Raw genomic sequence first — 72,089 nt, 5'->3', positions numbered from 1 at the left:
AATAGTAGATATTATATTTTTACCAAATTTTGAAGAGAAACGCATACTAAACTCAAAATTATTGTAATCAGATATAGAGTAGAGGTCACTTATAATGATCAAAATAAATTTCATAACAGGAGTGACAGATGAAGAAGCCCTAAAAGACATTATCTCTTCTCTCTCTCTCTCTCTCTATCTCTCTCTCTCTTTCTCTCTCTCTCTCTCTCTCCTCTCTCTACAATGATCAGGCACATTTGAACTAAAATGATCACTTGAATGGTGGAGGTTTTTTACACAGCCTCTCATTGAACTTTTATGCATTCATATCAACAAACTTTAATACACACTAAGGTGTAATTAAAGTTTCTTATAATTCTTGTTCAAACAAAATTTCTTTCCCCTTTGGTTCCATCATCTTTTGTCTGATCAGTTCAACCTATTTTAAACATACAGTACATATTCTAACAATACATATTTATGTATGCAGTATATATTCATGTATGCAAGGCACAACCCCATTCCTACCCCAATCAAAATCATTCATATAGCTTAGATGGTTACACAATTTAATTCTTCTAACAACTATTTCTTTAATACCAACTATAATGCTATAAAAGTTAAATTGGGAAATTTACATCTTCTTAACATTTCAACATCAATTATGTTGACAAATTTTCAAAAATAGTGGAAAATATAAATGCATTAATATTCTTCCAATAATGATAGACTGTTTCAAGTCGAAAATAATATATTCATTAGCCATGATATTTAATCAAAAATAGTCCATCGGTAAAAGTACATCATGAATACAAAAGGAAAGAAAGACCAATAAATACATAAAGAGAACCTAAGCATGTAACCCACATCCATCTCACTCCACTGGCCCCTTACCCCAATGTGAAAACACATAAAAATCACATATTAAGCTACAAATTCAAGCAAGTTACCATTATCTACAATGAAAATTAATGCACAAACGAATCAATTCATGTATATCATACATCATGGTTGTATAAATACATCAATATAATATCAGATTTGCTACATATCAATCCTTAGCCATGTATGAATCATCAATTATGTATTTATTATCATTCAATCAATCAGTTAGTCTCACTAGTCAATCAATATCAAGTCTGAAATGTGTAAAGTATTCCCATCACGAGTCCACAAAAAATCATCATATATCACATATCATGTATTTATCTATCTTAGAACCAACCTAATAGGAATTCGTCTCATCTATCATCAGTCATTAGTCATTATCTATAATATATCATAAGTTTAATCCATCGTCGATCTTATCTATCATAGATCTTATTATTGGCATTAATATATGCTAACCAAACTTTTTAAGAAGTTGGATCTAATTTTTTTCTTAGATAATTACTGACTCCACTAGCAAGTTAATTTTCAAGCAAGAACTAGAAAACTAAAAGTGGTTTGTGTGAATATGGAGAGTGAGAGAAAGAGAGGGGGGCTAAGTATGAAAAAAAATATATATTGTGCAAAAGATCTAAAATATTCCTCTTCACTATTTATTTAAAGTGTTTAGAGGGTTGTAGATAAGCATGATCCATGAAATGTAAAAAACTATCAAGCTCAATATGACTCATTATAGAATTTATATGAGATGTAGCTTCCATAAGTTCGTGCAGGTTGTTAGACCTAGTAGAACTGTCGCAAGGCTAACCAAAAGATTGGGTGAATTGGTAATTAAAAAATTCTCTTGAATTTTAAAAAACCTTTTTAACAAATTTTTACACAATGATCCTATGAGTATGCAGTTACTTATAGAAATAGATTTTCACAAACTAATTTTCAACTATAGTAAAATAAAGTGAGGAAAATAAAAATTCAGTAAACATAAAGGAACAGAAGAACACCTAATTTTATAGTGGTTCGGTCTAACTAGACCTATGTCCACTCCCTAGAGACTCCTTCTCTAGGTATTGCACTAAACACAAGTGACTCTCCTTTTCCTCCCACAACAAGGCGGAGAAGTCGTTACAAACTATCTTCCAACAAACCAGTGCAGCAGAGTACTAATGTCCTTTTTCACTCTCCTAGTGATGGCAAAGTACCAACATCCTTTTTCACCCTCCATGTGACCGCAGAGTGCCAATGTCCTTTTTCATCCTCCTGGTGACAGCAGAGTACAAACATCCTTTTTCACCCTCCTAGTGACAGTAGAGAAACATATTAAATTCAAAATATTTGAAGTTAGATGCAAAACAGATGTCACATACAATGACAAAAATAATTTTCATACTAGGAGCTATGGATGAAGAAGCCCCAAAATACATTCTCTCTCTCTCTCTCTCTCTCTCTCTCTCTCTCTCTCTCTCTCTCTCTCTTTCTCCCCCTCCCTTCTCTTCTCCTTCAACTTTCTTTCCTTCTTGGGCATGAAATAAAATGAGGGACATGGTGAGGGATATTTAATATTAAATATATTAAAAACTCTTTTTAGTGTCTTGCACTGGGAGGCCCAAACCTGAGTGTTGTTGCACAACATGTTGATCCATGAGTTATTATAGAATATAAACTCTGGTATAACGATGAAAATTTCCTCGCACCACAATGCTTGCAAGAATAGTGTCATAGTGCTGCACTTCAGAAATTTTACATTTTTTAAATAAATTCATTTTTAGGAAATTTACATTGTTGCAGTTGTATTTTATATCAATGGTGTAAATTAGAATAGGACCACCCTTGCGTTTTATAGTGAGTTCCCTCATTTCAGACCTCCTACAAAGTATAATGGAGTCAAAGGATTCGTCTTGAATGTTCTCCTCTTTAACATTCCATGACAATACTCCTAGTTCATCTTAGTTCATCATGGTGAGTCTTTCATCCATCTATATTAGATCAAAACAAGTAGTGTAATGTGAGGTGTATATGTTCCCTAATAGCTTTAGGTTCTACAATTATTCCAAATGCGTCTATCTTTTTATTACTGGCATCAATCTATTCTAACCAAACTTTTTAAGAAGTTGGATCCAAATTTGTTCATAGTTAACTACTAACTCCACTAGCAAGTAAATTTTCAGGCAAGAAGTAGAGAACTAAGAGAGGTTTGTGTAAATATGGAGAATGAGAAAAAGAAAAAGAGAAAGAGATGGTTTGTGTGTGTGTGTGTGTGGGGGGGGAGGCAAGTGTACATAAATTCCCGTCCAAGCTTAGCACCGGCCGACAGTGTAGCTACCAATATATGGATGGAACAAAAGCCAAGAATAGTCCCTTAAAGCATGAACCACCTATCAATTGAATGTTGTATATGGTCCCTAGTTAAGACAAACGTATAGCCTCCATGAAACCAAAAAGTGAGCAATAGAAATACTCATAATAACCAAAAGTGGCCTCAATTACTTTTCTACATGAGTTCCATGCCTTTATGTAAGACACCTTGATGTTAAACTTTGACTCTATTCTTGTAATAATCTTCCTCGGCTTCATATCAAGTTATTAGAAAATTATTGGAATGATGTGTGTACATATAAACTTTGAGGTGCAATTTTGATGTCTTTTAGCCATTATAGGGTGGATACAGGTGTGTTGTGACCCACACGTAGATAGTTTTTGTAGCCTGCCCAGTCGCTTACTTCACGCAGCATGTAAGCGCCAAATGTATTACCGATGTGGATTTTCATGGTGGGTATATGTGATTGTAAGCTTGTTATTGTTGGAGGTTAATTTTATATATTTGACATTCTGAACAATCGACCAACCATTACTTGCAATATGTAGGCCTTCCTTTGTATAAAAAATCTCACATTCATACAATTCTAAGAGAATTACAGCTTCTGTTGAGCTGACTACATTTATAGTCGGCGCATTGAACTGTACATTACCATCCCATTGCTTAGTCAAAGGAACAGCTTCGACGAATTTTATTACTGGCTAGCATCACCTCTAAGCCATCATGATTCTATCTAGCATGATCTTTAATGAACTCGTGACCTTGTATCTCTGTATTGCTACATTCGACCAAAGGAACATGGTTGTCTCCTCCCAAACTACCACTCGATGTATCACTACTACCATTATCCATGGTTTCGTATGCATTTACTTCATCTTCAACAACATGCCGACCTTCTATTACACTAGTCTTCAGTTGCGCATGCAGTACATTATACGTATGGACTAAATGATTGGCGGTCTTCAGGTTGATGAATGTGCGGTGCCTCCCAATTTGGTCGGTGACTAACAGTAGGTCATGAAAGAGGCTGCGGCTATAGGAAAGTTGGATGCTCGCATAAACTCAGGCGGTTGTGAAATCCAGCTTCTATAGGTCTTGAGTACTCACTTGCGTTCACTCGCAATGCAACGAACGTTGGAGTGGACCTACAAAAAATAAATTTTATTTAGGAAGGGAAAGGATTACAAAGTTGCGATCATATAGCTAAGGACACTGTCAAAGTGATAGTACGAACTCAATATAAACTTGACTAAACAAGCCCACAACATTTGTTTATGCTAATTCTTCAAATTCCATGTAGACGAGGACAATATGTGTTCTAGCATCCATCAATATAAACTTACAAATCTCATCATCACCGACATGTGTGGTACAATATCTACCATTTTCACAAAAAAGGAATTTAAGGTTAATAGTGTTTGTTGTAGAATTTAAGCTTTGTGCATGCATAATTCGTTGTTTCAACAGTGCCAACAATTTGTTGTCTTCTACAAGGAGTGGCTGGTTTCTACCATCAACAGGTGTGAACTTGTATGAAATTTCCAACTCCCCCTCAAAGTATAGCATCAATCTTGACATGCTAACAAAAAAGGAAGACAACACAAATCTTTTGATAATAGACAGATTATTAATTCCAATATTCAATTAATATTTGGATTACACTAATAACATTTTCTATTATTTATCACATAACTACTTCAAAATAATCTTGTCTTAAATTTTTATTTAAAAATTTTAATTTTACAAATATTACAAAACAACAAAAAATTACAAAATTTAATGATTAATTTATAATTACATAGTGAACTTTATCTTTAATTACTAAATTATCTAAGCTGATTTATATCAATTATTTTTAAAATAAATTAAACCGGTACTGCATATTATATCACATAGTGACTAATAAATTCGTAAAAAACTTTTAAATTAAAAACCTAGAAAAAATAACTATATGGTAGAGGAAATTAATGTGACTTATATTAGATCTTCCTAAATAATAATTTTAATTTATAAATATCCATCTAATTTATGTAAAACATACAACTATTTTTATTTTGAAATTTTGATTTTTTTTTTTATCCTTTTCTTACTGGAGATAATTACTTCCTTTAAAACCACACAAAAATGAAATAATGTTCACATCTTCAGCAAGCTGAACACACAAGGCTCCAGGGAGGAGAAAAGAAATCGCCGCTGCTCTCTTCTCACTGGCCCTCTCGTTTCAACCAGCAGAAAAAAAAAAGGGAGCAGGCCACCCCACGTTTATTTATTATTTTGGCAAGAAACCGGAGAGCGTTCAGAGACTAATAAAAATACGTCAAATCACTCCTAAATGTACCGCGCTCTGAACCGCACGGTACTGCTCGGGTATCGAGGGCTTAACCAGAAGGGAGAACCGTCCAGTGTCCGCCCAGAATAATAGCTCCCCCGCCTTTCCCTGCTCAAATGTCTTGAAATGGAAGGAAAATGCCGAGTATCCTTCATGATTTTGAAAATTTTCGGTCCAATGGCTAAAAAGAAGGTTTGCACTGCCTTTGATAGCCAGGAATGGCTATGTCCAAACAAAGTTAAAATTCGAACTAGTTCAAACTGAATGCATTTGCAAAGAACTTTAACAAGTTTCCTCCGTTTATGCAAAAGAGAGGTAAGTAGTTTGAAACAAAATTTCGAGCATATCTGACTTAATTATTTCTCTAATTTCGGACAAATTTCGGAATATACGTTGGCTTACATTTTATTATTATTATTATTATTATTATATATTTTTTGTATTTTTCAATATTAAAAAGTAAAACAGAAGGAAACAAGTCATATGATTAGCTGGCAAGTTAGACGACCATGCAACCCTTAATCGACGATTGTCATGTCGGAATTCACTCCTTACATTAAACTGTTTAGAGACCAAAATTCGTACTCGAATTTCCTTATCTTTACAGCTTTAAATGTTTTTTTGCGCTATTTTTAAAGAATAAAATGTCAAGAAAGCAACTATTGGCATTTGCAGCCTGGTCATTTGTAACTATATGTATGGCATTAACCCTATGATAGACAAAAACGAATATTTAAAGTTGTTCTTAAAAAAAAAATGATACCTAACTAAAAATAACGTAGAAGCTAGATACCTCTAAACAAAATAAATATATCGTTGAATTTTGAAACCGTCACAGCTGATCTTAGTCTATTGATTGAGAGTTTTGATTATCAACCAAAATCTCTTCGGTTCGAGTATTACATAGATAATGTGTGTGTTAGTTTGTCTTTATTATCCTAAGTGTTCCAAAAAAAAAATATAAAGGAACATAAAATTTGAGGTAAATCATATTTATTTAAATGGTATATATTTTTAATGTTTAGGTCATTAAAAATATTTTAATTCATTTTTTTCATTATTAATCTTCAAAAAGAATTAATAATAACTTTTACCGTTTCAAAGAGTTTAATATTTCAAAAAATTAATAAATTACTAAGCCCGAAGTATTTCTTCCTATAAAAGAATGAAGAAACTTGCACTCCATCCTCACCCCTTCGCATACAGAGATAGAAAGCCAGCTAGAAATAATCCATGGCGTTCACACATAATATCATTCTCCTCTTCTCCGCCATCGCCCTCCTCTACCACATCTCTATCATCACTGCCCAGGTTCCATCTACAGAGGCCTCGCCTTCTGGAAATGGCGATGATATTGAAGTGATAATAAATGTTCAGCACAAAAGAGCCGTACAAGAACTTGGACTGTTCGCTATTGAAAAACAAAATTTAATGAACTCTTTGCCGTCGATTTCTTTTATCAAGGTGGTAGGTGCCAAGCGCTGGCCTATTAATGATGGTTTTATGTACTTCCTCGTTATTAATTCCAAGATGAAGGTCAATGATGTCATAGTTGAAGGATCCTTCTTCGCGTATGTGATTGTGCAATCAGATGGTCGAACCTTTAAGTCTGGGTTCTTCCAGGCTACAATGAGTTGAGCAAAAAATTCTTTTTGCCATTAATTTAAATGTGGATTTTAGCTCTTTTGTGTGTGTGTGACTGCTTATGATAATTTATTGTCTGTGAGGTTTTTCAGGGAATGACACCTATTTAATAAATTTGTAGTAGTGGTTTGGATCTTGTATTTTATGAGAATTACATTTGTTGTTGAGCTGACTACATTTATGGTCGGCTCATTGAACTGTACATTACCATCCCATTGCTTAGTCAAACGAACAGCTTCGGCAAACTCATTATTGGCGATTATCACCTTTAACCTTCATGATTCTATCTAGCATGATCTTCAATGAACTCGTGATCTTTTATCTCTATATTGCTACATTCGACTAAAGGAACATGGGTGTCTACTCCCAAACTACCACTCCATTATCCATGATTTCGTATGCATTTACTTCATCTTCAACAACATGCCCACTTTTTATTACACTAATCTTCAATTGCGCAATACATTATATGTATGGCCTAAATGATTGGCGGTCTTCAGGTTGATGAATGTGAGGTGCCTCCCAAGTTGGTATGTGACTAATAGTAGGTCATGAAAGAAGCTACGACTATAGGAAAGTTTGATGCTTTCATAAACTCAGGCGGCTGTGAAATTCAGCTTCTATAGGTCTTGAGTACAATGGGCTCCGAAAATTTGGCCCCGGCCTCTACCCGCTAATCGTTTTTTCATTTGGCGAGGGAGTTTTAACAAAATAAGTTCCAGGGTAAATTTTGGAAGGCAAATGGGTTTATAGATAAGAAACTACACCAAGATTTCGCCCTCATTTTGCGAGGACTTTATGATATGAGTTCTGGTTTCCTATAGGCGCAAGCCTTTATAGTTAATTACCCATCTCGATCACGAGAGAGAACTTTCTATTAAGGCTAGTCGTTAATCAGATACGTAGAAGATACATATCCAGCATATAGTAGCAGTAATGAGTTTAGGTATTTAGGAATTGGGTATGAATTTGGGCTTTTTGAAAGGTTTGATATTTAAAATGGAAATTGCACTATCTTGTACTTAAAATGGATAGTGGGTGAATGGATGATGGACCCGATCAAGATCCCATGGTTCCATCATCCTGAGCAATCGTGGTCCCTGGTCTACTTAGTCAGAGGAGGTAGTCAACCCAACCTGACAGAAGGATCCTTGTCGGCAGCCATGGGTTGCTTCGTCCAAGGGAACCTTGTAGACCTGGGGTGAGTGTTTGTATAAGGGGAAAAACTTGAATCCACCTTAGCTAACAGAGAGATTTGTGCCCTACCGATCATATCATATTGATTCATATCTCAAGGATTTGATGCCACTAGGGAGCGTATTGGCTCTGGACATAACTGGTATTTTATGGTGCCATTTGGCGGCAAAACCACTCGGTTCAGAGAACCTAGGGTCATAACTGTTTATCCTGCGGTGTCATTTGGCGACGAAACTGCCGGTCAGAGGATACGTACCACGTCCTTACTAGTATGAGATTATTTGATAATGGATAATAGTGATATTTTCGACTAGGCATTAGCTCCATGTGAGCTAAAGTAAATTTTAATTTGTCCACTCCAACAAATTGTTGCGGAGAGTGGATTAATTTTGCTTTAGGTGTTTCGTGATTAGATTTCAATTTTAAATATTTTTGGATTTTAGGATTTTTGGATTTTGTGGTCATTTTGAAGAATTTGGAATGGACCCCTCCTGCTAAGATTTGCATTCAACACGGCCATCATCGGGGTGTAAGAGGTTATTCTATTTGATTAAACCATATCGACCCTATCAACATACCGATATGGGATTAGATTTCGTAGGCTTCATGCCTTTTTTTGTGAATTTTCTTGATTATAGGCCTTAAAGTCCTAATATGAATGTACAAAATAAATATTCTGGTCAATTTTTTGAACTCATATTTATCTTATGATTCAAACCTTGTCTATTCCTATTTACATGCTTAGGAGGATCAGGTTTCACAGGCTTTATGCCTTTATTTAGTGAATTCTATTGATTATAGGCATTGAAGGCCTAATATGAATATATTAAAATAAATACATCGGTTATCACAACAGTAAATTTGTTTGAAAGTTTGAACCCTGTCGATTCTTATAGATCTGTATAGAAGGATCGGGTTCGAACTTGAATTCACTTATCGACCCGCGTAGCATCCCTAGGCATCACGTGTGTACCAATAACACGCTTGCCAAAGCCCATGCGGGTGTTTGAGAGTATTTTGTGGTTATTTATTGAACCTTGCCAACTCCTACTTTCTTGGGAGGATCGGGTTCAAATTTAATGACCCGCGCAGCATCCCTAGACATTACATGTCTACCAATAACACGCTCGTTGGGGCCGATGCGAATTTTTTATTATATATATATGCCCTTATGTGTACCTATTTGTATACAAATTAATATGAATGTTCGAGGGATTTTACTTGAATACACTTAGATATATAACGTTGTTACTCTTTGATACATGTCAAATCCTTCTAGTTGTAATTGACGTGTTAAATGTGGAATGGGTTTTTGACAATGTTGTTGAACCCTCCAGCTTGTAGGATATTGATGTGTTTTCATGGAATTGAGTCGTGATGATGGAAATTTTATCGCTCTCCTTTCATTCATGCCTTTTGACAAAGTCATCAGAACCATGTTGTATTTGTTACAAATCCACCACCATTGTCATAAAGTAGATGAATGAGCTCATTTATGAACTGAAGTTGACTACTGAATGGGTTGCATTCATTATTTATATCCTTCCCACACATTCATCAATCATCTTATCATATTCATGGTGTGTTGACATTCAACATTCGTAGGCGACTATGGTGTTCCTTTCTGTGTCAACTGTCGTTGACTATTTGCAATCAAATTGTATATCCCTTCTTAATTTTCATTGCCTCAGAGGTTGGATGCCTTCATTTATGTCTTGATGTTGATCGTCTTTATTGATGTACAGTGCATTTGTTTACAAGTTAAAATTGCCCGTGTGAGAAATTATAATGTCTATTATATGCTTCCACCCATATTCGTAGGGAATTCACTGCATTCACAATCGTCTGTTGGTTGTTGTCCCTTGCACATGAGAAGCCTCTTATTTATTCATTGTTACTCGCATTTAAATTCATATGTCGGTATCATCAATCATTAGTTAAAACTTTTATATTTTTGATTGTGAATATATCATGTCCCAAGTTCTTGATCGTGTATAGGCAGTTACATTTTTTGCACATGTATGTTGTTCTTCGTAAGAAAATGAACATTTGAGCTAACACGGCGATTCTGCAATGTTGATTAAAAATTTTGCATCATTGATTTCAATCATGTGGTTGTGCTTTCATCTTACTATTCCCGGTGAGCGAATGATGCTATGGATTACAAACCTTTCATTGTCTTTGAACACAGCAAGTAGTTTACAAGGGACTTATATGTGGATGATAGTTTCACTATGCATATTGTGTCGATTGCTCGACACCAATCATCTTCAATCACTTAAGTGCATGATAGAGGTATATCGCTTCTACTCATGGCATACCTCATTTTTTGTTCAATCAATTTCTATTTAGGAGAGTTATGTCTTATATTGCAAACCAACAATAATGCTCCAAGGTTCTCATATGATGGCTTTGTAACTAAGCCATATCCTTTCACCATTTTCTCTCTTTTTTTGTGTTCATCAACATGTCCATTTCAATTGAGATGATAATTGCAAGTTTCTAATTTATCATAAGTTTTGCATGTGTTTTCTTGCACTAAATCTTGTAGGATGTTTGTATTTTGATACAAACTTTGTGATTGATCCCTATACGACTTGAGATGTTTATTCATGTTCTCGCTTAGGATCAAACCATGCATCATTCTAATTAACATTAAAGCTTCATTCAACATAAGATTTATGCTTTGTATATCCAAAATTCATTAATTTTATGAGTTGGAGATTCTAACTTTAGGTTTTAGGTTCTATTCTTCATCATCCATTCAAGTCAAAGTGCTTTGCACTTAGCTCATTTAAATTCAAATTCTTCATTGATTATTGTTTGCAAACAAATAATGTATTTTTTTAGAACAACATATCATGACATAGAATTCGATCAAGTTGTCTACAACCACTTGTAAGCAAGTAGAGTTTGCAAGTCTCTTTTTCACCACCAACCTTACATATGTTCATTTGCATTTAAGTTGGAGCTTGTGAGTGAAGAAAGAGCGGTAGTATTTTGGCTGGCTCAAAGCTATATCAGACTTGATGTCGTCCAGAACCTCTGTTAAACCAACTCCATCTTTTGTCAGATCAACAAGAATTGTTGTTGGAGGGATTTCTTGGCCGAACGAAGAACTGGAGGGACGTTCTAGTTATGGGCTTCATCGGACAAGGAAGAAGATAAGCTGAAGTTGGATGTCAAAAGGATAACATGAACTGCAGTGGTTGGATGGTGTTTTGATGTGGCTTATATTGGTGGAAGAGATCATATAGAGGGGGCGGACCAAGCTCTCGAATGATTTTGAGTGTGCCATTATTCGAAGAGTTGCTGTGGATTGTGTAGGTAATGAAGCAGAAGAACAAATAGCTAAGCCTTAGACCTCATTTTAACGCCAAAAGATTATATCCAAATGAGGTCTTATCTGTTTGAGGCTTTCCACTCAATTAGATATCCGGAATTCGGCAGAGATTTGCACAGGAGGATACGAGTTAGTGCTTAAATGAGATTATAACATTTTATTTGAATTTTTGTATTTGATTTTATTTATTATTATTTATATATTTTTTATCAAATTAATGGAAAAGTCAACAAAATGTTATCATTATTTTTCCACTTGAAATGAAATCGACATGACGCTTAGTCAGAATTATCTGGAATTGCACAACTCCTTGATTTCTGTGTGTATAACCTCAAAATGTGAGAAATCACCTAATTTAGCTTGTTGAATTTGTCAAACATAGACATTGGACAAATTGGTAGTGCATTTAGGGTATTACCGATGTACCGATCACAATGACATTGTCTGTTTCATAATCGGATGTCACTTCACTGCCGTTGAGGCTAATTTCCTTTGAAATACGTGTCTTCGCATTGTATTTGAATCATCTTAAGATTCGTGCCACCACCTCAGACAATCCAAATTGATTAAAAAAATATATATTCTTAATGCCGACAACGTTTCGGACATAATGGCACTGTCCGTTTTGTGATGGGACGTCATTTCATCGCCGCCAAGGCTAATTTTCCTCAAAATGCGAGCCTTCGCATCATATTTAAATTGCATCGCGATTCACACCACCACCTTAGATGATCCAAATTGATTAAATAAAATATATACTCTGAATGTCGACGATGTTCTGGATGCAATGATGTAGTCCGTTTGTCGATCCGACATCGTTTGATCCGCCTCGCGCTTTAATTTCGGGTGTCGGTCCTCCATTTTAATCGATCTTGTTTGATTCAATTGCAAGGGGCCTTGACCTAATAGAATTCGTCGTCCTGATTGCAATTACATTATCGTTTGACAATCAAAGATCGTTTGACCCTTCAAGTGACGTGCGACGCCAAGACGAGTATTACTTTATTCACCAATTTGGGTAATTTCTCGTGTGGTTTAAGGTATAAGGTTCAATAAATTCCCCATAATAAATATGGTACGCGCCTATAGCGAACCATATTTATTGTATGTTGATTGACTCTGTGGATCTCCAGATAATTATTCCAGATGTCACACCAAGGGTTATCATTTAGTAGATCTTAAAGAGTCCCTCTCTGGAGCTTCATGGATCTTCGGATGCACTTGTAATCTTTAGTATAGTTGATATATTTTATCTTAGTCAAGTAGAGATCCATGGGATGGTGATAAAGTACTTCATACTCAGATCCCTAGAGAGTTACTTCATAGATTGACAATAGTATATAGCACTTCCACTTCTTGCTCTTCTTTCACTATCATCGTCATTTATGTTCTTAGCATTTTTGTATATGCTTGGCATTCTTCTTTGTCACTATCACATAAGGATGTGATATTTCATGTGTCCAATCACTTTTTGTTGATATCATACTCAATTTACGGAGGATCTTCCACATTCCTCTTCTCTAGTTATATTTTGGCATAATTTTAAATATTTATTTGGGGATCTCGACATGCAGCACGATGTCGACTGAAATAAATATTTAAAATGACCCCAGTCTTTAGGGACATTTATAGGTATCATCCAAGGTGTTCATTCCACGGCTTTGGCTTGAGTCATGAGATTTTGATTCCTTCTTCTTAGTGTTATGAGTGGCAAACTTGGTGAAGAGTTGTCTGAATTATCTTTACTAACTTGTTAGAAGATTTGTATGCCTTTTTCCCTTTGCTTTTAGCTTTGGCGGGCTTGATGGAATGGATGCTGAGGACCTAAACCTTTTAGTTTGTATAAGGTCGGTGGCGAGAAGTCATCAGTCCAGAGCTTTGCGCATAATGGACTTTGACGACAAAATCCTCTTAGTTCAGCCTTAGGCTTTTGTGTGAACTACAGGATATTTTCTTCGGTCATTTGCTTTATGCTTTGATGAACTCATTGAAGAAGAGTCATTCTATCCTCCCTTTATACTTTATGGAGTTTTTGAAGGATTTGCAGGTCTTGGATCTGGTTGATAGTACTAAATATAGGTAGTATATGAATCCTTAACCACTTGAGGAGACTTTAATCTGAATCACTTGAGTTCATCAAATCGGACAAGCTAATATTTGATAGCTCCTCGTCCTTAGGTTACTGAAATGGAGGTTCCTCTACTACGGCCTTTCTTATGGAGTGTTAAGTAGAAGGAGCTGCAAGTGATTCGACCATATTTGGGCATGTTATATCCGACCTTTTACACCCATTCAGGCTTCAAACTTGAGCTATGGGAAATGTGCTCCATAATACTGAATATACTGAAGTTGATAGATTTGAAGTCATCCTTTGTGGAAGAATACTTGGAGTCTCGCATATTTGGTAGGTGTTCGAGACTCATCTTTTTCACTGGAATTTTGATTCTCCAGTTAATTAGCAGAGTCTTTTAGATTATGACTCTTAGAACTCATCGAGTCAAATCAGCCTTCGTTCTTCATACAGTCCCTTCTAATGGGTTGACGAAGTGGGGGTTCCGCTACTACGACCTTTCTTATGGCATGTTGAGCTGCCAGCGATCCGACCACATTTGGGCGTGTTGGATCCGACCTTTTACACCCATTCTAACCTTAAGCTTCAGGCTGTTGAAAGACTTCAAGCTTTTCCGGTTTAACTTGTTGGAGCGTATAGTCACAAAAATCTCCTTTTTGAGTTTTGAAATTTTAGTACACTGGAAGGAGAGATGTACCTAACTTTAGGGAAAATCACCCACATATATGCTGATAATAGAAGTTGTCATATCCTGATTTAAAGGGATGTTCGTAGTTAATTATTTTAAAAATTTATTCAGGAATCTCGGCATACAGCGAGATGTCGAACCGAATAAATATTTAAAATTCCCCCTGCCTTGCAGGGAGATTTCAAAATGAATTAAGTTTAATATTTTGAGGTTTTAAATATTTATTTGGGGATCTCGGCACGCAGAGCTATGTCAAACCAAATAAATATTTAAGATGTTCCCCTCGCCTCGTAGGGAGGTTTCAAATTGAAATAATTTTGACATTTGGAGGTGTTTAATATTTATTCAGGAATCTCGGCATGCAGCGTGATGTCGACCCAAATAATTATATAAAAATTTTCCTTTTTTTTCAATGCATTCTTGTATTACATTGGAATTTCAAAATATATGTCGTACATATACTAATAGGTATATGTAAAGTTCATAATATATTTTAAATAGATGTTTATCCCTATGTGTGATACATCTTCAGGTATCGACTATTAATTGGTGGCATGGGCCTTTGACCATCCAAGTCAATCAATTGATAAGCTTCTCTTAGGTACACCTTGTCAATGATGAACAGGCCTTCCCAATTGGACACAAATTTTTCACTAATTTTTGGTGTGGGATGATTGGCCTTCTCAGCACTAGAATCAATTCCCTTTCTTGTAAAGCTCGATGGCATACCATTCGATCAAATAATTTTGTCATCCTCGCCTGATAGATCTTTAGGTTCTGTTGAACCTGTAGTCTAGCTTCATCGAGCTCGTCAAGTCCGTTCTCAATCGAGCATTTTGCTCCTGAGTTAGATCGTACTGTATAGGTACACGAACTGATGGCAGCTCGATTTCCAGCGGCAATACGGCTTCAACCCCAAACACCAATGAGTAGGGTGTGGCTTTAGTCGGCGTCTTGTAAGTAGTACGATACATCCATAGTGCCTCCACCATTTTAGTGTGCAAATCTCTTTTATTCTTGGTGAGGATCTTCTTTAACAGTTTCACCAGTGTCTTGTTAAAAGCCTCCGCAAAGCCATTGGCCCTTGGATTGTATATCGCTGAAAATTGACAATCAATCTTGTGTCGCTCAATAAATTTATATATTTTAGTGCTCTTGAATGTTGTACCATTGTCTGAGATTACACCGAATTTGTAGATGATATTGTGGGTGAAGAAGTTAATCGCGTGTTCAGACGTGACTTCTTTGAAGGGAGCTGCTTCTGCCCACTTAGAAAAATACTATGTTGCTTCTAATATGAAGTGGTGTCCGGCTGATAATGGTGGGTCAATCGGACCAATTATATTTATTCCCCAGCATTCGAATGACCAAGATGTCATTGTCGGGTGAAGTGGATTTGGCGGCTAATGAATAATATCACCATGAATCTGACACTTGTGGCACTTTTTAGCATGGTCAATACAACTTGTCACCATTTTTAGACAATAGTAACACATCCTCTTGATTTTAACAGCCATTTTGGGACCTGATGGATGTGTACCACAAAGTCTTTCATAGACTTCTGTTACTACTTTATCAGCTTCCTTGGTCCCCAGGCACCTTAACCACATCTGGTCAAAAGCTCGTCGGTATAACGTGTCATTGACAAATGCATATCGCAAAGCCCTTCTTTGAATTTGTGTGGCCATAAATTTTTACCCTAGGAGTTTGTTTTTTTAAGTAGTCAATGAATGGCTGCCTCCAATTCTTTTCGACTTCAATATCTAAACAATACACCATGATTCTGAAGCTTGACTAGCTTTACGTCTCTTTGCCACATGATATTCTTCCATATAATTTTTTATAACAATCTGATGGAGGGGTTGAGGCTCAACTGGAATTACATCTTGCTTGCCTGAATTCGATACCTCTTCTGCCATCGAGAATTATAACAGAGCAGTCTCCAAGATTCGACGGTTATAAACCCCGATGAATATAGGCTTCTCCTTGTTGGTATTTATGATATTCTTAGTTAATTTATCCAAACAATCTGCTTTGTAATTCTTCACTCTAGGAACTCGTGCTATTTTAACATTTTACACATGTTTCAGGAGTTCAAGTGTTCGCTGGTGATAATGAGCCAACTCAAGCTTGCAAATATTATAAACCCCGAGGACTTGATTTATTACAAGTTGAGAGTCGCCAAAAATACGGAGATTTTGGATTCTGACATTAATTGCGATCTCCATTCCCATAATTAAAGCTTCATACTCGGCTTTATGGTTGGTTCGGGGTTCAGTTAGACTGAACAAAATTCTCATTATGCTTCCTTCAGGTGCTATAAAAATGAGGCCGACGTCGGCTTGGGCCCTAGGAAGATTTGGATGTCGCGTAGGTGTAATCGATGATGCTCCATCGAAATACATCTCTCAGAATGGTAATTTCATCTTTTCCTCAACCTGCATGATTTGCTCATCGAGCAGATCATCATTAAGTGGAAAGTCTGTCGGGATAGGATGTGCGGCAAGAAAATCTGCCAAGGCTTGTCCCTTTAATGCCTTTTGTGGCAAGTTTGTGATATCAAACTGTATTAATAATACTGCCCACCTAACCAGGAGACCTGTCAATGCTTATCAATAAGAACTTCAGCGGATCGATCTTTGATATCAGTGTTATTTTATGAGACAGCCTATAGTGGTGGAGATTCTGAACTGCGAAGATTAATGTCAAGCAATGCTTCTCAATTTTAAAATAGCAAATTTCTGCTCCAATCAATCTTTAACTGATATAGTAGAGTGCATTCTCCTTACCTTCTTTATTATGTTGGGCCAATAGTGCTTCGAGGGACTCTTCTATTGCTGTCGTATACAGTATAAGAGGCTTCCCCGAAATTGATACTGCGAGAATGGGCGGATTCAACAAGTATCTTTTGATGCTGTCAAATTCTTCCTCGCACTTTGCATCCCATTTTAAGTGGACATCTTTCCTCATCAATTTAGAAAATGGTTGACACATACCCTACAAATTCGATATGAATCATCAAATGAAAGCCAGCTGCCCTTACAAGGAGCGGAGTTGTCGAAGGTTTCTGGGAGGCGACATTTCCGTAATCACCTTGGTCTTATTGGGGTCAATTTCAATTCCTTGATGACGAACAACATGCCCTAGGAATTTACCATAAGAAACACCAAAGGCGCATTTGAGAGGGTTCATCTTCAGATCAAACTTTCTGATTCTCTCAAATACGATCCTTAGGTCATTTAAGTGATCTTTATGATCAATGCTCTTAACAACTAGGACATCGACAAAAACACTCAACCTTCTTATGTATTAATTCATCAAAGATACGCGTCATTGCCCGCTAGTAAGTGGCACTAATATTTTTCAGGCCAAAGGGCATGACCGTGTAGCAGAATGTACCGATGAGCATTCTGAATAATGTGTACTTTTCATCCTCATGAGCCATTTTGATCTGATTGTAGCCCGATGATCCATCCATAAATTAGAACATATCATAATTGAAAGTGTTATCCACTAGTAGTTCTTATACAGGGAGTGGAAAGTCATTTTTTGGACATGCCTTATTGAGGTCCCAAAAATCAATACAGATACAAATATGACTGTTCTTCTTCTTCACTAAGACAATATTGATGATCCAATCGGCATATTTTTCTTCTTGGATGAAGCCCGCCTCTATGAGCTTCTTAGTTTTGGCAATCACTTTTTTTTCTATCTCCAATCTCATTCTTCTTGGAGCTTGCTTGACAGGCACTGCCTTATGCATGATGGCCAACCTATGAACTGCCACATCAGGGGATAAGCCTGACATCTCAGCATATGTTCAAGAAAAGCAATCCCTGAATTCACAAAGAAGCTCTTTCATTTCTCCACATGATCTTCTGGTAGGTGAGAGATAATGAAGGTTGGATGAGAGTCCTCCTCAGTCCTAAATTAATCTCTTTTAATTCATCCATAGTGGACGCCTGTCCACCATCCTCAAGCACTTCAGGTGCAGGCTCGGCTTCTACTGGTTGATCATCATAACCGTTAGCTTTATAAACCACTTCAGTACCACCAGATTTAATTTCCTTATAGGTAATGGCACGACACGTCTCCCCTTGGGAATGTCTTCTCACGACAAATCTGAGAGCTTTTCTAGTAAGAATACCCTTTCTTCATAATGTATGGGGATTTCTTCGATACCAAAGTTTCAAGCAAAGGCAAAGTTGTTGCACAAGGGCGCAAATTCTAGCATTTTCATAAATTATCACCTCATGAACTGCAAAGGGTTGAATATCACCGGAGATTAAAAACTCCTATCCATCCTTGATGTACTTCATACATTGATGTGGCATTTATGGGGTAATACCATAATCATGCAACCATGGGCGACCCATAAGCGCCTTAAATGAGGTGTCCACATCAATTATATGGAATTTTACCTCAGTTTGGAGTTCTCCAAATACTAAAGGGAACATGATTGATCCAAGGATCTTTTGTCTCTTTTTATTGAAGCCATGCACAATCAATTTATCTTGCCCAAGGTGTTGCACATCGAGACAAAGTGATCTCAGTGCTTTCAAGCTCATAAGGTTGATGGAGGACCCGGGATCTATCAAAATTCGGCTGATTATCATCCCATCACTCTCTGCAGTAACATATAGAGGTCGATTATGGTCTGTCATTCCGAGCATCATGTCATCATCAGCAAAAGTAATGATTGGCTCATTCCAAGCTTGTAAGACCTCAGTCAAGTTACACTCAGAAAAATATGCCTTTTATCTTTTGGGGTCCCTGAGAGCCTTAATCAGGGTCTCCCGAAGTTCTTAAGACATCACTAGAGCATTGTATATGCTAAGATGTGCTGGATTTTTTCTCAAATGAGATAGGATATTGTAATCTATTCCTTTAACTGAAGTCTCCTTTTTCTTGGCGTCCTTGGGAATGATACCTTCATTGATGATAATCTCCTTCCTTTTGTCTTTATCATGGATCCCTTTCTTTAGTGGAGACACTAATATTTTACCACTCCTCAATTACACTTGAGCGATTTCCTCCTGATCAGTCTCATTTAACGGTGTATTGTCTTCAGAATCAATCATTATCTCATCTGGAGATTCGTCTGTTGATTCAAAATTATTGTCCAAACTCACATGTTCCATCTGCGAAGTAATATCAGGATCTGATTAATCATCTTATGGAAAATACAGATCCTCATCTACACTATAATACATTCGTGATACCATTATACAAGACTCAGAGAGTGCATCTTTTTCTTTTTTAGTTGGATTCACCGGTGTTGTCAAGATAACTCGACAAGTTTCCATGGGGAGTGGATCTTTATTAGCCTCTTTTGCCTCTTCGACTCTGAGTTCTGCCATAAAATTAGCAAACTTAATGGGGCATCTTACAGTCTGGTAGTATTCATCCAAACTGTCGATAACCCTTTGGGTTGTTGTCTTTTTCTCCTTGGGCTTCTTCAATTTAATCTTTTTTTGGACGATTTCAATTTTTCGGACTTTAAAGTGCCAGCTTGGTTAAGGAGTTTCTTAGAATTGGATGCTCGCTTCACAGGTAGTGCTTTGGGATCTATCACCGACTCTGTGGGAGATTTCCACTTCACACCCCTAACACCCTCAAGCTATTTCAGCATCTTTACTATTATCTTGGATACTACAGTCTCCCACTATTCTTCTTGAATTAGCTTCTTTTCTTTTCTTCTTTCTTTAACCAGGGGTATGTAGAAAGTCGAAACTACCCGGGTTGATTCTTTTCTTGGATTAAAAAATTTATTTTTTGACAATGTGAGCTCTCCCTTTCGATATTTCCTTTCGACCCAATCCTAGAAGATGTAGCAATCTTCAATGGGATGGTCGAGCACACAGTGACACGGGCAGTAGTTTGGGTCACCGATTTCTTTCGACTCCTCTAGCCTCTTTCACTCCGGCAGTTCTAGGCCTGCTTTTAATGCCTGTCGAAATAACTTTGGGACACTCTTTCTTTTGAACGGATATTCTTTATTCATATAGTCTTTGAGATATGGGAACGTTTTATCACTAGTTCCCATTGCTTGCCTCGGGCGTTCCCCACCACTTTGAAAAGTTTGTGGCCTATTATTTTCCCCGAGTATCACCTTCAGTTGGGGGTTAGAATTGTAGACTTCTTTTGGCTTTTCTTCATACTACATTGATTGTTTTCCTTTATCTATATTATAAACCACTTATTTCTCCTTATTCGGCCTGAGAGAGGATATAGAGTAAGTTTCACTCCTTATCTCTGAGGTCTTGGGCTTCTTAGGCTTGTTAGAGTGGCATTCTAATCTTGACAAGTTTTATTTTTCAAATTTTGCCACTCTATCCAACAGGTCTTGAAATGTTGTGATTGTAGCCATGCGTAAGAAGGGTTGCATCTTATCATCGATGTTTTCCATTAATAATTGTACAGCGTGTTCTTCTTTAAGTTGCTGCTCACATTTCATACTTAAATTACGCCAATGAGTTATGTATTTTGATACTGACTCCTCACTCTTCCGCTTATTTAAAGCGAGGTTGGCGATCGTGATCTTCTTGATCGCACTAGCGAATCTCTTCACAAACATGGCCTCCAATTCTATAAAAGTTTTTATAGAGTCATTTGGCAACTCGGCATACCATTCGAATGCATTTGCTGTCAAACTGTTAACAAATTGCCGGAAGAGTACAGCATCATTTCCTCCCGTATTCTCGTAAGTAGCCTTAAACTGAGCTAAGTGTTTTCGGGGATTGTTAGTGCCATTGAAGGTATAGAATGTTGGGACCGAATATCCTTTTTGATTTAGCACTTGGTCGTATTCAAAAGGGTACGAACAACCTTTGCCAACCAACTTTACTGCTTGATCAACAACTATGATTTCCTTGATCTTCTCTGTAATTATCCCTTCGAGCTGTGCAGCCGTTACAGGCTCGGAGGTGTTGGCAGTATTTTGAGGAGTAGACTGGAAAGTTATATTTTGAGCCTCATGAACGTGCTCAGGAGTGCCCCGTACTATCGATACTTGAGATATTCGGTGATTTGGAGGGTTAGGTATGGCGCCGCCGGTAGCAATTTTTTGCATCATCTGTATCATTGCTGCCATTTGGGTCATCATATCAGTCATCTTTTCATTTAGTTGAGACATCTCCCTATCCTTGGCCCTCATTTGTCTTCTTATGTCAACGAGTGTGGTGTCTTGGTCATCAAAGGGATTCTCCTCAACGTCTTCTATTTATTGTTCTCTAGGGGAGTGATCACCTCCGTCAGCGATAGAACTAGTCTCGCATTGCTGTACTTACCTGGGTTGTGGCTTCCAATCACCATTATCTTCGTTATCATCATAGTAGACATCCTCGATAGCACATGAATGTCTTATCATATAGATGACTTCAAGGTTCATGATATCTTCCATTTCTTCTTCCTGGTTTTCTTTCATAAACTCATCAATATTTTTATCAATATTTTCTTCTATATTTTCTTTAAGATTTTCTTGTATATTTGCTTCTATAATTTCTTCTCCTTCGACATATTACTCCCTTTCTTTTATATCTTCTTCTCCTTCCTTTTCTCCTTCTAGTACTCAGATCTCCGAGTGGCGACACCACTAAATCTCTGGTTCTTGATTAGGCAAGGAGATTTCTTTGACCAGTGGGCTATGATCGAAGTTAGTATCTTCTTTCAGAGAGTTTAGCGAATGACAGAATCCCCTAAAGGATTCTCCAAGGTGTCGACCGTCGGGAGGGACGTCATCGTGGGTCTTCTTTGGGACCCATTTTTGACGTTCTTTGTAGATGGTGGCGGATCTCCGGGAAGCCGTACCGGATGTCACACCTAGATCAATTCTTCTTCCTCTTTTATCTTCTCTGTGAGGCTTTGGCCTCCAAATTTCTTTTTCTTTCTGCCAGGACCTTTCGGCGGTGGATTCCCGAACATGATGTTCACCGTACGGGATATACTTTCTTTCTTTTCTTTCTGCTGCTACAAATAGGCACTCCTTTGGCAGAGCTCTTCAAGTGTCGATCACCAGTGATCGCTGGTAACTTTTCTTCATCAGCCCTTTCTCTTTCACTATTTTAAATACCCGAGCTGAAAGAATCTCAAGCTCTTTCTTGCTTGGTGGGATTGGGGCTTTAAGCATTGATCCCAAAAAGATTGCTTTAGCTCTCTTGTAAAGTTATTTCTCTTTACCCACTTTAGGTTTGTGAACCAGTTCTGAGTCAGAATATTGGCTTTAAACTCTTGGATAGACAAGTTGGATGTATGAACTGCCACCGATTGCTATTGAGCTCGGAGTTCAGCATTCATTTTCCTTCTCTGCCTCCTTGTAGGCCTCCCTCTATATGAGGAGGCTTTAGTATTATATTTCCCAGGTGCCGATAACCCGGTCGACAGGCATGGTGTTTGTAGTCACCACAGAGACTCTTCCACCATTCATAATTCTTCTGGTGGTCAAGGAATCAGGCTGTGATAGCCTCTCAAATACAGAAACCCTCTTACAAGGATTTTCAGCAACAAGTCATTGTGCTGGTAGATGCATACTATGGGTAGGAGCTCCGACAGTTCTTGTAACAACGGCTGTAAAGTCAACACTACCAAACTGGATGGTAGCTTTAGTATTTTATGTGTTAATCATAGCATTTACCAGTTGAATACTGGCTTCTTGTCCTAGCTGGACGGTCATTGGGATGTTCTGTAGATCCATCTGCATGAATAAAAGGTAAGGGTTAGTAATTAGAATCTTTAGAAATCTATGGGCTACAAAAATTTGGCCCCGGCCTCCGCCCGCTGATCATTTTTTTCTTTTGGCGAAGGAGTTTTAATGGAATAAGTTCCAGGGTAAATTTTGGAAGGCAGATAGGTTTGTAGATAAGACACTTCCAAGAGATTTTTCTCTCATTTAGCGAGGACTTTATGATTAGAGTTCTAGTTTCCTATGGGCCTAAGCCTCTATAGTTAATTACCCCTCTCGATCACGAGAGAAAACTTTCGATTAAGGCTAATCGTCAATCAGATATGTAGAAGATACATATTCGGCATATAGTATCAGTAATGGGTTTAGGTATTTGGGAATTGGGTATAAATTTGGGGATTTAGAAAGGTTTGATATTTAAAATGGAAATTGCACTATCTTGCACTTAAAATGGATGGTGTGGGAATAGATCGATGATGGACCCGATCAAGATCTCATGGTTCCGTCATCCCGGGCCATCGTGGTCCCTGGTCTACTTAGTCAGAGGAGGTAGTCTACCAAACTTGATATAAGGATCCTTGTCGGCAACCATGGGTTGCTTCATCTAAGGAAACCTTGTAGACCTAGGGTGAGTGTTTGTATAAGAAAATAAACTTGAATCCACCTTAGCTAACAAGGAGCTTTATTCCCTATTGATTATATCATATTAATTCATATCTCAAGGATTTGATGCCACTAAGAAGCATATTGGCTCTGGCCATAACCAGTATTTTGTGGTGCCATTTGGTGGCAAATCCACTCGGTTCAGAGGGCCCCGGGTCATAACTATTTATTTTGTGATGTCATTTGGAGGCAAAATTGCTTGTCAAAGGACATGTATCATATCCTTACTGGTAGGAGATTATTTGAGAATGGATCCTATTAATATTTTTGACTAGGCATTAACTCCATGTGAGCTAAAGTAAATTTTAATTTGTCCACCCTGGCAAACTGTTGCGGAGAGTGGATAAATTTTTCTTTAAGTGTTTCTTTATTGGATTTCAATTTTAAACATTTTGGATTTTGGGATTTTTGGATTTTGTGGGCATTTTGATTTATTTGGATTGGACACCTCTAGTTGAGATTTGCATTCGACACGGCCATCATTGAGGTGCAAGAGGTTATTTTTATTTGATTAAATCTTGTCCACCCTATCAACTTACCGATAGGGGATCGGGTTTCGTTGGCTTCATGCCTTTGTTTGTGAATTTTCTTGATTATAGGCCTTGAAGGCCTAATAGGAATGTACAAAATAAATATTCCGGTCAATTTTATGACCGCATATTTATCCGATGATTCAAACCCTTTCTACTCCTATTTACATGCTTAGGCGGATCGGGTTTCGTAGGCTTTATGCCTCTATTTAGTGAATTCTCTTGATTATAGGACTTGAAGGCCTAATATGAATATATTAAACAAATTCATTGATCGTCACAACCGTATATTTGTTTGAAAGTTCGAACCCTGTCGATTCCTATAGATCTACATATAAGGATCAAGTTTGAACTTAAATTCACTTATCGACCCGTGTAGCATCCCTAGGCATCACGTGTGTACCAATAACATGCTCAACGAAGCCCATGCGGGTGTTTGAGGGTATTTTATGATTATTTATTGAACCTTGTCGACTCCTACTTGCTTGGGAGGATCGTGTTCAAATTTAATGACCCGCACAGCATCCCTAGACGTCACGTGTGTACTAATAACACGCTTGTTGGGGCCCATACAGTTTTTTGATTATATATGCCCTTATGTGTACCTATGTGTATATAAATTACAATGCATGTGTGAGGGATTTTACATGAATACACTTAGATATATATCGTTGTTACTCTTTGATACATGCCAAATCCTTCTAGTTGTAATTGACGTGTTAAATGTGGATTGGGTCTTTGACAATGTCGTTGAACCCTCCAGCTTATAGGATATTGATGTGTTTTCATGGAATTAAGTCGTGACGATGGAAATGTTATCTCTCTCCTTTCATTCATGCCTTTTAACAATGTCATCAGACGCATGTTCTATTTGTTACAAATCCACCACCATTGTCATCAAATAGATGAATGAGCTCATTTATGAACTGAGGTTGACTATTGAATGGTTATTATTGATATCCTACCCACACATTCATCAATCATCGTATCATATTCATGGTGTGTTGACATTCAACATTCGTAGGTGACTATGGCGTTCCTTTTCGAGTCAACTATCATTGACTGTTTGCAATCAAACTGTGTATCCCTTCTTAATTTTCATTGCAAGGGAGGTTGGATGCCTTCATTTATGTCTTGATGTTGATCGTCTTTATTGATACGGGTACAGTGCATTTGTTTACAAGTTAAAATTGCCCATGTGAGGAATTATAATGTCTGTTATATGCTTCCACCCATGTTCGTAGGGAATTCACTGCATTCACAATGGTTTGGTTGTTATTGTCCCTTGCACGTGAGGAGCCTCTTATTTATTCATTGTTACTCGCATTTAAATTCACAAGTCGGTATCTTCAATCATTAGTTAAAACTTTTATATAGTTGATTGTGAATATATCATGTCCCAAGTTCTTGATCATGTAAAGGCTATTACATTTTTTGCACATGTATGATCTTCTTTCTAAGCAAATGAACATTTGAGCTAACACGGCGATTTTGCAATGTTGATTAAAAATTTTGCATCATTGATTTGAATCATGTGGTTTTTCTTTCTTCTTACTATTCCCGGTGAGCGAATGATGCTATGGATTACAAACCTTTCATTGTATTTGAACACAACTTGTAGTTTGCAAGGGACTTATATGTGGATGATAATTTCACTATGCATCTTGTGTCGATTGCTCGACACCAATCATCTTCAATCACTTAAGAGCATGATAGAGGTATATCGCTTCTACTCATGGCATACCTCATTTTGGTTCAATCAGTTGCTATTTAGGAGTGAGTTATGTCTTATATTGCAAACCAACTATAATGCTTCAAGGTTCTCATATAATGGCTTTGTAACTAAGCCATATCCTTTCACCATTTTCTCTCTCTCTCTCTTTTTTTTATGTTCATCAACATATCCATTTCTATTGAGATGATAATTGCAAGTTCCTAATTTATCATAAGTTTTGCATGTGTTTTCTTGCACTTAATCTTGTAGGATGCTTGCATTTTGATACAAACTTTGTGATTGATCCCTATATGACTTGCGATGTTTATTCATGTTCTCGCTTAGGATCAAACCATGCATCATTCCAATTAACATTAAAGCTTCATTCAATATAAGCTTTATGCTTTGTATATCCAAAATTCATCAATTTTATTGGTTGGATATTCTAACTTTTGGCTTTAGGTTCTAATATTCATCATCCATTCAAGTCAAAGTGCATTGCACTTAGCTCATTTAAATTCAAATTCTTCATTGATTATTGCTTCCAAACAAATGATATATTTTCTTTTGAGAACAACATATCATGAAATGAAATTCGATCAAGTTATCTACAACCACTTACAAGAAATCAGACTTTGCAATTCTCTTTTTCATCGCCAACCTTACATATGTTCATTTGCATTTAAGTTGGAGCTTGTGAGTGAAAAAAGAGCGGCAGTATTTTGGTTGGCTTAAAGCTACATCAGACTTGACGTCGTCCAGAACTTCTGTTAAACCAACTCCATCTTCTGTCAGATCACCAGGAGTGGCTGTTGGAGGGATTTCTTGGCCGAACGAAGAACTTGAGGGACCGTCTGGTTATGGGCTTCGTCGGACTAGGAAGAAGATAAGATGAAGTTGGATGTGAAAAGGGTAGCGTGAACTAAAGTGGTTGGATGGTGTTTTGACGTGGCTTAGATTGGTGGAAGAGATCATAGAGAGGGGGTGGACCAAGCTCTCGAATGATTTTGAGTGTGCCAATATTCGAAGAGTTGCTATGGATTGTGTAGGTAACGAAGCAGAAGAACAAATAAATAAGCCTTTGTCCTCATTTTCACGCCAGAAGATTGTATTCAAATGAGGCCTTACCTGTCTAACTCATATATGAACTTGACTAGAGAAGCCCACAACATTTGTTTATTCTAATTCTTCAAATTCCATGGAGACGAGGACAATATGTGTTCTAGCCTCCATCAATATAAACTTACAAATCTCATCATCGCCGACATGTGTTGTACAGTATCTACCATTTACAAAAAAGACATTTAAGGTTAAGAGTGTTTGTTGTTGAATTTAACATTTGTGCATGCATAATTCGTATTTTCAACAGTGTCAAGAATTTGTTGTCTTCTACAAGGAGTTGCTGATTTTTGCCATCAACATACTGTGGTGTGAACTCGTCTGAAATTTTCAACTCCCCCTCAAAGTATAGCATCAATCTTGGCATGCTACCAAAAAAGCAAGACAACACAAATCCATTAGTTATCTTAAAAGGAACAAATTCACCCTGATAATAAACAGATTATTAATTCCAATATTCAATTAATATTTGGATTACACTAATAACATTTTCTATTATTTATCACATAACTACTTCAAAATAATCTTGTCTTAAATTGTTATTTAAAAAATTTACATATATTACAAAACAACAAAAAATTACAAAATTTAATGATTAATCGATAATTACATAGTGAACTTTATCTTTAATCACTAAATTATCTAAGCTGATTTACATCAATTATTTTTAAAATAAAATAAACCGGTACTGCATGTTATATCACATAGTGACTAATAAATTCGTAAAAAACTTTTAAATTAAAAACCTAGAAAAAATAACTATATGGTAGAGGAAATTAATGTGACTTATATTAGATCTTCCTAAATAATAATTTTAATTTATAAATATCCATCTAATTTATGTAAAACATACAACTATTTTTATTTTGAAATTTTGATTTTTTTTTATCCTTCTCTCACTGGAGATAATTTCTTCTTTTAAAACCACACAAAAATGAAATAATGTTCACATCTTCAGCAAGCTGAACACACAAGGCTCCAGGGAGGAGAAAAGAAATCGCCGCTGCTCTCTTCTCACTGGCCCTCTCGTTTCAACCAGAAGAAAAAAAAAGGAGCAGGCCACGTACCCCACCTTTATTTATTATTTTGTGGAGAGTCCGGAGGGCATTCAGAGACTAATAAAAATGCATCAAATCACTCCTAAATGTACCGCGCTCGGAACCGCACGGTACTGCTCGGGTATCGAGGGCTTAACCAGAAGGGAGAACCGTCCGGTGTTCGCTCAGAATAATAGCTCCCCCACCTTTCCCTCCTCAAATGTCTTGAAATGGAAGGAAAATGCCGAGTATCCTTCATGCATTTGAAAATTTTTGGTCAAATGGCTAAAAAGAAGGTTGCACTGCCTTTGATAGCCAGGAATGGCTATATTTATCTTGAGTTGAATCGTATTTTAAATTAATTGTGGTTTGATTCAGTTTAAATCGGCTCCACTTTAAAGCTTGCCAATACTATGTCATCGGTGGCCTCTTAAGGGGATTCTAAAGGCAACTTCTATACCAAGGTAGAAAGGCTTCATTTCTAGGAGAATCCTAATAGAAGATAGAACGTCGACAACACAAAAAATGTGGTCAACAGGCCCAAAAAGGCATTTTGTGATGGGAATTTACTGGGGTTTGCGGACGGAATTAACTAACTTGCTAACAGAAATATATTCATGATGGAGCTAGGTTCTGCTGGCTGGACCGATGACATGTCAGCCAAGAAGATCTCATGATGGGAGCTTGATGAGGAAGACAACATCGAAACCAATAGCATATAAGTACAAGAGGCTTGCTACGAACTGAGTATCAAGACCCATGGTGTGAAAATGAGCTTGCTTTGGAAGGAATCACTATACAACACATGTGAAGAAGGTTAAAATCAAGTTTAAACTATATTTGAATTGAGTTCGAATAATGTTCTGATAAGACTCGAACAATATTGGATCGCACCAAGATCAAAACTTCTTTCAAGCTTTATTCAAACCATCTTTTAACTTGGTCCAAACAAAGTTAAAATTTGAACTAGTTCAAACTAAATGTATTTTCAAAGAACTTTAACAAGCTTCCTCCGTTTATGCAAAAGAGAGGTAAGTACTTTGAAACAAAATTTCGAGCATATCTGACTTAATTATTTCTCTAATTTCGGACAAATTTTGGAATATACGTTGGCGAAATTACTAGCCTTTGCTTACATTTTATTATTATTATTATTATTATTATATATTTTTTGTAATTTTCAATATTAAAAAGTAAAACAGAAGGAAACAAGTCATATGATTAGCTGGCAAGGTAGACGACCATGCAACCCTTAATTGACGATTGTCATGTAGGAATTCACTCCTTACATTAAACTGTTTAGAGACCAAAATTCGTACTCGAATTTCCTTATCTTTACAGCTTTAAATGTTTTTTTGCGCTATTTTTAAAGAATAAAATGTCAAGAAAGCAACTATTGGCATTAGCAACCTGGTCATTTGTAACTATATGTATGGCATTAACCCTATGATAGACAAAAACGAATATTTAAAGTTGTTCTTAAAAAAAAAAAAAAAACGATACCAACTAAAAATAACGTAGAAGCTAGATGCCTCCAAACAAAATAAATATATCGCTGAATTTTGAAACGGTCGCAGCTGATCTTAGTCTGTTGATTGCGAGCTTTGAATATCAACCAAAAGGTCTTCGGTTCGAATCTTACATAGATGATATGTGTGTTAGTTTGTCTTTATTAGCCAAAGTGTTTCATAAAAATATTATTAAGGAACATAAAATTTGAGCTAAATCATATTTATTTAAATGGCATATATTTTTAATGTTTAGGTCATTAAAAACATTTTTATTCATTTTTTTCATTATTAATCTTCAAAAAGAATTAATAATAACTTTTACTGTTTCAGAGAGTTTAATATTTCAAAAAATTAATAAATTACTAAGCCCGAAGTATTTCTTCCTATAAAAGAATGAAGAAACTTGCACTCCATCTTCACCCCTTCTCATACAGAGACAGAAAGCAAGCTAGAAATAATCCATGACGTTCACACATAATATCATTGTCCTCTTCTCCGCCATCGCCCTCCTCTACCACATCTCTATCACCACAGCCCAGGTTCCATCTTCAAAGATGGAGGTGATAAAAAATGTTCAGCAAAACAAAGCCGTACAGGAAATCGGAATGTTCGCTGTGGTAAAACAAAATTTAATGAACTCTTTCCAGTCGATTTCTTTTATCGAGGTTGTAACTGCCAGCCGCTGGCCTGTTAATGACGGTTTTTTGTACTTCCTCATTATTAATTCCAAGAAGACTAGCAATAATGTCGAAGTTGAAGGATCCTTCTTCGCGTATGTGAATGTGCAATCAGATGATCGAACATTAGAGTCTGGGTTCTTCCAGGCTACTACGAGTTGAGCAAAAATTCTTTTTGCCATTAATTTAGGTGTGGATTTTAGCTCTTTTGTGTGTGGGGTGTTTGTGTGACTGCTTATGATAATTTAAGTTATGTGAGGTTTTTCAGAGAATGACGCATATTTAATAAATTTGTAGTAGGGTTGGTGGGTTTGGATCTTGTATTTCAGTTGAATTTGTAAATTCCTAGTTTTTGTATCTTCAGAGTATGATCTAATGAAATACGTGATGGGCAGATTTTTCTGTTTGTTGGGAGATTTTGTTGCATACATTCAATCAGATTTTTATTCAACAATAAAAAAAAATTTAATTTTTTTCAGATGAATAGAATACAAAGTATTTTTACATCACACTTATTTTTAAATAAATTTGAAATTTTATTATGATCATTTAAGTCTAATATTCTGACACAAAATATTTCATGAAATTAAGACTTCCTTTGCTTGTTTTTGCTGATATTATGCATTTCCTATACGTTAATGTTAATTACGCCTAAAAGGTTATTCCCAATAATCATTACACTATGCCCATGTATCTCGATATTCTGCATTTCCTCTGAAACAATTTTTATTTGGAATCTCTCCACGCTCGCCCTAAGCCGCCGCCTAGGCAATTTTAGGGTTCCTCTCAGCCCGTCTCCTTGCGATCGTTTTCCTCCAAGATTTTTCGATTTTCCTCTGAGATTTTCTTCCCTTGTTCGTATTCTGGTGTCGCTTCAGCTTTTTCGCCCTAGTTGGGGCCTTTTTATGGCGGGGATGTCTTCTTCCAATCCGTTGGGGAAGGTGTCCAGCCCGATCCTCGGGAAGAATAAGGGATTCTTTAACCTGGTTGGTGAAGAGCTAACTAAATCTCCTTCTCGGTCGTTCAAAGATGTGCTCTCTGGTAACCCAATGCAAGGTGATAACGTTCTTAAATTTATTCAATCGGTTGTTAATGGTGTGCCGGCTGTTCTTATTTTCGATGAAGATATTCTTAAGCTTGCTTCGCCGTTTCAATTTACCCTTGTTGGGAAGTTTACTTTGCATAGGCCGAATCTTGACTCAATTCGTAGTTTTTTCGCTAATCTTAAACAGTCTGGCTTTTATTCTGTTGGATTTTTGGATTCCCATCATGTTGCAATACAATTGTTGAATGATCTTGATTATAGCAGAGTTTTTGCTAGAAGGGCTTATTTCATTAGTAATTGCCAAATGAGGATTTTAAAATGGACTCCTTTTTTCGATGTGCAAGAAGAGTCTCCCATAGTCCCGATCTGGATTTCTTTTCTGAACTTGAGATTACATTTTTTAACCCTAAAGTCTTGCATGCTCTTGGATCTATTTTTGGGAGGCCTTTGCAAACCGACCAAGCGACTGCCTCCAGGACCCGTCCGTCTGTGGCTAGGGTTATGGTGGAAGCTGATATTTCTAAAAAACATGCAAAAGAAATTTGGGTGCCATCCAAGGTTTTCGGTTATTTACAAAAAGTGGAATTTGAGAAAGTTTTTGAATTTTGTTCTCATTGTAACATGCATGGTCATGCGTTATCTGATTGTTTCAACTTGCATCCTGAGTCAAAAAAAACTGTTAAGCCTTCCTTAGAGAAGGTGTATTTACCTGTTATCATTCCTTCTCCTATTTCACTGGATAATGTGGTGCAGGATACTGCTAATGAGAACCAGGAAAATGCTGCTGCTCTTAATCTTGTGGTGCCGGAAAAGAGAGGTGATTTAATTATGGAAACGAATTTGGATGGTAATACTTTGTGTAATGAGAATGATAAACTTCCTAATATTTATGTCTCTATTGATTCTATGCTTTAGAATATTAGTGATGCTCAATTTACCGTCCCTAATACTAATTTAGTTGGGAATATTAAATCTGAAGTTAATGAGGATTGTGAAGAGGGGGAATTTATCTCCATAACGATTATGGAGAATAGGAAGGAAAACCAAGTGCAGAATTTGGAAAGTGGAAATTCTATGTCTTCAGATTTGGAAGGTTCTGTGTCTAAAAAATATGAGGAGGAGGAATCTAATTCAAAAAATATTGACGATGAAAGTTATATCAAGGTTGATAGAAAAAAAAGGGAAAATGTCTAAAGATTCATTCTCCTCCACGCCTCGTTCCACTAGAGCTCAAACTAGTTCTAAAGGTTGTAATGGTTAAGTCCCTTATTTGGAATGTTAGAGGTATTGGGGGGAAGGATTCTAAAACTAGAGTTAGAAACCTCTGTAGAATTCATAACATTCACTTGTTGGTTTTACTTGAACCTTTGATTGCTTCGAATAGATCGACTTGATACTACTGCTTCTAAATTGGGTTTTGCTAATTAATTTGCTAATTGCTCGAACAAAATTTGGATTATGTGGAATAATACTATTACTGTTAATATTTTGGATGATTTTTTTCAAGTTGTGCATGTTCAAATAGCTATGTTTAATTTCAATTGTAATGCTTCTTTTGTTTATGCCGCTTATTCTAAAGTGGGTCGGTTAGTCCTGTGGGATCAACTTAATAGTTTTGCCTACAATATTTCCGGCCCGTGGTGTGTTGGAGGTGATTTTAATATTATTTCCTATGCTAGTGAGAGATTGGAAGGTAATCATCCTAATATTAATGCTATGGAGGATTTCAACTCCATGATTGCTACCTGTAACTTACATGACATTGGTTTCTTTAGGAATGCTTATACTTGGAGTAGAGGCAACATGTGGCAAAGACTTGATAGAATTTTATTTAACAATGAATGGATTGTGAATTTTCATATGACTCATGTTGAGCATTTGAGTAGAACTGCTTCTGTTCACGCTCCTTTACTTTTAACTATCAATGCTAACAAAAGTTATGTTCCCTCTGGTTTTAAATTTCAAAATATTTGATTATCTCATCATGATTTCTTAAATGTGGTTCATAGTAATTGACATGCCCCTATTTTCCCTGATAGCAATATTTCGGGTATGGCTAAATTGTGGAACAAGCTTAGTAGGTTGAAACAAGTGTTGATGTGGTGGAATAAAAATGTTTTTAAAATTATTTTTTATAATATTAAGAATGCTAAAAATGATGTGATTGAGCTTGAAAAGGTGTATTTGCTTAACCCTGATTGTAATAATCTTTCTGAGCTTAATAATGCTAAGATTAGGCTTTTTGATTTACAAGATCAGAAAGAAATTTATTGGCAGCAGAAAGCTACCACTAAATTTGTAGTATAAGGTGATAGGAATACCAAGTTCTTTCATGCTATGGCTAACAAGAAAAAAGTTAGAAACCATATCTTTAAAATTTTAAGTAATGAGGCAAGGGTCTTGGAGGATGTGGATTTTATTTTAAATTATGGGGTGGAACATTTTAAAAACATTTTCAATAAAAATTTCCAAACGTGCCCTATTATTAATCCTTATATTGTTCCCTGTTGTATTACGGAAAATGATAACCTTATGCTGACTCATTCTCCGTTTGAGGAGGAAGTCTGGAAAATTATGCAGGAGATGAATGGTTAATCTGTTGCTGGTCCTGATGGCTTTACTACGAATTTTTTTGTGAAAACTTGGAATATTACCAAGTTGGATTTGATGGAAGCTGTCACTTAATTTTTTTCGGGTAAATCTTACATTAAATTTTTCTCTTCTACTAATATTGTCTTAATTACCAAAAGGATCTTAGCAATAATTGGAATTATTTTAGACCTATTAGTTTATGCTCTTTTTTTAACAAGCTTATTTCTAAAATCATTGCTACTAGACTTGTTAAAATATCTTACCTATAATTATTTCCTAGAACCAAACTGGTTTTGTGAAAGGTAGGAGTATTTTTTGACAATATTCTGCTTGCTTTAGAAATTATTCATGATATTAACGCTAAAGTTAAAGGGGGAAATATTATTTTTAAACTAGACATTACTAAGGCATATGATAACTTGAGTTGAAATTTTTTATACAATGTGTTATCATTATTTGGTTTTAGTCAAGATTTTATTTCTCTAATTAAAAATAGTATTGAGCATTGCTTTTTTTTTTCTGTTATCATTAATGGTAGGAGCCATGGCTTCTTTAGTTCTACCAAGTCTTGCGTCAAGGTGATCATTTATCCTTTGCTTTATTCATTATTGTTGTTGACTATTTGTCCAGGGGTCTGGAGGAATTATATATAAGGCATCCTAAGCTCTTATATCGTACTATGGGTGGTATCCCTATTACACATCTTAGTTTTGCTGATGATTTTATCATTTTTGCTAATAGTTCTTTAAATAATATTAGATTTTTAGTAAAGCATTTAAATGATTTTTAGAATATGAGTGGGCTTTTGATTAACAAGAATAAAAGCAATTTCATTATTTCTAATTCTGCTAATCAAGGAAGGATTAATGAAATTAAAAGGATATGTGATTTTAATTGCACTTCCTTCTCGATTAAGTGCTTGGGTACCCCTATCTTTAAAGGTAGGAAAAAATGTTTTATTTTTTAGGATATTTTCACGGTTTTTCAAAGAAAAATTGCTAATTGGTCTTCTAATTTTTTATCTTTTGGTGGTAGACTTGTGCTTATCAAACATGTTTTAAATTCTATTCCCATTTTCATTTTTCACACTCTTCACCCTGCTTCTTCTGTTTGTCTTAGATTGGAGAGATTGCTTAATAAGTTTTTTTGGGGGGCTAAGAATAATAGTTCTTGTATTTATTGGGCTTCTTGGTATAATATGTGTGGGCCTTTAAATGAAGGTGGTTTAGGTTGTAAGAATATGTTGGACATGGTTAGGGCGTTTTCTCATAAGTTATGGTTATGCTTTAGAGCTAAAATCAATTTATGGGCTCAATTTATACATGTTAAGTATTGCAAAGAGGTGCATCCTACTTTATGTAAATTCAAAAGAACTGATTCTTTGGTTTGGAAATGTTTATGAAATATTAGTTGGGAAGCGAATCAATTCATCCAATGGGGATTGGGCAAAGGTGATGTATTTTTCTGGCAAGATAATTGGTTAGGAAATGGCTCTATTGATAGTATGCTCTACTCTCATACTTCGATCACTATAAAGGTACATCACTACATTGAGAACGGGAACTGGAATGTTAATAAACTTAGTGAGATTTTGCCTTATGAGATTTTGAATCAAATTTTGAGCATTTCGTTAAATATTCTTGATATTGACCGTATTTTATTTAATAGCTCTAATAATGGTCTTTTTAAACTTAAAAATGTGTGGAAGGTGTTTAGAGTTAAGAATGAAAGTTCTATTATTTATGAGTCTATTTGGTATAACAATATTCCTGTGTCGTACTGTGTTCTTGCTTGGAGATGTATTAAAGGCTATCTGCCGGTGGATTCACATCTTTGGAATAAAGGTTTTTATCTTCCTTCTAAATGCTAGTGTTGCTTTAATATTGAGAGTATTAATCATGTTTTTCTCAATGGTATTATTGCTCAAAACGTTTGGAGGTATTATGCTATTATTTTTAACAAACATTACCCTTTTTCTGTTAGTAATGTTATGTCTTTTTTGAGTGAATGGGTGACTAATACTAAAGGTGACATTTTAAATTTATTTACCATTCTTATTTTGTGGTTTATTTGGAAGGCTCAGAATGATGCTAAACATAATGGTGTTAAAATGGTTGCCAAGATTATTATTTCTAAGGTTAATATTAAACTCCTTCAATTGTTTGCTGTTAAACTTATTTCGAGTAAGAATTTCAAGAATTGTGAAAGTTTGGGTGTTAAACTGGGTATTCCTATCTATGCTGATAATTTAATTAGAAATGATAGGGTTGTCAGATGGTTAAAACCTTGGCCTCCTTCTCTTAAACTTAATACTGATGGTTATGTTGGGACTTCTGTTGCGGGGATGGGGGGTATTATTCGGGATAGTTTTGGTGAAGTAATGGTGGCTTTTGTGGGCCCTTTATATCCGTATAAAGTCATTTTTGCTGAACTAATTGGTTTATTTAAAGGGCTTGTTATATGCAATAATAGAGGTTATGTTAATATTGAGATTGAGGTGGATGCTTTACTTTTAACTCAAATCATTAAAAATGAGGATGTGTTTTGCCCTCAGTTTTTCTATCTTATTAGGAAAATTCGTATGGCCCTCTCTACTCTCCATTTTATGATTAAACATGTTTTTAGGGAGGGTAATGGCTGTGCTGATTGCCTGGACAAACTCGGTAGTAGGCTGAATGTCCCCTTAAGGACTTGTGATTTTGAATTATATCAATGCGTAGGCCCCTCCATGGGTTTCCCTTAAAAAAAAAATTATTTGGAATCAAAAAAATGTTTCTCCTAGTTTATCCTCTTCCATCTTTTACACAAAAGTCATTACGAGAATTTGTTATTGAAGTTTGTCTGATTTGAAAGATGAGCTTTACTTTAAGTTCCCTTCATATAAAGATTATTACATGCGTGTTGACCCCTACAACTACAAAAAAAAATCATAAATTGGATAAGGATGATTCAGTTCAAGTGTGGATTGCATCGAATTTTATTCAGCCTACTAATTTTCAAGGAAAGATTATGGATGGTATTAAGGGAAGGTGCTTTGGAATTCCGATAAAAAATTCCTTTCTTTGGATAGTCGGTAATAAAAAATCTTTCATGTTATAAGATGTATGATTTACTACATGAATCAGCGCAGTTAGTTTTCAAACAAGGATATTCAAGAGTTAAGTTTAGTATGGGCTCATACTAAACTTAACTCTTTAGTCTATTTGCTTTAGCGTCTAAATTAACATATTTAGCGACCAATTTTGTGGTTGCCTTCTATAATTCCTATGGTTGTTCGACATCTGTTTATTTAGACTGCGAAGCTTGACATCTTAAGAACGATTGGGGAGTTTAAACGTTTGCTTTCTCTTCTCTCGTTCGATAATTATTCTAATCAGGATCTTTGCAGTGCACTCGTTAAAACATTCCAAGCATCGAGAAGCCTACGATTATCATGCATATGTATTGATGGTTTGGAAATGGTACTCGAGGGAGTTAAATATACCTCTGACATTTAAATATCAAAAAGGGATATTTTGGGTACAATGCCAAGACTTCTAATGGAATTAATGATTCGCGTTACCTTAGACTGACCAAGGCTTGTATTTTATCGATATGTGAGATTGGGAAGCTAAAGTTTCTTCGAGAACCTTCCTTTTAGGAATGAAGGTGGTTATAGAATTGGGGAGCCGAAGAATATGAATGATATTTGCAAATTAGGAAAACAATTTCCTTGAAGATATTAAGGATGTCGAGGAAGGCTGGTATTGCCAAATTATGCGACCAGAGAAGGCTCACAGTTAACCTTGTATCAGAATTTCACTAATTCAGAAAAACTTCTACTTTACTAAGAACGTGCTCGATTACCTTCAACCACCAAAATGTTTAAGGAACCTGAGCATAAAGGAAAACATGGGTGCATGGTCTGGAATATGGATGAATAATGTCAATACGAGCTCCAATTTAGAGAAAATCAAATTAACGAGTTGTTTTGAGTGTCAAACTTTTTCCACCTTTTTTGGGAAACTACCCTTCTTTAAGTCTCTAAACATGATTGGAGGCTTAAAATAAAGTGGCTCGAAATTAAATTTAATGGGAACGATGAATGTCATGCCTTTCCATTGATAGAAGTGAAATATTTTCAAATTGAAGGCATTAAAGGATTGGTTTGAGGCAAGAGTAGCTACTGAAGATGGATGCGTGTTTCCTTGCTCAATTAAATTGGACCTATTTCGCTTCTCGAAGTTCACACATAAAACAAGGTGATATGGATGAATTTTGAGAAATCGAGCAAATCAAGGCATTTATTTTCCTCAATCAGCATGCGACTGTTGTTTTGAATGGATAATAATATTAATGATAATGTAATTTTATTAATTTTAATATGATTTTTAAAAAAAATCATCAAAAGTCAAACGAGGAAATATCAAATTGTAATTAACGTTGATTACCTCGTTTCCATCAAGGATTTTGTCCAAATCTTTGATAAAATCCCGAAATCCTACTAAATCTATGATTCGCATCCCTTCCATCACCTAGAACGTAATTGTTGCTCGCTTTAAAATGAGAAGCTAGAAAACTCATCCGGGTCTTCGTCACTTTCTGTTAAGAGGAAAGCTCCAAAGCACTCACCGCTTCCAAAAAAATAAGCCTTAGATACTTCCCCTCCTACGTTCATCCAAGCCAAGCTCTTCACAGCCCAAATCTTCTCCCCCACTCACGCATGCAAGCTCTAACTTCAGTAAACATCCACCCGGACTCCCGTCTATCCTTGTTATAGGTTCCGTCGAGCCCCCTTGATCAGAATCTTCTCGCTCAAATGGCTTTCCACTTTACTTGCACCTCTCTTGCTAGAGTTTGACCACTTATTTCAGTCAACTGACTATATTAATAACCTCTCAGGTATCCAGCTTATTCAGTTTTCCTTGAGGCCTTTCCAAGTGCTTTCTATAGTAAAACCAAACATCTGCTTTTTTTTCTCTCACGTGTCTTCTCCATCAACTATAGCCTTTGTAAAAGCAATACCCAACAACCTCTACAATGAACATAGACTGATCAATGCCCTAGCCACCCTTTTCTCCCCTGATCCTGACCTCTGCTTCTCCTCTTATAGCTCTTCTCCCCCAGCTTTGTCGGCAGGAGAACCATCTTTTCTACATCATAGAATCCTCCTCTCCAGATTTTCCCCTGTTGCCTCATTCTTCCTTTAATTCCTCGCTCATTAACCCTCTTCAAGACTGGTCCAATATCGTGAACCCTTCTAGCTTTTCTTTTAAAGATATCTATGTCTCTTTATACAATGAACTTGATGAAGTAGTTGTATTCCCTAGATCCAAGACTAATGTTTCTTCTGAGGAATGGATCCTCTCTCTCATGTGTTATTCGGTCGGTCCTAGACTGTATTATGAAGCTTTACTTGTAGCCATAAATAAAGCTTGGAAAGTCCAGGGTACTCTGCAGCTATTTGACCTAAGTGATGGGTTTTTTCTTCTTAAATTATCTTCTTCACTAGACTATGAGATTGTGTGGTCAAGGGGGGGTGTGGTTTCTCTTAGGTAAGCCTTTCATACTTCAAAAGTGGTTCCCGAAATTTAGGCCATAGAGAGATGTCCTCAAAATGGTACCAATTTGGTTTAAAATCATGGATCTTCTTTTATGTTGCTGGAATTCTGAAAGTATTTGGAGGATTGCCAGTAAAGCTGGAATCCCACTAGCTTTCGTTGCTCTAACTACCAAGAAGTCCTGATTAACCTATGCGTGCATATGTGTTCAGGCTAATAATAAGTCTCCCTATCCTGATACCATCCCTATTTCAATTCAAGATGAAATTATAAAATTAAATATTCATTAAGAATGGAGGCCGAATCACTGCTCTATGTGTGACTCTCTTCTCCACTCTTCAAACTCGATCTTGCCCAACCAACCCAAATCCTTAACTTTTTGAACTTCCTACTGGTCGTGGTAGGAACTTGAGCAGACTGGCCCAACCCTCACGATCCAGAGGACCTAACCGTAGCAGAGCTCCTACTAATAGTAATCCTCAGCTGCCCTCCAAGCCACAAACCCAACGCCCTTCCTCTCCTTACTCCAGTGGAACAAACCGCAACTGGGCTCTTACCGCTAGTCATTCGCAACCTTCTCATAAAGCCAAAACCCAAACTTCACCCTCTCTACCCTCTTCCTCTACAAAAATCCCCACGCCTGATCATACATGTCTAGGTATACCACCTCTATTGGGACCAAAACTGCCTGCTACTTCCTCTAACCCTTCCACCTCAGATGTTCCTATAGAGCCTTCTCAAACAGCCCTATTTATTCAGCCTTCTGATGCTACTAAATCCACCTCCTTTATTTTATCCATTTCTAATCTATTCACCCATAGACGATGGTTTAATCCACAACAGTAATTCTCCGTAGACTAAAACCAGAGGTAAACATTCTAAGAAGCCTACCTCCTCCTCCACCAAATCTCAATGATTCTTCCATCAATAGCTTGTTGGAATATTAGGGGCTTCAACAACCATATCAAAGCTCTTATCTGCAAGAAATTAGTAAGAAAAGAAAAATTGGATATGATTTGTCTGTTGGAGAATATAATTAATGTTTCCTCGCTTAATGACCCGTGGTTTTGAGAAGCTCATAAAATTTTCAATAGTGAAAATAGTTTTCATAATTTTGATTGTGTTAAATCTGGAAGGATTTGGCTTAAATTTTCCTCTTCGAAGTTAAATTTTATGCCATCCATTTGCTTTTCTCAGTTGATATGTGGTATGATTAATGTCGATTCCTATACATCCTTTCAACTCTCGGTGATTTATGCTTCCAACTCCACTGAAGAACATTTGTTTCTATGGAATCAAATTAAACAGATTACTCTTTCCACCTATGTTATGTGAATTGTTGTTAGAGACTTTAACTGTTGCAAATATCAAAATGAAAAAGATGGCAGCTCCCCCCTTCACTTTAGCAAGTTTGGGGAACTATAAACTCTATTTTTTGATACTCAACTCAAGGATTTAGCATCCTCCGATCATTTTTTTACTTGGTTCAATAAGCAAGCTAGTAATCCCATTCAATTCAAGTTGGACAGAGCATTGGCTAATGATGCTTGGCTTGATGCATATCCTCACACCTTTTATTTGGTTGGGGAACCTCTTTGTTTTGATCACTCTCCTATTGTGATTAAAGACTACAATTCCCCTCCCAAGCATCACCGATTCCAATTCAAAAATTACTAGACCAATATGACTAGCTATTGGGATATTCTGCTCAAAGTTTTCATGGAATCTAGAAGAGGAAATCATTTAGTGATTTTTTGTACCAAATTAAAGCAACTTAAACTCCTCCTTAAGAAAGAACATTGGGCCACTTCTCTTTCTATAGAGGAAACCTTGAGAGATCTATCTTGCAGATAGCATGTTATCCTTTCTAGGTTGGATGATGACCCTAATAATGGGATTGGAACCTTAATGGCATTCTGAAAGATCTAAACTCAAATATCTCTGAGCTTTCTTCCTCTTGGTTTTATATGGGTCATTAAATGAGGAAAAGCTAAATGGCTCATAAAAGTGGAAGATGATCTCAAACTTTTGTACTTCAAAATCCGGATGAGGAAAAATCTTAATGGCATTACAACTATTGTTGGGAATTCTACTAGTTATCCTAATGCCAATGAAGATATTACCCAACATTTCCATAACCTCTATAACCCTTATATCACCCCAATTCCGGACCTTAAATGTTTCCCTGTTGGACCCACCATCCTTTCTCATCTCATACCTACTTTCACTTCTCCAATTTTGGAAGCTGAGATTAAAATGGTTGTTTTCTCTGGCTCCTCTAATTCTTCACCCAGTCCTGATGGTTTTAATTTCCATTTCTTCAAGTCCTATTGGCATATTATAGGCCCTCATCTTTGTAAAGCTGTGCAATCTTTCTTTCATAAAGGGTACATCACTAGGAGTGTTAAGGCTATTATTATTGCCTTTATTCCTACATGCATCTATACTGGGTCTATCTCTTATTTTAGGTCGATGCAATATCATTGCTAAGACTTTGGCATCCATACTTAAGAATATTATGCCTGTTATCATTAATTCCTCTCAAGATGGCTTTATCAATAAGATGATTTCCACGGATAATGTGATCCTTGGCACTAAAATTTTGAGGTTTTTTAATAGATGCAGCAGATCTAATTATATTTGTGTGAAGTTAGACATCAAAAAAGCTTTTGATTATATGTCTAGAGATGGATTTCATTCTTGGCAGGCTTGCTCAGAAAGAGATCCCACATGAGTTTATTGGGTGGATCAAGTCTTGCATTATGGACGTTCATTTCTCCATTTGTTTGGATGGTGCTTTGGAAGGATATATCCCTTCCACTTCTGGGCTTAGACAGGGCTGCCCCTTGAGCGCCTATCTATTATTGTTTTCCATGGATGCCTTTTCATACCTCTTAGATTCTTCTTTGGATGGAGAAGGTTTTGAGCCTATCAAAATTAGAGATTTCAAAATCTCACACCTCTTATATGCTGATGATGTTTTGATTTTTGGAAATGCTTCTGTTCATAATTGCATTACTTTAAACAATGTTCTTAACAAGTTTGCTACCTCTTCGGGGTTGGTAGTTAATATTCAAAAAAACACCATTATCATGAATCCTAACACTCCTCACTCCAATGCCATATGTGCTGCTCTTAATATCCCTCACACCCAAACCAAAATCATTTATCTTGGGATCCCCTTATCTATAAAAAAAAGGCTTCCATCTCAGATTTCTCCCCACTTCTAGATGTTATAGCTAACAAACTTTCAAGTTGGAAAGCAAAACTTCTTTCTTTTTGCAAGTAGGTTACAATTCCTTCGTTATACCATTTGGAATACTATTGCTTACTAGATACATGGTGCCATTATACCTAAGAGTTATTGTAAACTAATTGACAAACTTGCTGCTAGATTCTTATATTGTGGCACTTCTTCTAAGAAGCTCCATCTCATATCGTGAAAAAACACCTGTAAGCCTAAGCTTGCAGTTAGATTGGGCCTACTTTCTATTAATGAAATTCGTTACGCCCACTCCTGATCCATTATCTCTAGGATGTACACCTCTCAATCTCCTCTTATCACATAGTTTTTCCACAAGTACTGTTCCCCTTAGAATCGGCTCCTTATTTGGCATCCCATATGTGGAAAATTATTTTTGATATTGCACTTAAAGTTAAAAGGAGTTTTGCTTCAAAGTTATTGATTACTCACCAATTTCTCTTATGTGGGATCACTGGTGCAATGGTGTGTTCTTATCCGAACTTCCTAATCACTCTGAAATATGACATGAACTTATTTTATGTTGACTCTAAACTTTTGGTTATTATGGAGTCTAATGAATGGCACATCCCTATGACTATTAATGATCCTATCCGTATGATTATTTTCTTTGTTCCCATTCATCTTGATGATGCGGTATTGCTATGAAAAAGTGGGAAAAAATGCTGTTATGGAGACTTCTTACGCGAATTTTATTCTAATGAAAGTGAAGTTGATTGGCAGAATATGGTCTGGCACAAACGTTCTGCTACAAGGTTCTCTATTTTTGGTCTGTTGAGCTTGATTAGTGGCCTTAAAACGTCTGATGTTATGATCAAGACAAGCATTCCAGTTAATCCTATTTGTTGCCTGTGTTTTGCTAACGCTGAATGCATCTCCCATTAGTTTTTCAAGTGTGATTACACTTATTCTATCATCACAAAACTTATTCTCAAAAAATTCAAAACTAGAAGAATGGGGATAAATACAAGGATATTCTTAAGGCATCCATTAAATGTGCTTGATGCATTTTCGGCACCTATGGTTTTTATGATGACTATTATGTTGCTACTGTGCGATTGGAATGTTTACTTGACACAGATGATTTCTGTTATGGTTTCAGTTATTTCTTATTGCTAAATGGGATTTACCGGAAAAGGGGATTGGCCACATTCAATTCTATTTGAGATAGCGTATGCTTATTGGCAAGGTTATTGCAGTCAATTGTGCTGCTAGAGATTTTCTTATGGGATATGGTTTCCTTCGTGAAGCGGATGCGCGATGAATTTTCTAATCAAGATGTGATTTTTTTTATGCCTTGGACGATGATGCTGACCCGTCCTGGCTTTCCTTCGGAAAGTCTTTGGACAACCAAGGGTGCCACTTTCACTAACTATTAATGTTATAGTTAGTTGAATTAATTGCATTAATTATTCATACAATAGTTAATTAAATCACTTTCATTAACTACTATCATTATAGTTAGGATAATTTCTTTAGCTGTTTTCTTTTATTTGTTTCATCACTTTCGTCGCCGCCATGCAAAGGTATAAATTCCTAACTCAAAAAATCTCATTCTCGATGCTAGCGACGAGCTGGCAAACCTCCCTACGCGCTCACATAGCACGGGGGGAGGGAAACCGGTGCGATGCTCGCGATGAGGTGGGTAATCCCCGGAGCACTCATGTGACGTGAGGGGGATAAAAAATAAGTACTCATACATGGGGAAATCACTGTGCTTCTTTTGAACAGGTGCCTGAGACCCTTAAGCGCTCATGAAGCATAGTGGGGATTGAAGAAAATGCAGCCGCGGTGTCTACGGGCATCTACTTGAAGCACCCATATGGCGTGGAGGGGATGGTTAGTCTCCCAAAATTTCTCCTAAATGGGGGAGACTCCAGGAGGCTGCCGAAATTCCGACTAGAAATGCGAAGGACTTTGACAAAACTTGGATTGAAGCTTGTACTTAGACTTGAACTTGAACAAAATGAAAAATGACAAAAAAATAAATTATTAATATAAACTTTAATTTAATTCAAATAATTCAAACTTGAACTTAATTGAAGGAATAAGGGACCTAATATGATTGAATGAAAAGAAAACTTAAATCAAACTTGATTTGAACTTGAACATTGAATTGAATATTAAGCAAGGCAAGATTTGAACTATTTGAACACAAACAAAAGAACTTGTAAGTTTGGACTTGTAAGCTTGGACTTGATTGGAATTAGGCATGGTCCATATGAACATGAACTTTAACTAGACTCAAGGAATTGAGCTCAAAGTGATAAGAAGATTCAAACAAAGAATATTGAAGACCTGGGCTTGAATGATTTAAATCATATTTGGGCTAGAGGACTAGATTCATGCTGGACAATGAATTGAACTTGAATTTGAACAATACTTGGACTACAGGGGACTTGAACAAATGCAAGGGAGCTTGAACACAAAGTTGGAACTAATTAGAACCTGAACTCGAGATTGAACATAATTTGAATCGAAATGAATGGAAAACTCAAATTGAATTCAAATAATTTGAAGCTTAACTTGAATCAAATAATAAAGACTTACCAATCCAAACTCGACTTGAACTAGATGAATAATCAATGAAGAAATAAATTTGAACAATCTCTAATCAAGACTAAAATATGACTATTTCAATTGGAGTGAAAATGAAGGATGATATCAAATTTATCATATACATTGAGACTACTTTAAAGACAAGGAGTTTGCAAGTGGAATGCAACTAACAAGCCAAAAGAAAATGGTGAAAGACCTAGTTTTATTATAAGACCATTATATGGGGATTTTGAGTCATAATGACTTACCTACAAGATTAGGAGTTGATGACAGAAATCTTACGGTGTATGTGATGCTCTCATTCTTAAGCAATAATGGGGAGATATGCAAGTGAATAAAGCAAGCTACCAATCAATGTGTATGAAGAGATTGCTAACACATGTGAACTCCTATGAATTACCGTAGGAGACCTGTCACATACATAAGGTGCCATCCACGAAAAGATACGGAAGTCCTTCATCAAATATAAATCCCTACGAGCTATTTTAAGAGACACTTTATACATTCAATATGTTGTCCACAAGAAAAATATAAAGTGACTACATCAAATATGAAGGCCTATGAGTAGCACTAGAAGATCCTCATGCAACACAACTAACCCATATGTAAGGCATAAAGCTTATGATTCATACAACAGGCCTATCCATAAATAAGAATGGTGAACGTATCACCAACATAGTGAATCCTCTACAGGCATGAGGTGGAAGATTGTTGCAAGCATAAATGCCCATTAATAATGATATAATGATATAACTACGGGTGATGATTAGTAGCAAGCAATAGATATTGCAACCCCCTACGATCAACTACCATTCAAATGGTCAGTGAATACGTCAACTCATTGCAAGCAAGGGAGGGCAACATGTAGCAGATCTTGTAAAAGAAAAGTTTCCTATATTTGAATTGCATACAATGACTCTATGAATTATATTAGAGGCGTTGCGAGGAATATAATCCTCCTGCGATTAATGTCAATCTACTCATGGAAGAATAAAATATTTCCCTGCAAATGACACTTGTTAGCATTGTATGAAAGATTGGTGGCGAATGCTGTTCAACCAATATTCAATAACATTATACAAGCAAATGTATCGGTCTCCTATGAAAATGGGAGGACCAATGTGCAGAAAATATACACATCTAAAATGATGATAATCAACATCAAAGTATAAATAAATGCACTTATATGCATCTAATCAGGGGTAAAAGATCTGCAATACATACAATCTCTCTACGAATATAGATATATGTACAACATGCCACCTGTGGGTAGATATAGAAGGACTTCAGTCAAACGAGAAGTCTATTCACTTAGAAGATAGGAAGAGCACAAGTGCGCAAGTAAAACCCTAGCCGCCTCGTCTCTGGCGATTTTGAGGCGATTCCGCTGTGATGCCCTCTGAAGCGTTCCGATCATCTTTCGGTCTCTTCTTCAAACTTTTTTGCATCTTCCCTTCACTGGTAAACTCGTTCCCTGCTCTGGCTTGTCCGCCTTGGGTCTTTCTCTAGTTTTTTCACCTGTTTTTCTATTTTTCGTTCGTTTGGTGGCTTGTTTGTGGTTGTTAGGTCGATCGGTAGGGGGGTGACGTCTCCGACGTCGTCAAACCCGGTTGTAACTTCTTCTAAAACTAGATCCTTTAAAGATGTGGTTTCGGCTGGATCCTCTTCTGCTTCGAAAGTTCATTTTGTTCACTCTTCTTTTAAAGGTTGTCCTGCTCCCATTTTTGAGGAAGCTGCTGTTCAGCAGCTGGCTGCACCTTTCGTTTTTACCCTGGTTGGAAAGTTTATGATTCGGAGGCCTAACCTGGATGTCATCCGTAAATTCTTTTTTGGTTTGAAACTTTCGGGATCTTTTAATGTTGGTTTGTTAGATTCTAAACACATAGCTATTCAATTATCCAATGACTTGGATTATAGCCGTATTTTCTCTCGTCGGTCTTACTACATTTTGGGTTGTCAAATGAGGCTGCTTAAGTGGTCACTGGATTTTGATGTGAGGGAGGAGTTCCCCATATCCCCAGTGTGGATAGCTTTTCTGAACCTTCGCTTGCATTTCTTTAATTCCCATATTCTTTTTGGTCTTGCCTCTGTTTTTGGGAGACCTCTTCAGATAGACCAAGCCACGACTTCTTTGTCGAGACCTTCTGTGGCTAGAGTGCTCGTTGAATTGGATGTTACGAAAAAATACCCACAAGAAATTTGGTTAGGTTCTGAAATGAATGGTTACTTTCAAAAGGTGGAAATTGAGAATTTACCCATATTTTGTTCTCATTGCAAGATGCATGGCCATGGGTTAAAGGATTGTTTTCGCTTACATCCTAACTTGCGTAATGAGAAAATTGGCCAGAATGATAAGGGTAAATTGATTAGTAAGGGTGCCGATGGCCCTATTCCTTCGGTTGAGAACGATTTAGAAAAGGAAGATCTATTTTTGGCGGCAGCTAACAGTGATAATGTGGAGGAAGGCAATGTTAATTTTAATTCTGCTATACCTAATGCTACCAATCTAGTTTTTAATATTTCTAATATTGCTCTTAATGAAAAGGTGTTACAAGAATCTGTGGAGAATCTTGAAGAGCTTTATTCCTACTGATGAGCTTCTTAGGATTAGAGGTTTGTTTATTACTTCGAAATGTCAATGTTGCTCTAATGTGGAAAGTTTACAGCATGTTTTTGTGTCTTCACCTATTGCTACCAAGGTGTGGGCTTACTTTGAGGACCTTTTTCGGGTTAATTGCTAGGATCCTAATGGTTCGGTTCAGCAATTGTTGATGGGGTGGATGGTGGGTATTAAAGGTCATATTAGAAATGTTATCCCTCTCTTGATTTTTTGGTTTCTGTGGTTGGCTAGAAATGATTCCCGTTTTAATGGCAATATGATTAATCATCATAACATTATTGCTAGAATCAAGGAGAAAGTTTGCTCTCTTTCTGCTGCTAAGCTGATATCTTTTAAAAGTTTTTATAAGGTTTTGTTTACTTTGGAGGCTTTTGGGATCCATTATGAGGAATTGGGTAGCTGTCATGGTACTTTCCCTGTAGTTTGGTTGAAACCTATTTTTAACTTTTTTAAGCTGAATTTTGATATTAATCTCTCTGGTAGTAGTTGGTGTATTGGTGGTTTGATTAGAAACAGTGCTGGGGAGTTTGTTTTGGCTTTTGCTGGAAAAACTCTGGCTCCTGATATGCGTTCTGCTATGCTCTTAGCTGTCTGTCACGGGCTTAATATTTGTGCTGGTTTAGAGATTCAGAATATTGTGATTGAAGGTAATTTGAATGAGGACATTAAAGCATTAGTTGAAGATGATATGTGTGGTTACTCTCACTTTTATATCTGTCGGGACATTCGTTTCTGGTTGGGCTCTTTGAATTGCCAGTTTTTTAATGTTTTTCCTATGGCTAACTCTGTTGCGAGGTACTTAGCGTTGTTTGGTTGCAAGTTTCATGGTATTACTGAATTATCTTTTAATAATCTCACTATTCAGATTAAAGGTTTGATTAATTTGGACAAGAACGGTGTGCCGTATGTTAATGTTCGTTAAGTTCTTCTGGTTGGCTGCTCTGTTCTGGGCTGCTCTGTTCTGGGTTGCTCTGTTCGGGTTTAGTGTTTTTCTGGTTCTCCTTTTTGTGTTTTTGGTGCTTCTGGTGGTGCCTGGGTAGGTGTTTTAGGGATTCCTGGGTTGTTTTCTTTCCAGGTCCTGCTTCCCTGCTTTCTCGTGGAAGGTTGGTTATCGCTCTTTTCCGTCTCCTTGCAGTTGGGGTCTCCTTGGTTGGTTTTTGATCAGTTACTGGGTTTGGTTCCAGCTGTTGTGTTTATGGTGTCTGTGCTTCGGGTTTGTTCATACTGAGGCTGATGTGTTGAAGGTTTTTTTACCCTGGCTTGTTGTTGGTTCTTATGAGAGTCGGAACTCCTATTTCTGTCTATTTTTGGCTTTTATTTTTCCCTGTTTGCTTCATTTCCTTCCTAGTATCTTTGCATGCCTCTTTTGCAAGTTTTTGGAGCTCCGCGCTCGTTTTGTGCAGGATACTCGTTCCGGTTGGTGGGCTATGCTGAATGACTTTATCATTTCCCTTTGTTTTTTATTTCTTAGAATGTTATTAGTTTTATGTGTAATTTTGAATAGTAGGGAACTCCGGCTCATTGGTTTTCTTTTCCTTTTGTTTGTAGCTCGTAAGAGCATTAGTGAGCTAGAGGTCCCCTTAAGGACTATGCAATTTTTTCCCTATATTAACGCGTAGGCCCGTTGGTGGGTTTTAAAAAAAAAAGGACTTCAGTCAATGCAGTGTCCTATAGTCATTTCCAGTCTGCGAATGATTACATCTACCTACAATAATAGTGTAGGTATTGTAAGGACTAGAACCACAATAAAATATGTAAGGAATGAAGCATACATAAATTCCTATGGGAAGCTATAAAAGACCCATTAAATATTCCAAGAATGCCCCTCATACATGCACCATAATATGCATGCACATAGGTACACAAAAAGGGGCAAATACAATCATACACCCGTGTGGGCCCTGAAGAGAATATTATTTGTATACACATGAAGCCCAAGGATGCTACATAGGTCAAATAGTGAGTCTAAGTTCAAGCCCGATCCTTCTATGCGGGTAGATGGGAGTCGACACGACATGAACCATTAAATAAATATGTGGTGACGAGGTCAAGAGGGATATTTATTTTATTCATTAATATGTGGCCTTCAATAAAAAAATTCACCAACAAAGGCATAAAGCCTATAAAATTTGATCCTCTGTCGACAAGTTGATAGAGTAAACAAGGTTTAATAATTTAGCATGAATGATCCCAAATATCCCAATGATGGTCGTGTTGAATGCAAATCTCAACCAGAGGGGTCCATTCCAAATATTTCAATAATGCCACCCAAAGTCCAAACTCTACAAAATTTTTAAAATCCAAAAAATAAAAAAAAATGAAAAATAACCCATCAAACCACTTAAAGAAAAATCCATCCACCCTCCGCAATAATTTGTTGAGGTGGATAAATTGAAAACTACTTTAGCTCACATAATGCTAATGTCTAGTCAAAAATATCATTATGATCTATTTTCAAGTAGTATCCTTCCAGTAAGGATGTGGTACATGTCTTCTAATCGGTAGTTTTATTGCCAAATGGTACCGCAGGATAAACAGTTATGACCCGGGGCTCTATGAACATAGTGGTTTTGCTGCCAAATGGTACCATGAGATAACGGTTATGATCATAGCCAATACATTCCTTAATGGAATCAAATCCTTGATATATGAATCCATAGAATATAATCGATAAGGCACAAAGTCCTCTATTAGCTAAGGTGGATTCAAATTTGTCCCCTTAAAGAGACGTCCACCCCAGGTCTATAAGATTCCCTTGGATGAAGAAATCCATGGCTGCCGACAATGATCCTTCTTTAAGGTTGGGTTGACTACCTCCCCTGACTAAGTAGCTAGGGACCATGTTGGCCCGGGATGATGGAACCATGGGATCTTGATCAGGTCTATCATCCATTACCCCCACCATTCGCTTTAAGTGCAAGATGGTAAAATTTTCAATTTTAAATACAAATCTCCGAACTCTCCAATTCTCAAGACCATGCTACTACTATATTCTAGATAACATGTATTTTTGCATATCTGATCGATGACTAGACTTAATAGAAAGCTCTTTTTTGTGATCATGAGGAGTAATTAACTATAGAGGCTTGTGCCTATAGGAAACTAGAACTCAGATCATAAATTCCTTGTAAAATGAGGGCAAAATCTCTGTGTAATGTCTTATCTACAAACTCATCAACCTTCCAAAATTTATCCCGGAACTTAATTCTATTAAAACTCCCCCTGAAATAGAAAAGCAAGTGGGCAGAGGCCGAGGCTGAATTTTCATAGCCCATAATATGGAGTATGAATACAGATAATCATTCAATTTTATGACTGTGAATAGTAAAAGCACAGTTATTCTTCACCACTACGCTTTTACTATTTATAGTAATAAAATCAAATGGTTCTCTTTGCACATACTCAATAAGAAATAATCTCTCCCCTTTATATAGAAAGCTTAAAATTGTCGGCTTACTTTTAGTGAGTTGATATATATTATTTATTCCATTTCATTATTTTTCTTCTGAGGATTTGGCCCATGCTCATCATTCCAGTCAGTTCTTTAACTCCATATGCTCATTCATGCTTAAACAGTATGGTTTTACTTAATCTAAATGCATTTCCCCCAGAAAGTCTGGTGGGGGAAGGGCAGAGTGAGCCAACAAGCTTGAAGATCTGAGCTAGATTATGGAACAACATAATAACCGAGCTTCTAATCTCAAAAAAAAAATTATAAGAATGTTGATGTGACTGACCACACCCTTTCATCCACAATCTTTTTCTTAAAAATGATCTAACAAAGTTATATGTTTTTCATTGGTTAGCTGGAAACTCTGTTAAATGCCAGTTACTAATTAATTATTACTAGCATGGACTTGTTCGCAATCTCATATGCATATGGTATTTTTATCTTGAATACCTATGCTTAAATATAAGATGAAATATATAATACTTGATTTCTTGTACTCCTACCAAAATGTAGTTTTTGTAAGACAATCATCAATCAATCTCTGTAGAAGATATAAAGAAGCATACACACTCGATCACAAACTACTTCATTATTATGATCTTACTATGAAAGATCAGGTGATTCATCAAGATGAACTTCCTTTATTCTTCATGCACCTACCCTTCACTATATAGCTTTCTTCTTGGAACTCATTGCATCCTCCGAGATAGATTTATCTAATCAACAAGTCAATGGTTTGATCATCTCAAATGCATAGGCTTCTATTTAAGCGAAAAATATAATACTTGATTTCCCAAACACCTATCAAAATATTATATTTTAAGAACAAAAATCAGCCAATCTTAAGAGAAGCTACTATGAAGCATACAACTTGCTCACAAAATACATCATCAATATTATCTATAATTGGTAGATCATGTGATCCATCCAAATGAATTACCTCGGCTTGTTCATGTGCTTACCTTCCACACTACCCCCTTTTGCTTGGAACACATGGCATCCACCAAGTATATCTATCCATACAGTATGACTATCCATAAATAAGGGTGTCAAAATGGGTATTCGGGTCGAATTCAGGTAAAACTTGGAATTGACCCAGTTCGACCTAGGACCAATACAACTAACAAGAACCTGACTCAATTTTGCAAACAAGTCAAAAATTAGACCATGACCTGACCAGTCAGGTTACCAGATTAACTTGACCTAACCCGCGAGCTTCAATTATAAGTGCTCACGGGACCATAGGATAGGGTGGGACCACAAGAGGATCGAGCACGGTCCATATGCAGAGGCATTGAGAGAGACAGGCAAGGGTGAGGCCGCATCACCAAGAGAGTGTGAGTCTGCTTGTGTTGGTGTGTACTGTGTGGGAGTTTTGAGAGGGAAAGTAACCTGTACAAGTGCATACATTGTGCATTACTAACGAGGCTACACTAGTATTGTTTATCACGGGTGTGTGTTGCCTGTGCTGATGCAAATCATTATTTCAAGGTCAACGACAAGCCAATTTTTGGTTCGTGGGTTAACCCAGACCTGACCCAATTTTCAAACTGGCCAAAAAATTCGAACCTGACCCGACCCCAACCAGTTTGTTAAACTGGTTAACATAAACCATAATTTTCTAGGTCGTGTTATCGAGTCGGGTTAATAATTGACACCTTCATTCGTAAAGACTCCACTTCCTAAAGCACTAAAGTAAATTCATCTGACTTATCCTTATATCATTCAATAATGCTTATTTAATATAAAGACTAATATCTAAATTATCTCATATTATTTCAAGACCTTACACATCTCTCATTTAGGGGTGTCAAAATTTGACCTAACCTGAACTCAAAATAAAACATTTCAGGTTCAGGTCAGCCCATTTCCCATATTGGTCTAGTTCGGGTTTGAAATTTCAACCCATTTATAAAGTCGGGCTAGGTTTGGGTTGACCAGAAAAATCAAAATAAACCCGAGTTGTCCCAAAAACTTGGCTACTGCAGTATCGAGCTCGCTCAACATCAACGATGGAGAGGGAAATAGAATCCTCATTACTTGTTGGCTGCCAGCTACCTGGCTCGCAGCCACCCATAGACCACAGTTCCCAATTTTGTGATTCCCGTACCCATATGTGCTAGACGTAGTCTCAAGACTCTTTGGGTGCTTGCCTGATGCCTATTGCTGTTGTTTTGCATCAGACCAAGCCCGATAGAACTGCACCTTAGCCAAGCCCTGCAATGGAGCAACCCTGATTCCCTCACCCAGAGGCTAGATTTGGTCTCACGCTCTCATAAATTTTGCTGTAACATTACCAATGAATATTTTATCGATTATTTTGCCAAAATTTTAGCGTATATTTAACCGCTGGAAAATCTGATGGTAATGACTTAATTTTTTATAGTGAGTAACGATCCTCCTCATAGATACTTTACTTCAAAGTTTGATCATAAGAAATAGCTGAACATTAGACCAAGTAAGTATAAACAGAGTGATGAAGGTCAGGGCCAGAGATCAATTCGACAAATGATACCATCAACACCACCTTAGAGTCAGCATCAGTCCCCCACTGAGTAGGGTTAGGGATAAACAAATACAGTTGTGGTTGGATTATTACCCCTTTACTAGGTATATTTATTTGGCATTATTTTAATTAAATTAATATTATTTATTATGAATTTTTTTATAAAAATATTTTAGGTGGCTTCCTGGGCATAGTACGAGGATCATAATAAATTATGAGAAGAGAGGATTTACTCGTCTCATGAATATGTTCACGGATATTAAAAGTCTGGGTAGCATCAATTATGGTTTGGTGAGGGAGTATGGGCTGATTTTGAGAAAAGCTTGGGTGAGCCTTGATTTCACCAAATTGAGAGAGCAGAATAAGCAAAATAGAGCATTTGATTGTGGGGGTTTATGAAGCTCTCTTCATACCGGTGGTTCAGTGCCTCATACTAAACATAGATGATGACTTGTAAAAGATTATTTCAATTAGTTTAATAAATATATGTATAATATTTTAACTATATTTTCTATTTGCAAAAAAGAGTAACTTGGTCGGGAGTTTGAACATTACTTAAGCTGCATACAAGAATTCACCAAAATCAAGGTGATCATCAGTGGGTTGATGAGAAGCCAAGAAAAGCTCACGTGAGTATAATTTTTTGAGTAATAATACAAAATAAATATAAAATTTATTTTATGGATTTATTCTCGGATGATGATTTTATACGATTTCAAGATAGTTAGCATTCTATTGGAGAGGGATCATCTTTAGGATCGACCAAGTAATCTGAGTATCAGACGTGGTCAGATGTTGTTAGGAGAAGGCAGACGGAGAGGGTTGGCTTAGGTTTGCAGGGACATGCTTATGAGAGCAGTACATCTACTTTAGTATTTTATGTTAAAGGAGGAATCATATGCTACTAGTGGGTAGTTTGTACTGCTTTTGTTAGTTTTCAATGCAGCTAAATGCTTATTTCAATAATAATAATAAAAAAAAGAATAATAGGGTAGCGAGGACCCTTACGATGATTAATTGTTGTTATTTGTTTGAAGAACTATTTGTTGTATTTGGAACATATGCATTTAAAATAACTTGTTTTATATTTTAAAGATTGTCTAAAAAGTTGAACTTTATTTTTTTAATATTTTATGTTTTGTGGATGTTAGTGTATTTCATATATGTTTTGGTGAGTATGGATTGTGGATGTTTGTGTTTTATATATTATGTTTTGAACTGCATGAGTATATGTATAAAAGTACTTCATATATGTCTTCAACTACCTACAGATTATTATGGGAATTTGTTTCGATAGAGGGGGACTATCATTTTTTTTGTATTTGCTACATGTTTTTTTTTGCGGCTAGCCGGCAGTTTAGCTACTGACAATAACAGTGATTTAACCACCGGTAATACTATCGGTACAAATCGGCAATCACTGGTAATTTTTGTGCCTAAATCTTCTGGCGTTTTTTGTATTTATTATCATTAAATAAGTCAGTTAGTCTCATTAGAGAATCAGGACCAAGTCAGAACTGGTCATAGTATTCCCATCACAAAGTTCACACAAAATCAATGTATATCACATATCATGTACTAATCCATCTTGGGGCCAACCTAGAAGGAACCAAACTAATCAATCATTAGTCATATATATCATCTCATCTGTCATCTATCATTATCTATCATCAGTCTTATCCATCATCAATCTTCTTTTCATCGATATTATCTATCATTAATCATTTTTCATCAGGCTTATCTTTCACCTATCATAGATCTTATCCATCGTATATCATCTATCATCAGTCTTATCTATCATTTATCATCTTTCATATCTATCATCTATAAAGAATTGTCACTCTCTGTCTATTAGTGTAATTAAGTAAATAAATTACATACTAACATCACCTTTTTCACATACATTTTATATCATTCATCTCATAATAATGAACATCATGTGCATATTGTTAGCACACTCAAATAGAATGTTCTACTAGTGGCCCCCTTACAGACGGCTCTGCTCCAGCCATCTACAAACACAGATCACTCACCTGTGGCTAACGGCTCTACCATCTAAAGGGATACCACTCTCTATAAATCATGATTACTCTTTACTTCTATAAAATATGTAACCTCTTCTCTACAATATCAATAAGATTATTTTATCTACAGTAAACATGTTTGTCAACTCTTCTTACGCTACTGATTTCTCTTCATGGTATCAGAGCCCTGAGCTCCACCGCCTTGTTTCTCCATGGCAGAACAAAGTTCATACTCTTCCAGTACCACTCCGGCATCCTCCTTATCTGCAACAATGGCGGACTTCATAGTTCTAGCTCCATTGAAGTTTCTTACGATGAATCTCCAACTTATCATCAATCTCCAACTCACAAAGGAGAATTATGCCATTTGAAGCCTGCAAGTGCACAAGCTCTTCACGGTGAATGGTTTTGATGGCTATCTCACAGGAAAACAAGTTCATTTGATCATACCTTCTTCATATCTCGAACTGAAGCTTTGGCTCCTCATCGACCAAACCTCATCGTCGCTCTTCTCTCAATCATTTCACCCTGAGTTCTTCCCTATGTCCTTCAGCTCTCCACCTCTGCTGAGATCTGGAACACTAGCCAATCTCTTGTAGCCTACCAATAGGTTGAGATTCATTCAGCTCAAAAATGAGCTACATAGCATCCAATTGAATGATTCCATGATGACGCAGTATCTCTCTCAGATAAAACAACTAGTTGACAACATTTTCTCTACCGGATCGCAAGTGGATAAAGAAGACATTATCATGTACATTCTCAATGATCTACCATCATCTTACAATCCCTTGGAAGACCTTTATCCACACCACACAACTGTTGATCAGTCTAGACACCTTGTATTCTCTTCTTTATAGTAAAGAAATACATGTCAACAACAAACTACAACGTGACATTCCTCCCGCTGCAGACAATGTAGCCTTTTCCTCAGGATGCGGCAGAAGCAATCGAGGCCATTGCAACTCTCACGGGTGCTCCTTCTCACCCAGACTGCAGTCCAATAGCAATCGCCCTCCATCCACACAGGGAAATACACGGCCTACTTATCAAATTTGTGGGAACACATTCCATTTTGCTCTTGATTGCTGGCATAAATGCAACATGAACTACTCGTCGTCGGGCCCTCCTTGAGCTCTTATATCTCAACCACAAAGTCACAACACTACTGAATGGATTTTGGACTCTGGAGCATCAAGTCACCTTACCTCAGCATCGAGTCATGAAGTCATTAGCTAAATTAATGGAGCCACAAACTACCTTTTATTAATGGATATTGCTACTATGTAACTTTCATTGATACTCACTCTCATTTTTGTACCTCAAAATTATCAAACTAGCCAGTTTCATCAGCTGTAAACCGACATCCACACCTATGGCTCTCAAGCCTTCCAGCAATGCAGACTCCTACATGCCTTATTACAATCCTTCCTTCTACAGGAAATTAGTAGGAGCGTTCATGTACCTCAAAATTATAAGGCCCGATATATCATTCGCCACCACCAGCATATGCTAATCTATGCACAATCCCTCCAACCAGAAATTTCAATCCCTCAAACATCTTCTCAGATACATCCAAGGCACACAAACCTTCAGGTTAACATTTCGAATAGGCGATCTCCAACTTCACACTTATGTTGATGCTTACTAGGCCGCTGACTGGTCAGATCGCAAATCAATTTTTGGGATGAGCTCCTTTCTCGGACTAAATCTCATCTCATGGCAAGTTAAGAAGAAACCAACCGTCGCCAAATCCTTGAATGAGGCTGAATATCGTGCTCTTTCCACAACCACCTCCGACGTTATCTGGCTCCACCGACTGTTACAAGAATTTCAGGTTACTCAGCTACATCCAACTCCCATTCATTATGACAACACCTCGACAATTGCTCTCGCTCACAATCCAGCCTTCCATGCCAAAACCAAACACATCAAGCTAGATTATCATTTCATTAGTGATCACATATAATCCAAACAAGTCACAATTCAACATATTCACTCTCTGGATCAGCCAGCGAACATCTTGACTAAACTGCTTCCTCTTCTTCTCTTTCAACAACTCCGAACGAAATTATCTGTCCAGAATCTGGACACTAAATTTGCGGGGGGCTGTTAGCACACTCAAATAGAATGTTCTACTAGTGGTCCCCTTACAGACTGCTCTGCTTTAGCTGTCTCAAATGTAGATTACTCACCTGCGGCTAATGGCTCTGCCATCATAAGGGATACCACTCTCTACAAATCATGATTACTCTTTACTTCTATAAATCTATAACATATTCTCTACAATATCAATGAGAATGTTTTATCTACAATAAACCTATATGTCGACTCTTCTTAGGCTCTCTGATTTCTCTTCACATATCGAATACAATTATTAGTACATATAGATAGATTGAGTATACTCATATATATGCATGCATTATGTCCCAAAATGAATGTCATGCTTAATGAAAAATAATCATATACAGATTCAGTACATTTTTTTTTTGGGGGGGGGGGGGGAATTTGGGGTGGGGGGGGGGGGGAAATTTGGGCTTGGCCCTTCTATTGAATCAACAAAAAATTACATCTGTGATAAAAATCACCAAAAGTAGGCCAAAAGAAGTAAGACCTGAACTAAGTAAAAAAAACACAAAAAAAACTAACAGCAAATAGAAGCTGTTGAAGCAAAATAAAAGACTATGGAGGAACAAACCAAAATTTGAACCTGCTCCCAAGCCAATAAGGGCTGGACTCAGAATAAAGATAGAAGACGAAATACCCTGGTTGCCCGAAGACCATCCAAGGGACCTGCAAAGGGAGCCTCATCATTGTCCAGTCAGGCCAGTAGGCTTTAGACGAAGGGACAGGGACAGGAACCCGATGATGCAACCAGCACGGCCAGCTCATTAGAAAATTTCCAAAATTTCTGTATAATTCTTCCATTTCATAAGCTTCATATGCAGATTCCTTTTGATACTTAACAAAACAGTAGTCTTGCATAGATATTTCCCTCCAAATCTTCTATTGTTCCTTTCTTTCCAAATATAGTAGATAATACAACAGATAGCCACCTTTAAAGGTTTTAAAACTTCTTTTTTCTCGTGGAAAGCTTCAGTTAACCAGTCAAAAAGTTGCATAATAGAAGGTCTAAAGAGAAAGATGCACATCCCAGGGATAATACTCTTAAGAATATCAAACGAAAAGAGCATTCAAAAAATAAATGGGACACACATTCCTTATGAGTATTACATAAACTGCAGCCAAGAGGAACATGAATATTTCTAGTAAGGAGAGCATGTGCAGTCTTTAAACCCCCAGCTAAAGCAAGCCAAACAAAAACCGTATGTTTAAGAATATGTCCCCTATGCCATATCATGTTAACCCAGCAGCAGTCTGATTTTTCAGAATAGAATTCATCTATAAAAAGTTTGAAACAAACATTTTTACTATTGTTCCAAGACAGACAAGCACCAAAACTATCCGAAATCTGCATGCCATAAAAAACCTGATGATGGGATGTATGAATTTTACCGGAGAGATCCCAAGTGTTTCCAAAAATGAGCTCAGAAAGAGGAATATCATGAATGATATCAAGGTTAGCATCGCCAATAAAAGCCCCTAACGTGAGGTTATGGCACCAGTGATCCCATTTAAGAGAAACAGTAGAGTTTTGAGTGATAGAGAATTTAAAGCAATGTTTAGAGTCCACAGTAGTTTTACAGATTGATTTCCAGAGTTTAGATGCAGAAACCAGAGGCGCCTTCCACGGAGATCTGTATTTGGTAAGAAGCCAGATGGAAAGAGGAGTAGTGCAATTATACATCCTGAAGATTACAGAGCAGTGGTAAGCAAACTGCAAGGCTTGTATAGAAGGGATACCCAGTCCACCTTTGGATTTAGGATTGCAAATTTTGTCCCAAGAGAGCATATGAAGCTTCTTTCCAGAGTTAACATCCCCAAAAAATAGAAATCTAGAGGATAATTTTTTATAGACTTTGTATATAGCTTTAGGCAATATAGAACCACGTATCCAATATGCTATAGTGTTTTGTATGGTGAATTTCAAGTATTGTAGTCTACCAGCAAAAGACAATAAATTATCTTTCCAGCCATTAAGTTTCCTGTTTAAGCAATCCAGCAGAGGGAGGAAATCACCAATTTTAAGCCAATAAAAAGAAAGAGGTATACCAAGGTAGGTAATTTTATCTACTATGGTGTGAATAGATAGCTCATGACAAATATCAAGGTGATTTCTCAGATGTTTAGGGAACATGATAGAGCTTTTTTCATAATTGATGTAGAGACCCGTGGAATTAGCAAAGTCCCTCAGCACCGAAGCAAGAATTTTACAGTTATCAGTTGTGGCCTCCCCAAAGATCAAAACATCATCTGCATAGAGCAAATGAGTAAGAGAATAATTATCAGTAGTAACACCTTTGAAACCCCTCCCCTCAAGAAGATTGGAGAAAGCATCCATGACCAGACAAAAGAGGTAGAGACTAAGAGGACACCCCTGCCTCAACCCTGCAGTAGAGGAGAAGTACCCTTCAAGAGCACCGTTAAGAACTATAGAATAATTCACATCAGAAACAAAGCTTTGATCCAATTTACAAACACATTAGGAAAACCTTTTTGCAAGAGCCTAGCCAACAGGAACTGTCTAGAGACACAATCAAAAGCCTTTTTAAAGTCTAATTTGGCACAAAAAAAAAGATTGGCGCCTCCTCTTTTCCCTGCATAATAAAGGATATCACTAGCAAGCAATATGTTGTCAGTCGACACTCTAGATTTCACAAATCCCGCTCGGTTGTCCTTGACAATCAAGCACATAATCGGTTTTATCCTAGCAGCCATCACCTTGGTGATAATTTTGTACAAGACATTACACAAAGCTATAAGCCTATAATCAGATATACTGGCTGCATTTTTATGTTTAGGGATAATAGCAAGTGCAGTAGATTTAACTCCATTAGGCATATATCCTTTAAGAAAAAAGGAATGAACAGCCCTGCAAATAGTAGGCCCAAGGATATGCCACCCCGTTTTATAAAAATGGAAGTTGAAGCCATCAGGCCCCAGAGCAGATGAGGAGGAGCCCGAAAATACCGTATTTTTTATTTCATCATCAGTCACAGTAGAGATAATAGAAGATACATGAGCATCCGGCAAAGCACTGCCTAACGGGAAAGAGTCCAATTCCAGAGAAGCAGGTGGAGTAGGATTGTATAATTCTTGGAAGTACTGTATAATGGAATTAACCACATCAGCTCTAGTGGAAAGGGGATTACAGGCAAGAAGATTAACAACAGATTTGGTGCCACCCATTTTAGTCCGGATCTTAGAATATAGGAATTTAAGGTCGTCTTCCCCATGTTTTAACCAGTTGACCTTAGCCCTTTGAATAATCCACGAGGCTTGCAAAGAAGATAAGTTTGCAAGCTCATCATTAGCATCCTTGTAAGCAAGATTCATAAAAGTATTGGTAGGGACAGATTGCAAAGCATCCAGAATATACTTTTGCTTATGAAGACATTGATCCATATGCTTACTGATAGTAGAAGAAGTGGCCCAATTTTGAGTTTTGAGACTACTCTTTAAAATTCTCAAACTGTTACATAAGTGGGATAACGGATTTCCCGAGATAGGCAAGCAAAAAGAGTCAAGAAGAAGTTCCCAGTACTTATCAATTATAGACCAGTAATTTTTGTATAGAAATCTGTGGTTCACCTGGAAATTCCTACCATAATGAATAATGATTGGACAGTGATCAGAACAGGATGAACTCTGGTAGGAGCAGTATGAATCAGTGAAAGTTTTAACCCAACCTTCATTAACCAAAACTCTATCAAGTTTAATGTGTATAGGATGATCCGTACATTGATTGAACCAAGTAAATTTGCAACCAACAGAGTGCAAATCCATCAGGCTGTTATTGAATATCATGTTATTGAAATCTAATAATGCACCAAAACTCTGTATTCATTGATACATACAGAGATATGTGCTCGGGAGAGAAGGAGTCGTCTGCGAGGCGATTTTAGGGTTTTTTCTGCTGACTCGCTCCCGCCGCCACCTCCTCCTCTGGCTAAGCCAGAGGCTTCTCTCTTCATCTTCTAATGGATGCTGCTCTCCTAGCTTCGGACTTTCCCCTGCTCGGTTCGTCTTCTGGTAGGGCGGTTCTTCCAGCTCCTAAGAACTGGAATCAAGTATTTGCTCCCGACAACAACTCCCCGAAAGCTTTCAACTTCTCCCACTTCCCTTCGGAACCTGAGATTATTCCATTCTCGGGGGAAAATCTTTCAAAGGGAGGTGAGGACTGGAAACTTTGTTTAGTTGGTTATTCGATAGGGAGACGACCTTTTTATGAGTCGTTGTTGGGTGCTATCAAAAAGACTTGGTCCTTGAAAGGCTCTGTCCAGTTACTCTCTCTAAACGATGGTTTTTTTCTCCTGCGTTTCTCCTGTGTAGAAGATTTTGAACTGGTATGGTCTCGTGGAGTTTGGTTCTACTTGGTAAACCGTTTGTGCTCCAGAAATGGCATCCTAAGTTTAAACCGAGAAAGGAAGACTTCAAGACAGTTCCGATCTGGGTGAAAATCCACGATCTTCCTCTTGCTTGCTGGAATTCGGAAGGCATCTCGCGGATAACCAGCAAGATTGGTGTCCCTATAGCCGCAGACAATCTTACGAAGCTTAAGACTCGACTCACGTATGCTCGAATTTGCGTCCTAGTTGACTGCAATGCTACCTACCCGGATGAAATTCAAGTTTCCTTGGATGGTGATGTGGTAAGCTTGTCTGTGCAATATGAGTGGCGCCCTTTCCCTTGCTTTCACTGTAAGTCGTTAATGCATTTTTCATCTTCTTGCCCTTCAAAACCTAATGTGGATTCTAATGGTAAAGTTAATGAAGAAACAAAAAACAGAGGTCGGAGCTTTAGTAGATTCCCTCGGTCCCGCAACCAGTCCAGAACTCAAAAAATTTCTAGACCTCCTCTCTCTAAACCTGTACCTTCAACCGACATAGATCACATTCAAGATTCGACCCCTAATATGCAAGGTGCTCATACTGTGGTTGATCAAGCCTTGTATTACCAACCCCACTCTCCCTCCTCTCTTAAATCTGCTCCGCTACAAATGGTTCCTCCCCAAATCACCTCCTTCAAAGATACCCAGCTTAATGCAGATGCTATTGTTTCGACAATTCCAAACTTAAACTCCCCTAACAATGATACTTCATCTTCCAATAGTGTCCTAAACATTAAGTCTTCCTCAGTTCAAAAAGCCTTTATTTCTCCTAACAAATTTGATGCACTGAACACTGAGAAAGAATCCACCACCCACACTGAAGATCTAACCGAGAATGATAATGCCATGTCTGAAAAAGCTGTTGATGGTGGTCAGCTTTCTAACCTTAAAATGGCTGGTAAGTCGAAATCACAACAGCCTACGGTAGCCTCCAAAAAATCTGCTAATGGGAAGCAGGTCAAAAAAAAACCCCTCTCAACAAAAATCCTAATGTCTTTTCCACCCATAGCGGTGTGGAACATCAGGGGGTTTAACCGGCCTGATAAAGTTTTGTGTTGCAAAAGGCTTATTGACTCGTTCAAACTGGATATGGTCTGCATATTAGAGAACAGGATTCATACACAGTCTTTTTGTGATCCGTTTTCTTCGAAGCTTCCCACAACCTATTCCCGAATGAGCAAAGTTGTCACAACTTCCATCTGTCAAACTCTGGGAGAATTTGGCTCAAATGGAATCCTGCTAAATTTCAATTCATTCCTTCTCTGATCACTACTCAACTGATCTCTGGCTCTCTACTGGTTGGGAATTCTCCACTATCAACTCTCTGTTATATATGCTTCCAACAACTGTCTGGACCGTAAAATTCTGTGGGAGGATATTGCTAAGGTTGCTCCTATTGTTGATCTCCCTTGGACTCTTATTGGGGATTATAATTGCTGTAGGTTCGCTTCGGAGAAAGTAGGTGGGACTCCCATTCCTAATTCAGTACATTTTCACCTGATCATTTTACCGTTAATATTTTATTACTCAATTTATATAAAATGACATACAAGTCAATTTATATTTTCTTCCTACAGTTAGTTTTCTTACTCAAAAACCAGATTTTATTGGAAAAGCACGCGGGAATGCTGAAGAATGCCCATGAAACCTTTGGCTCACTCTTGAGTGCGCTAAAACTGTTGACGCATTCATTGCTTGCGCAGAACTGTTTAGCATTTTCTAACTGCGCCAAAATCTCTAGCGCATCTACCCTTCTTAAATTTAGCTATTATTATTATTATTATTATTATTATATATTTTTTGTAGTTTTCAATATTAAAAAATAAAACACAAGGAAACAAGTCATATGATTAGCTGGCAAGGTAGACAACCTTGCAGCCCTTAATCGACGATTGTCATGTAGGAATTCACTCCTTATATTAAACTATTTAGAGACCAAAATTCGTAGTCCAATTTCCTTATCTTTACAGCTTTAAATGTTTTTTTGCGTTATTTTTAACGAAAAAAAATGTCAAGAAAGCAACGATTGGCATTTGCAGCCTGTCCATTTGCAGCTATTTGGTATGGCATTAACCTATGATAGACAAAAAAGAATGTTTAAAGTTCTTCTTAAAAAAAAACGATACCAGCTAAAAATAACGTAGAAGATATTCCTCTAAACAAAATAAATATGTCGTGGAATTTTGGACTGGTCGCAGCTCATCTTGGTCTATTAATTTGGAGCTTTGATTATCAACCAAAAAATCTTCGATTCGAGTTTTATGTAGATGATGTGTGTTAGTTTATCTTTATTAGCCTAAGTGTTCCAAAAAAAATTATAAAGGAACATAAAATTTGAGCTAAATCATATTTATTTAAATGGTATAAACATATTTTTCATTATTAATCTTCAAAAAGAATTAGTAATAACATTTACTGTTTCAGAGTGTTTAATATTTCAAGAAAATAATTAATTATTAAGCCCTACGTATTTCTTCCTATAAAAGAATGAAGAAACTTGCACTCCATCCTCACCCTTCGCCTACAACGTAACCAAATCAAAAGCCTAACATTCATACAGAGATAGAAAGCAAGCTAGAAATAATCCATGGCGTTCACACGTAATATCATTCTCCTCTTCTCTGCCATCGTCCTCCTCAACCACATCTCTATTACCACTGGAAATGCCAATGATATTGAGGTGATAATAGATGTTGAGCACAACAGTGCCGTACAGGAACTCGGAAAGTTCGCTGTCGAAAAAGAAAATTTACAAAACTCATTGATTTCTTTTATCGAGGTGGTAAGTGCCAAGCGATGGCCGGTTGGTAATGGTTTTATGTACTTCCTCAATATTAATTCCAAGAAGAATATCAATGATGTCGAAGTTGAAGGATCCTTCTTCGCGTATGTGAATGTGCAATCAGATGGCCGAACCTTCAAGACTGGGATCTTCCAGGCTACCACGAGTTGAGCAAAAAACTCTTTTTGCCATTAAGTGTGGATTTTAGCTCTTTTGTGTGTGGGGTGTTTGTGTGCATGCTTATGATAATTTAAGTTCTGTGAGGTTTTTCAAAGAACGACGCTTAGTTAATAAATTTGTAGTAGGGTTGGTGGGTTTGGATCATGTATTTCAGTTGAAATTGTTAAGTTCCTAGTTCTTTGTATCTTCAGAGTATGATCTAATGAAATAAGTGATGAGCAGATTTTTCTGTTTGTTGGGAGATTTTGTTGAATCCATTCAATCAGATTTTTATTCAACAATAAAAAAATTTTATTTTTTTTCAGATGAATAGAATATAAAGTATTTATACATCACACTTATTTTTAAATAAATTCGAAAATTTATTATGATCATTTAAGTCTAATATTCTGACACAAAATATTTCATGAAATTAAGACTTCCTTCGCTTGTTTTTGCTGATATTCTGCATTTTCTATACGTTAATGTTAATTACGCCTAAAAGGTTATTCCCAATAATCATTACACTATGCCCATGCATGTATCTCAATATTCTGAATTTCCTCTGAAACAATTTTTATTTGGAATCAAGAGAATGTTTCTCCTAGTTTATTCTCTTCCCTCTTTTATACAAAGTCAGTACGGGAATTTGTTATTGATGCCTGTCTGATTTGAAAGATTGGCTCTACTTTAAGCTCCCATCATAGAGAGATTATTACGTGCGGAGTTGGGACACAGAGAACTGTTCCGTTTTGTGATTGTGAATAGTAAAAGTACAGTAATTACCACCACTGTGCTTTTATTGTTCATAGTCACAAAATCGAACCGTTCTCTGCGTCCGGACTCCGCGTGTAATCTCTCCCCTTTGTGCAGCAAGCTTAAAACTGTCGGAATACTTTCAATGAGTGGAAATATAATCTTTATTCCATTTCAACGTTTTGCTTTTAAGGATTTGGCCCAAGCTCATCATTCCAATCAGTTCATTAACTCCATATGCTCATTCATGCTTAAACAGTACGGTTTTACTTGGTCTAAATATGTTTGCCCCATAAAGTCTGGTGGGAGAAGGGCAGAGTGAGCCTACAAGCTTGAAGATCTAAGCTAGATTTTGGAACAAAACACAATAACTGAATTTCTAATCTCAACAAAAAATTATAAGAATGTCGAAGTGACTGCCCACACATTTTCATCCACAATCATATTCTTATAAATGATCTAACAAACTTACATATTCTTCATTGGTTACCTGGAAACTTTGTTAAATGCCTATTACTAAGAGCGTCTCCAGCCGATCGGCAAACACGCGAATGCAGATCCACTGACTTCCCAACCGAACGAGATTTTTTACGGCATTCATATGCTGATGAACAGTGCGACGCCAATACGCCATATTTCTTTTTTAATATATGATTGATTTTTAATTTTAAATGTTTAAGTATAAATTTATATTATAAATAATTAAAAAATAAAAATTTAGAAATAAATTATTTTTCAAAAATTAAAATGTTTTTTATATAATTATTTTTTAAAAAATAAACATTAACATAAGAATTACGATAATTTCCATATCATACATATTTAATAAAAGACATTGAGTACTACAATACTTAAAAAAAAATATGCTAGGAATATGCTAGGAATATTCTTTTTTTTTGTTAGAAAATGAAGTTCGATTGGAGTCAAGTTACTGCAATTTGGAGTTTTACAGCATTTTGGAGTGGATAATGAGTTTTTCGGTTGGAGATGCCCTAATTAATTATTGCAAGCAAGGACTTCTTTGCAACCTCATATGCATATGCTATTTTCATCTTGAATAGCTAAGCTTAAATATAAGAAGAGAATTATTGATATATCCTTAAAAAATTATCTTGATCAGGCACGAATCTCAAAACAAATCAAGTTATAAAATTTTAAAATTAAATTCATGACCATCCAAGCTCTTATTTCAGAAAATTTATCATCAAATTGAGCATCTCGAAAGAACGAACCCAACAACATCAAATTTGATTCAATCCGAGCCCAAACGGGTCCAAATCGAAGACTCAAAGCATCTTTGGAATGATCAAACTATAATTTGCATGACCAAATGGTTTCGAAAGGTGACATGCTTATAGTCGAATCGAGCGACTGGACAAGAAAAATCCAACGAGCCCAAGATTGCAGAATTTTGATATCATTAAGACATTTAAATACCTAGTAAATGATTCATGATCAAGGGGATCAATATCGGCCATCCATTCAAATCTCTACAAACTTAGCCTTGATCTCCCTCCTATTTACTGGTCATGTCACTCTTAGAAAACTATAAATAGACCCAACGCTCTTCATTAAAGGGGAGGGAAGCAATTATGAGAAGGCATAGAAAAACATTATTGCTCTCTTGCTACCCGACTTCTCCTCGACCACCGTCAGACCACTGACCATCGCCAAATAATTGCCGGACTTTTGCCCCGTCACCGAATGATGCTTGACTTTTGTTCGACCACCAACTTATGTTGGACTTCCACCTGGCTTCCAATTATTATTATATTTACATATGGTCATCAACTAATGTCGGAATTCTGACCGGACATCGACTGACATCACACTTACACATGGCCACCAACTGACGTCGGACTTTTGCCTGGCCATTGACTGACACAAGACTTCCACCTTGCCATTGAATATAGTCCTTTTGACCTCCGTCACTACACAACAATCTTTCTAACCCCTATTATCCACCGATTACGGTCCTTCTTACCTCCATAGTTAGACAACGGTATTTCTGATCTCCACCGATCACTGATTATGTCCCTTCTGAACTATGTCATCGGACAATGATATTTCTGACCATCGTCTCTCGTCGACTATGTTTCTTCTAACATCTGTTGCTAGACAACAACTTTTTTTAGTTTACTACTATCACCCATCGATAATGGTCCTTCCAACCTTCGTCGCCTATCGACAGCAGTCTTTCCGACCTCCTTCTTGAGAATATGATACTTCCAACCTCCACCACCAAACAACAGTCCTTCCAACCTCTGTTGTCAAACTATAATCTTTTGTCCCCTATCACACGTAGACTACGAGTCTGCCGACGATGTGGGCTTCGAAAATTCGGCCCCGACCTCCGCCCGCACTGTTGATTGCTTATTTTCTACGGCAAGGGAATTTTAATAGAATTAAGTTTCAGAGTAAATTTTGAACGCCAGATAAGACACTACCTAGAGATTTCGCTCTCATTTTGCGAGAACTTTATGATATGAGTTCTTGTTTCCTATAGGTGCAAGCCCCTATAGTTAATTACCCCTCCCACTAATAAGAGAGAACTTTCGATTAAGGCTAGTCATCAATCAGATACGTAGAATGTACGTGTTATCTGGCATATAGTAGCAACACGAGTTTGAAATTTGAGAATTTGGAAAAGTTTGAAGGGTTTGAAGGTTTTGATATTTAAAATAAAATTTCACCACCTTGCACTTAAAGTGGATGGGGGGAGAATGGATGATAGACCCGATCAAGATCCCATGGTTTCGTCATCCCGGGCCATCATGGTCCCTGATCTACTTAGTCAGAGGAGGTAGTCGACCCAACCTAATAGAAGGATCCTTATCGGTAGCCATGGGTTGCTCCGTCCAAGGGTACCTCGTAGACCTGGGTTGAATGTTTGTCAAAAGGGACAAATTTGAATCCACCTTAGCTAACAGAGGGCTTCTGTGCCCTATCAAACATATCCTATTGATTCATATCTCAAGGATTTGATACAATTAAGGAGCGTATTAGTTTTGGCCATAACCGGTATTTGGTGGTGCCATTTGACGGTAAAATCACTCGGTTCAGAGGGCCCAAAGTCATAACCGTTTATCCTGCGGTTCCATTTGGTGGCCAAACTGTCGGTTAGAGGACACGTACCACATCCTTACTGGCAGGAGATTATTTGAGAATGGATCCTAGTAATATTTTTGACCAGGCATTTAGCTCTATGTGAACTGAAGTAAATTTTAATTTTTTCACCCTAGCAAACTATTGTGGAGGGTGGATAGACTTTGCTTTAAATGGTATGATGATTAAATTTATATTTTAAATATCTTAGAGTTTAGAATTTTGGAGATTTTGGTGGAGTTTTGAAATTTTGATGGGCATTTGAAAATATTTGTGAACCCTTTCGGTTGAGATTTTCATTCAACACAACCATCATCGGAGTGTTTGGGATTATTTCCATTTGATTAAATCTTGTCAACCATATCAATTTGCTAATAGGAGATCAGGTTTTATAGGCTTTGTGCCTTTATTAGTGAATTCATATTGTTATAGGTCTTGAAGGCCTAATATAAATGCTTTAAAATAAATACATCAATCACCACAATCGTATATTTGTTTGAAGGTTCGAACCCTACCGAGTCCTATTTATCCGCGTAGAAAGATCGGGTTCGAACTTGAATTCACTTATTGTCCCGCGCAGCATCCCTATACATCACGTGTGTACCAATAACACGCTCACCGGGACCCATGCGGGTGTTTGGGGGCATTTTATAATTATTTGTTGAACTTTATCGACTCCTATTATCACAACCCAACCTGACCGGAACGCGTACCTTCGCGTCGGGCCGCGACAAATGTTGATGATCCGGGATATAGTTTTGGAATTTGCTTCAGAACTTTCTTCCAAATATTCAAACAAACAGAAACACATAGCTGCTATAAACTTCAAATATACAGAACGGTTCATCTAACATTTTCTCCTATCATCAAAATAATCATGTACAATGCAGTGCATGGCTACAGATAGAAAGAACATAACAGAAAAGTCATGACTGTATAAAAATCAAAAGTACAAAATACCTAATCACTGATCAGACACAAAACTATTAGTCCAAGAATTCCTTCCCTTTCCCAAAACCTGAAAATCATGCAGAAAATAAGAATGAGATAACAGCTCAGCAAGACTACACTCACCAATCAAAATCTTCAGAAATACGCATCAGAAAATACATCAGAAATCATACACTCACCAATCAAAATCATCAAAAATTTTATATTCGGTTAAAACACAGCAGAATTCAAAATACCCGGAGAAAATCTTCCAAAAAATACTCAAAACGTGCAAAAACATCATCTCAGAGACATACCACAAGTTACGTGGTAAAAAGTTAATCAGTGCAAAACGAAACCAATTATTCGCTAACGGAAACAAAATCCGAAACGGAAAAGTCGTCGAAATCCTCATTTCTGAAAATTGAGAAAGGCGAAATGTGCATTACATCAAGTCGGTCAACTTTCTCAACTGCAGCTACGGACGAAAACGGACAGAAGTTGCCCAAAAATCACCTTCTCTTCTTTTTCCTTCGGTTTTCTCTCTCCTAGGTTTTCCATCTCTTCAAAAAGATCTCGATTCCATATAAACCCATACAGATCGTCCCGGGATGATTTGCCCTCTGGACGAATTTCGTTCAGACGAACTTATTATCGTATCAGGACGAGTTGCTCTCTGGAAAAATTTCGTACGGACGAACCTTCCAGCCATAATTTTCTACACAACATGTACCGATCGTCCCAGGATGATCCAACTTCGTCCTGGACGATCCTGGAAGGAAAACATGAAAAATGAGCTTTCACACCTATTTATCTGCTTAGGAGGATCGGGTTCAAATTTATTAGCCCGCGCAGCATCCCTAGACATCATGTATGTTCGTACAACACGCTCGTCGGGGATCATGCGGGTTTTATGATTGATTTTATCCCTTTTAGTGTACCTATATGTATACAAACTACGGTGCACGTGCGGAGGTACTTTAAAAGTATTTATATATGTCTTCTATCCGCTTGTATAGAAGTTGTGGATCTTGTGGCATTTTGTAGCAGCTTCTGGATTGAGTTGTTTAATTTGCTGTTGTATACAGGTAGACTGTCGTGCACTATTTATATAGTTCATACAGGTATATTGTAGTGAACTAACTAATCTCCATCTTTACATTTGTAGATGCATTCACATGATGTTTTTGTTCATAGATAATGACTTGAGCATGTAGCAGGCTTCTTACATGTCTTCCATTGCTAGTAGAAAATGGATCTCTTACATTTGTGCCCACGTATAATCTTCTATGCTTACAACATTTAACTAGAAGTCATTTTTAAATAGCTCACAGTCGTTATTGTTTCCCACAAGTAGACCGTTGTATATTCTCTACTCTTGCTGTAAGGAATCCTTTATACTCGATGCAATCTTCTTTGTCTACACTTGTGGGAAATATTACTACCTTTGTTCGGAGCCTTTTAAATGAATCAATATATTTCTTAAAATTTTCCTCTTCGTTGGTTCTTTCAAGCTTCTTCACATAAGTCTCAAACTTACTAAATGAATATTGAAAGCCTTGTATTGCTTGAGTGTAGACTATAGTGAGCATTACAAGTCTTTTTATTTCCCTTAAAGGTAGCTTGTAGCCTGAATTTTTCATTTGTATGTTAACTTTCAGCGTACGTTGGAAACCACCGTATTCACTTATGAGCTAGTTTTCTTTCATTCATTTGTGCTTATTTGAGTACATCATGAATTGATTTGTTATGAGTCCTTGTTTGCTTGCACTTTTTTTATCCTTGGAAGTGGTTTTCCATACGCATGACAAACTTGATATCCCACTTGAGATGATCATGATCTTGCATTCTAATTGAAATGGT

At 36.9% G+C, this 72,089-nt stretch overlaps 1 protein-coding gene across 1 annotated transcript; it reads right to left on the bottom strand.

The window, feature by feature from the left end:
- Positions 1-56,140: 56,140 nt before the first annotated feature.
- LOC110107899 lies at positions 56,141-61,890 on the bottom strand. Its single transcript, XM_020838341.1, has 6 exons — positions 60,597-61,890; positions 59,200-60,534; positions 58,694-58,919; positions 58,554-58,597; positions 56,511-56,583; positions 56,141-56,309 (listed from the first exon to the last, which is right to left on the bottom strand). The coding sequence occupies exons 1-6, from the start codon at positions 61,888-61,890 to the stop codon at positions 56,141-56,143; spliced, it is 3,141 nt and encodes a 1,046-aa protein (XP_020694000.1).
- Between the last annotated feature and the right edge of the window lie 10,199 nt (positions 61,891-72,089).

The sequence above is a fragment of the Dendrobium catenatum genome, unplaced genomic scaffold (genome assembly GCF_001605985.2).
Source record: "Dendrobium catenatum unplaced genomic scaffold, ASM160598v2 fragScaff_scaffold_488, whole genome shotgun sequence".
Classification (NCBI taxonomy): domain Eukaryota; kingdom Viridiplantae; phylum Streptophyta; class Magnoliopsida; order Asparagales; family Orchidaceae; genus Dendrobium; species Dendrobium catenatum.
This window is presented reverse-complemented; position numbering and strand designations above follow the sequence as displayed.

Bases quoted from the DNA above. Each gene is read 5' to 3' on its own strand.
- LOC110107899 (XM_020838341.1), bottom strand. From the start codon at position 61,890: ATGGATTTGCACTCTGTTGGTTGCAAATTTACTTGGTTCAATCAATGT. The intron at 60,535-60,596 runs GTTTTCCTAATG...ATTATTCTATAG, and splicing joins GGCTAGGCTCTTGCAAAAAG to TTCTTAACGGTGCTCTTGAA. The intron at 56,584-58,553 runs GTAATTTTTTGT...ACCTATTGGTAG, and splicing joins TGGTGATTTTTATCACAGAT to GCTACAAGAGATTGGCTAGT.